The following is a 53,075-nucleotide window of genomic DNA, read 5'->3' as shown; positions in this document are numbered from 1 at the left end:
ACCATCTAATTCATTACCACTAATTCATATTACCCCCACATATCAAAACATTAATCATCTTAAAAATAACACGTAATTTATTTTAATTTTTGGCACCTTTAATTTTAATTTATTCCAAAGTGAGGACATGGGTAAGATTTTCTTTCTGTTGCTTTTTCATATTATATAATTCGAGGACCTCATCTCAAGGAAAGGCAATGTTAGAACGTGGAAGGGAGTTTTCTTTATTCTGTTATCCCCAAAACCAGGTTTTTTAGGGGTCAGAACATGTTACAACAAAAGATAACGTTAAGTTGCATCTTTTGGGGGGAGATACACGCTTAGAGTGCAATGCGAGCAAAGAGTAAACATCGCGACTCTTGTGAATCCTTAAACCTTAATCGTCCTCGCGGAGGTCACAAGTGCCCTCAAAGTCAGGTTTCCCACGTGATACTATTTGTCGAACGCGACTTTCATGCCCAAATTTCAAATTTAACTCCAACACGTGACACGCCACTTGTTTGTTTCGTCCACTCCACCTTGTCTAAATTTCAAACCTGGTTTCACTTTTACTGTTGGGCATTAGAGTTAAGATGAAGTAACTTGTATACACTCCCCAAATTATTGGGCCAAAACGGTGGCCACCCTTAATTTAGTAAGAGTGTGGAACATTATACCAAAATGTTGTGTTTGGAAGTAATCCCCAAAGGACATTGTTGGTATGAAAAAGTTGGAGATAAAAATAGAAACAGGGAAAGCCCATAAAATAGCCCAAGTCTTGTAAAAAGGACACGTTATAGTTAACCATGGATTAGTGTGTACTCAAAGTGAAGGTGTGAGATAGAGGGGATATAATAGTGAAATATAGAAATTTGGGATTCAATTGGGAGTTATTTTCATTTTAATCACCTCCTGGGTTGAGATTTGAAGGAGATCCAAATCCAAATGCATTGAATGCAGATCACCTGAATTTCCGCCAGATCTCCCTCTTCCGCGCTCTTAAAGAACAGAACAAATCACTCCGCACCACCGTCAGGGTTAGGGTTAGGGTTGGGTTCTAAGTTTTAGCCACCAGAAACAATGGCGGTCTCCGACGGTGTTGTCAGGAAAATTGTCCTCTCCTACACCTACGTCGCCATATGGATCTTCCTCAGCTTCACCGTCATCGTCTACAACAAGTACATTCTGGATCGGAAGATGTACAACTGGCCGTTTCCGATCTCGCTCACCATGATCCACATGGCCTTCTGCTCCTCCCTCGCCTACCTTCTCGTTCGCGTCTTCAAGCTCGTGGAACCGGTTTCGATGTCTCGGGATCTGTACTTCAAATCCGTTGTCCCAATCGGTGCACTCTATTCACTTTCCCTCTGGTTTTCCAATTCCGCGTATATATACCTATCTGTTTCGTTCATTCAGATGCTCAAGGCGCTTATGCCTGTCGCGGTGTATTCCATTGGGGTCATGTTCAAGAAAGAGGTCTTCAAGAACGAGACCATGGCCAACATGGTTTCTATTTCGCTTGGGGTCGCAATTGCTGCTTACGGGGAAGCCAAATTCGATTCCTGGGGTGTCACGCTGCAGCTTCTGGCAGTTGCGTTTGAGGCCACTAGGTTGGTTCTGATTCAGATTTTGCTTAATTCCAAGGGAATTTCGTTGAACCCTATTACCTCGCTTTACTATATTGCTCCCTGTTGTTTGGTGTTCTTGTCCGTGCCGTGGATTATCATGGAGTACCCTTCGTTGAGGGACAACTCCAGCCTGCATTTGGATTTCGGGATTTTCGGGACCAATTCTGCTTGCGCTTTTGCGTTGAACCTTGCTGTTTTCTTGCTGGTGGGAAAGACCTCGGCTTTGACTATGAATGTTGCTGGGGTGGTCAAGGATTGGCTCTTGATTGCGTTCTCTTGGTCTGTGATAAAGGACACTGTGACCCCACTTAACTTGTTGGGTTACGGGTTGGCGTTTTTGGGGGTTGCGTACTATAATCACTGCAAGTTGCAGGCCCTGAAGGCTTCTGAAGCGCAGAAGAAGGCTCAGCAGGCTGATGAAGAGGCTGGGAGGTTGTTGGAACAGAAGGATGGGGATGGGACTGGAAGGAAGAACGACAACCAGAACTGATTCAACTGATGGTCTCATTTTTGGTCACTCTTCTATAAAGTTGGATGAGGCAGGTTTTGTTTATGGCTTTGTTCTGTAATGTACTGCTATTAGGTAATTATTGTCATCATCGAGTCATTATTATTATAATTATTGTTATTGTTATTACCGTTATCATTATTATATCATTGTGTTACTTCTGCCAGTTTAATTATCATATGCTTCTTTCGTCGCTGTAGTTATGTTTGTCTTTGTCCCATATATATTACTGATTCTGTAGTTCGTGGTTATGGCTAGAAAATGAAATTGCATGATGAATGTTCCGCTAGTTTATGGCTGTTGTGTCGCTTCATTCATTTTGTCCTGTTGAGTCAAGGTATTTAATGTGATACCATTTGTCTCTGGCTTCCAAGTTTTGGGGAAAAGGAAGGAATTCTGTGTATCTGTATGTTTCTAATATTATATAGTTATCGTGTTCCTTCATGCACTCCCCTGAATTTCATTTTTCTGAGATCAAAATCCACTGTTTATAGTGGAGGAGGAATTTTAGTGTCTACACTCGACATCCCCTGAGATACACGGCTTTAGTTTAGTCACTAATTTCGGCATGATGGCCAGCCGTTTCTTTTAGAAACCACTAAGTTTGCTACCGTCAGGTTCTAATATTGGAACATCCCCCTAGCTGCTTGTTGATACTTTGATTTCTTCATCACGTATTTGATATTCTGTTTCGTTGGATTTGCTTTGCTCATTCGGACTTTTACTAGACTTTTGTGGGATTAATACTTACGCATTATTGATTTTTGCAATTACATTCGTTTCGTCACGGATTTCTAGTTCCACTTTTGGTTGGTTGTGGTTGCTGCCAGTTCTTGCTTTGTTGTTTGGAACTTGATATGTTGCTTGTGGAGGGTACGTGTTAGTTCTGCAATTTACTTAAAGGGGCATCTTTATCCAGATTAAGTGCCGAGCTTTGAGACTTCCATTAACATGGATAAAAAACAAAGACGATACACAACGTTAGTCAATCGCTTATAAGAAGGAATCAGTCAAAATTACCCTCTGATATTGGTTACTTATATTTTGGTCGGAAGGTAGGAAATATTATCATCCAATTACAAATACCAACAGGTTATGTTAGTCCAGTGGTTAACAAGACGAGCTTAGGATCTGATGCAAGGGGTGCCTTTTATTAGTTGTTGGTAAATATTAAATAGGAAATAAAGAAGAGAGGTGTCATACAACAGTATTCCGAGTGCATTTATATGAGCTGACATCTCTGGATAAAAATAAACGGGCTTCTACTCATACTTTAATTACTCTGGGTAAGGTGGTTATCATCAGCCCAAAAATAAATACCGCACCTTAACATTTGGTATGGGTATTTCTGTTTACATTTTTCTTTAAGTCTTGATACCCCACTTTCACTACGGAATGCGTTGGTTCTCCCCAATAACAAATCATCTTCATTTCAGCGGGTTTATCCTCCGATTTATCGGCTTCTATGAATGCATTGAAGTAAAAACTGTTATTTTTCCTAGTGGACTTGAACATAAAATTAGATTACCTTGTACTGGATCAAATCGTGGATGTAACATGCAACCCCTGTTATATTTTGTTCAAATGAAAGCTTTAAAATTACATGAAGCAAACCAAATTTCCATGGCAGTTCCTTCTCCATTAGGGCCTCTTCTTCCTGCACCCTCAAAATTTTTATTTTCCATTTTACCCCGCACAAGTTACACTTTTGCACCTCCATCTTCTTCTTTTTCTTCACCCGTTCATCACCACCTCCATATCGTTTTTCTTTACATCTTTCTTTGCACTATGTTTCACTCCATTTGTGCTTACCACTAATTCCATCAAACATGCTTCCACCTTTGTTCTTCACCTCCATTAACCAGAACACACAACCATGGGGGTGGGAGAGGAAAGAGAAGAAGAACGGGGGAGGAGGCAGAAGAAGATCAGGGAAGAAGAAGAGGCGTAGGGTGAGGAAGGAATGAGAAATAGCTTATGAAACATTTATTTCATGTCTTTTTTTTAAAAAAAAATACATTTTAGAATGTGTAATTTGGAGAATTACATAATTTGAAATGCATTTAAAAAAAATTACATTCCAGAATATGTAATTTATAATACATTTTCTGATCTAAAAGTACCTAGATTACATAATTCAAAGTACATTTTTAAATATATTTTGGATTGTATAATTTTAAAAGTATTTTTTATCTACAAATGTGTTTTGGATTACACATTTCGAAATGTATTTCAAATAATGTAATTCGAAAGATATTTTCGAAAAATATGTTATGAATTATATATTCTTGTTCCGAAATCTATTGCTCCCCCCTTTATAAGCTCCACGCTTTTACTTCTTCTTCTCCATTCTTCTTCTCTTTCCTCCATCTCTCGGTTCTTCTTCTTTTTCCCAGTTCTTCTTCTCCATCCTCCCCACTCCATGGTATTATGCAGTCGCGGAGGATAAAAGGGCATGCACCCAAACTTTTAATTTTTTTTAAATTATATGCATTTTGAAATTTTTTAAATTAGGTAACAGTATATTGAAAATTAAAAAAATTAAATTAGTTATTTTTATTTATTTTTTAATAAAATTCAACATTTAATGTTAATAAAAATAATAAAATATTATATTAAAGAAAAAATATTAAAATATTTGTTATTTTCTTTTTCATTATCCTTTTTATGTTTTTTACATGTTGTACATATCTCTCACGCTTACATGTATTTTTTATTATCGGAGAATAACTAAAAAGTTAGATATAAATTTATTATTTATGTCTTCATTCATCATTTTTTTTTCATTTTTAGAGAAAAAAAGACAACTCTCTTATTTCACTTGATAGTGAAATATTTCTTTAATATTTAACACTATTTTCTTATCTCATGACTTTTTTGCACATTCATTTTTTATGAATATAGAATAAAAAGTAATGTATTATGTGATTTTTCATAGTTTTTTAATTTGAATTGATTGTCATAGTTTTTTTTTAATTACATCTCTCAATTTTTTATTAAATTATGATAAATTATTTTTTAGTCTTAAATTTCTTTTTTAAATATGTACATCGATGAAAAATAAAAGAATAAAATTATTTTTTAAAAGTAATAAAAGAGAAACTGTCGATGAATATGAAAATAAAACAATGTGGTTTCTCACCGTATAACAATGAATTGAAAACTTGTGAGGATTTTTGAATCGATCTATGTATATTAGTAAAATAAAAGATGAATATTTTGTAGATAATATGATTATTTACATCGAAAAGAAAATAACTAAAAAAGTTAATTATAATTCAATTATTGACAAGTTTAAAAATATGAAAAAGGATGAACTATCTTTCAAACTTGTATAGTTTTTTTTATAGTTCAATTAATACTAAATTATATATTTATTTTTATTGAATTTGTGACACTAATTAAATATATAAATTTTGAATATATTATTTTAATTTTTCAAAAATATTTGGTCAAAATCCATCACTCATACTTGTGTTCGGGTGAATGGAGGTAGAGAGTAAAGAGAATAGAGGTGTGTTGGATTGAATTTGTGATGAAAGTGAGTTAAATGGAAAATTGGCTAGAGATGAATGTGAAGAAAATGAAATGGAGGTGATGAACGGGTGAAGAAGATGAGGATGGGAGTGAGTGTAACAGTGTGGATACGTGAAGGGGATCGGAGAAGAAGATGAAGATAGAGGTGCAGGGGTAAAATGGGAAAATTTGTGAGTGTGCAGGAAGAAAAAAGGGTGGTGCATAAAGAAGTAGCCCACCATTAGTAGTAAGTTTGACAATCTTTCAAGTGCATTGTCTCTTCTCAGGTAGTTCAAATGTGTTTCAAGCTTGATATATATAATAGTATTTCTCCCAACATCTTTGTCACCGTCTTCATTTCCCGAAGTCCAATACTGATTATCAAAATTGTCAAATTGTAGAATTAACCTTTACAATTTTGGATGGACAAAACACGTTTTTTTTTTATCAAACTTTTTTTTCCTAGTAAATTTCATAGAATAATAATATTTTGATCCTCTTTTTTTTATACATTTCTTTAATCATCCTCAAATCATCACATCATACCATTAAAACAAATTAAAATAGATAATTGAAAGATAATTAGAGTAGTAAATTAAAAGTGAGTGAAAAAAAAATGGGTTAAAATATTATTGTCCAATTTCATATACTCCCTGATCAAGAAACAAGTTCGAGATCAAATGTAAATTTTCTCTCATATTACCTTTTAATGACAAATTTGTTTTAGAATTCCATGATTTTGATATAATTTCTTATATAGATCATAAATCAACCTAGGCTAAAATCATTCAAGGAAAGTGTTGACTTCAAGTCAGTTAAGAAAACATTACTATATTTAAGGCTGTGTTTTTTTAGTAAATGGATTTGGAGGGGAGTGTAAGAATGAATTTGTGTTGATGTGAGTGGATGAATATATGTGTGTTTTTGAGTGGATTTAGAGGGTAAAGTGAGTGGATTTGAAGATGAATTTTATGAAAATTAGTGAATAATTTAAGTGATGGGATAGATTAAAAAAATATTTTAATAGATAAAATTTCGTATTTACCAAAATACCCTTAATGATAAAAATAAAAAATTATTAAATAAATAAAAAATATTAAAATTTAACAATATTTTAATTATTATAAATATTTTTATTTTTATGTTGTTTAATTATTATATACATATATTAATAATAATAATAATTATTATATATATAATAAATTATAATAATAAATAATATTATATATATAATAATTATTGTTATATATATATATATATATATATATATATATAATTTGTAGATAAAAATGAGGAGACCAATTATTATAGTAACAACATAGAATTATCATGGACCGAGCATCACCTCATCAATTTTTATTTTAATCGTAATGAAAGGTTATAACGGTAAAGTTAATATAAATTGTTGTAAATCTCTACAATTTTGAAGAGATGATATTTGGCCATTTAATCGTAAATCCATCATTGTTAATCTGCTTAAACTTCCTCATGCGAACACGAAAAGAATGAAAACTCATTGTCGCAAATCAGTAGATTTATAAAATGTGCACATGCGAACTGCCTAAGTGTTAGTGTCAATTACTCTATTTAAAGTATTATTTATTTTGGAATTTGGTGGTCATGTCATAATTTATCCATAAAAAAGAAAATGTTTCAAAGTGTAATGAAGAAAATTGTATTTAAATTTTTCTAATAGTGTGTTTGGTTCAAGAGACGGATTTATGTACATGGATGAAAAGTCAAAAAATGAAGAGAACGCAGATGAACAAAAAGGTAATTAAAAACAAAAAATGAAGCATAACTTTCTTTGCTAACTTTCTTCACAAGATAGTAAAGATTTGCAAAGAAACTTGCTGAACTATAATAAAATATTAATGAAAAATTACAATTACCATATTTCTCCTTTGTTCGATGTTGGATAAATTTAATTCACATAATATCAATAAATATAAAATAAATATAAGTAATAAAATAGTATAATATAATAAAATAAAAAAATAATTATTATTTACATAATAATAATAATATAATTACAAGAAAATAAAAATAATAAAAATTAATTATATTTTTGTTATTATTGTAACATAATAATTAAAAACATGAATCAATTCATTATATATATATATATATTATAATGATAATATATAATATAACAATTATATATGTATATAATTTTTATTTTTTAATAATAATAATAATATTATTAGGGTCAGGTATGTTTTTAGTCTCTTAACTTTCAATGAATTTTGGAATTAGTCCATTTCAAAATTTTAAACCAATTTAGTCCTTCATCTTTCGAAGTACAAGGATTTAATTTTTTTAATCAAAGTTTGTTAGGTTTATTTAATGTTTCGCACGCATTTCAGGATTGAATTTGAGTTGATTTATTGATTGACATATTTTTGCTTTAATGTTAAGTCAAATACTATTATGAAATGCGCTTGAAATGTCAAATAAACTTAACAAAATTTGATTAAAAGACTAAATCTATGTATTTTGAAAGATGAAGGACTAAACTGGTTCAAAGTTTTAAAATAGACTAATTCCAAAATTCACTGAAAAGTTAAGGGACAAAAACATATTTAGCCATTATTATTATTATTATTATTATTATTATTATTATTATTATTAGTATTGGTATTAGTATTAGTATTAGTGAGAAACACAAATTAAAATAATTATGGTTTTGTAATATGTTATATGTAATTTTTTTAAAATAAATAAATTATATAAAATGGAATAAATTTAAATAGAAGTAGAGATATGTTTTGTTTGTTAAATTAAATAGTGTATATTATAAATTATTTCAAATTATAATTGAAAATATTAATAAATTATTTGAAGTTATTAATGATATTATTAATAAGTTATATCTTTCTAATTTTAATTTTATTTTAATATTATTTTTCTTATTTACATTACATTTATTATGAAGGGTAAAATAGTAATCATACAATTTAATATATATATATATATATATATTAAAAATAAAAATTTATTAAATTTTATCAATCACATCATATACAAATTTTCATAAATTTTTCACTCACATTCACTTAAATCACACTATCTTTCCCTTAATCCAATCATCTCATCTTCACTTACAAATCAATTCAAATCAACGCAAATTCACTCACTCAAATTCATATTCCAATCCAAACACAACATTAGTTTGATTCTTAACTAATGTAAGACATTGGCGTTGTCGGAGTAATATAATTATATTGACAATGACAATATATATATTTAATAAATAACTCCATGAAACAATATGATTATTTTGATGATAGTGAGTATGCTTGATCTTCGGAAAATATTTGTAGAGACTAGATTAAATTTACAAAAGTTTTGACGGGATCAAATACATAACAAATTTTAAAATTTAAAAGAATGATTTTTATTTATTATATAGGTGAAAAAGAAATTGAGGGGCCAAAACCCTCCTAAGTACATTAAGTTTCGTCACGTAGTTCATATGCAACTCTTTCTATTTGAATATTTATATACTTCTATCCAGCGGCGGATTTTAATGGGAGGAGGGAGGTGCCCCGACCCGTCCCAAAATTTTAAATTTTTTAAATTTATAATATATATATATATATATATATATATATATATATATATATATATATATACTTAAAATTTATTAAATTGTAGGTAGTATATTTTTAAAATTGATGAAAATTAAATTATGTATTTTTCCAGTTATTTTATAAAGCACAATATATAGTGTTAATAGATAATAAAACATAAAATTAAATATAATAAAGAATAAAAATATTTAGGTTTAATTTTTTTTTTGGTCTCTTTTTTTTGTCAAAAATTGATTATACAATAATGTTAATAACACAAACAAAGCAAAATATCCATATTAAGAGTTTCAATTTTAATAAAAAAGTCATTGATCTGTTTTAAAAAATTTAACGAAATTTATTGTAAAAGATCAAATTATATCAATTTTTCAATAATTGGATCAAATTGAAACTAAAAAAACTGTAAGACCAATTTAACATTTTTAAACCAAAACCTGAATCAAAAGAGTAATTAAACCAAATATTTTTTAAGATAATTTTTATTTTCTTTCTCATTATTTTTAGTTCTTCACAAATTGTATTAATTTCTCACTCTAATATTGTAATCATTTCTTTCATATGTTTTCTTTCTGTTCTTGAAGAAAAAAAAGAGTTAAAAACATACTCATTGTTTTTGCTCTCCTTTCTCATTTATCGCATATTTTCTTGTCTCTTGTCTCAACAACGAAAAACATTATTTTTTATCTCATGCAGCGGCGAATTTTAATGGGGGCAGGGAGGTGCCCCCAAAATTTTAAATTTTTTAAATTTATAATATATATATATATATATATATATATATATATATATATATTTAAAATTTATTAAATTATAGGTAGTATATTTTAAAAATTTATGAAAATTAAATTATGTATTTTTCCATTTATTTTATAAAGCACAATATATAGTGTTAATAGATAATAAAACATAAAATTGAATATAATAAAGAATAAAAATATTTAGGTTTAATTTTTTTTTGGTCCTTTTTTTGTCAAAAATTGATTATACAATAATGTTAATTACACAAACAAAGCAAAATATCCATATTAAGAGTTTCAATTTTAATAAAAAAGTCATTGATATGTTTTAAAAAATTTAACAAAATTTATTGTAAAAGATCAAATTGTATCAATTTTTCAATAATTGGGATCAAATTGAAACTAAAAAAACTGTAAGACCAATTTAACATTTTTAAACCAAAACATGAATCAAAAGAGTAATTAAACCAAATATTTTTTAAGATAATTTTTATTTTCTTTCTCATTATCTTTTAGTTCTTCACAAATTGTAATAATTTCTCACTCTAATATTGTAATCATTTCTTTCATATGTTTTCTTTATGTTTTTGAAGAAAAAAAAAGTTAAAAACAAACTCATTATTTTTGCTCTCATTTCTCATTTATCGCATCTTTTCTTGTGTCTTGTCTCAATAACGAAAAACATTATTTTTTATCTCATGAGCTTTTTTTATATTCATTTTTTTATAAATATAGAAGAAAAATAAATAATGTATTATGTGTTTTTTCATAACCGATTTTTAATTATGACTTGATTACAATATATTTTTATTTTAATAATTATGTGTCTCAATTATAAAAAAAAAATACTATGATAAATTCTTTTTTAATGTTATTTACAAAAGAAAAATATATTGATAAAGAATAAAAGAATAAATTCATTTTTTAAAAGTGATAGAAAAGAAACTATTGATGAAAAGAAGATAAAATCTATTTCTTCACATATTTTGAAGCATTAGACTAATTATCAATTCAGTGAGAGAATTCATTTCTCTAAATTTTATAACTTCAAGATCAAGTGGGGAACATTCAGGTAAAGAATATTAATATATCTAATGAATATCATAATACGGATTCAAGTTCTTTAATTTTGTTAATACATACACATGTTATAATTTAAGATAAGGTAGCAATTTTGGTCACAAAAAATTGGTCATCTATGTCCAAATGAGACAAAATTTTAGTGATCACTTTAGCCAATAAAATTTCGATCACTTTTTAAAGACCGAATTAAAAATCGATTACTGCGACTAAGATTTTTTTCACCATTTATTTTCGGTCCCAATATTAGTCCCTAAACACTTCACTTACTAATGTAAGTATTTTTTGCGACAAAAGTATTAGTCGCTAAAATGCAATATATTTTGTAGCAGATAAAGATTAAAAAAAGTAATGATAAAAAAGTGAATGAAATTTAAGTGTACTGATATGTTCACAAGTCTTGAAAACTATACTATTGGTTATTTTATTAAAAATATAATTAATTCATCAAGTTCAATGAATATAGTTAAATTAATTAATTTTAGTTAATAATATCACATATTTAATTTTGCTTAAAAGATTTCCTCTAAATTTAACTAGTAGTCATACTCAATTAATTAGAGCATGTTATTGCAGAGATATACATTATATATATATATATATATATATATATATATATATATATATATATATTAAAATTATTAATTTAAAAAATAAGAATGATAAAAAAAATCCAAAAGTGATGTAATACATTAATGTAATAACTATTACAAATTAAACATAATTACATTTTAGTTTAAATTAATGGTAGGTTCATATTCTTTATCCGATTTGCATCATTTAATTTTAATTTTTCTACAATTAAATGATAAATGTTCACCATTGAAAAAAAATCGCATTCAACTCTACAATAATTTATTTTATAATCATAGATTCATCACTACATTGACAATATTGACAAAGATGTGTCGGTTCACATCAAAATCCTTCACTGTCACTATATTAGTCCATTTCTTCAAATAATTTAATGTTCGAAAGAAACTAGCTAATTTTCATTAACAATAACCAATATTATTAAAAAGAAATCAGTTAAATTTTCATTAACAATAATCAATATAAAATAAATTGATTAATAACTGGAAAAGCTTAACTGTAATGTTCAATTGCAATTTTAAAAAAAAGTTTTAATATAACATGTGTTTATGGAAATTCATGAACATCATTAAAGAAAAATTAAAACTATCTATAAATTAAAACTAATTGATGCAGTAACTATAAAAGTCATTCTTTACAAGAACCAACATAAAATATTTTTTACAAATTAATTAGATACTGAAAGAGCTTTTCTTTTTCTTCTTACCTTTATTTCTAAAACGATTTATCAAAAATTTTGTCCAATATAAATAATTGCATCTAATTGTATGTATATATACATTTGATACCTATATTTGATTAGGTTGTATTTGTGGAAAGGACGTTTCTCTCCCTACGGTGCTTGAGAGATGCCAAAGAAATGGCTGAAAATGAATGTGGATCCAATAATGGAAATGTGAGTTAAGATTAGTAAAAAGTTGAGACCATCCCATGTTTAGCTTTAAATTCTGGGGTTAAGAATGTTTTAAATTCTAACCCCTAAAAATATGCTCTTTTTCAATTCAACTTTGGAGTATTATACTCCATAACATAATTAATACACAACTCCATTCCTCTGGAATCCGCAAATGTCAAATCCTATATTTTAGACTTTGAATATTGAAACCGTAGAACATTAACATTCCTCTTATCCTTGAATTAGATTAAAGTTGACAAAGGCATGACCAATCATAATATTGTCAAAATTTTCACTGTTGACATGACGAAAAGGAAAAAAAAGATTCGAGATAAAACATACCAGATAAGGCTTAGGTTAATAATCACTGATTTATGAACAATCTCTTTTGGGATATTCCTCTGAATGAATAGTTTGGAATATATTCTCAAAATTGCTGTGGTTGAATCACCCAACTCAGAACTGGTGGTTTCAAAATCTTGGCGCTTAAATTATTATATTTGTAAGGAAACAACATTCAGCAATTTACTTAACAAAGAGACATGAATCAAATTCACACATAAAGAATTGATATCACTCTTAACTCAAAATTTGAAAATAATAAGTTCATGGATCTTCATTTTGGTACGGTGTGTAAGAAGTGGAGTTTAATCCTAACTCAATCCCACAAAATCAGTTTCTAAGGTGAGGTTTGCATCTCACTTATATGTTATGAAATTTTCTTGTCTCTAGTCGATGTGTGCCTAGATATTGATGGGTGGTCTGTTAGCGGCCCGAGAGCGGAAGGAACAGAATGTTCAAAAAATCTCGCTAAGATAGGCTTTTTTTGTAAACAATGACTCTGATACTATGTTAGAAGTGGAGTTTAAGCCTAACCCAATCTTACAAAACCGACTTGTATAGATATGTATAAGTTATGAATAAGTAAGAAAAAAAAATATGTACAAGAGGTGTTTGATGAAAAGTAGCTCAAAGAACTTTCTTACTTTTCATACGAGAACTTGGACTTGTTTAATATATAGAGTACAATATCTTATGATATAAAGGAAAAAATAAAACCTAATATGTCATCATAATACATAATATTTGATAATAATAAAAGAGAATAAAATATATAATATCTCTATCAATAAAATTAAAATCAAGAGATATAATATTTTTAACATAGTGTTCAATCTTCTCATTTGTACTTAATATAAAATTTAGACTCACACTTAAATTTTCAGAACGGAACAAATATTACTCTTGAGACATATTAGTCTTGAGACATGCTCACCGAGTATTTCAGGAGGCACGAATGTAATAAATATTCGAATCATTGATATGCATTTCACAATTTTGTAATATTGAATAAAAATGATGTAGTGTGATTTGGTGTAATATTCTCTTGGATGACAATGCAATGTATACTAATATATGTTATATTATATATCATGTTGTGTGTTGATTGTTTAAATTATAACTCAGTCTTACGTGAAATTGTTATAATTATATTTGATACAAAACTAAATATACTACAATTTATAATAGAAAGGACAAACAAAAATACATAGTTTTTCTTTTATATATTTCATAATTTATTTTGAGTAACATTAAACAAAAAGACAAAAATTACAAGATTATATGACCTTAAAAATAAGTTGTGAAAACATCATTTTCCATACAAGAATAACATCTCAAGGCAATGCTTAGAATTCAAATACCAAATGATAGAGCAGACACTAATGGTAAGAACTTGACTAATAGCTAGGCAAGGAAACTATACTTATATAGCAAAGAAAAAGGAAGAAAGATAATAAAAAATTATGTCTAGAAAATAATTACTATATAAAAATAAACAAAATTATGCGTATAAAATAACTACTATATTTCAAATTTTCTTTATACTTTCTCTGGTTTTTTAATATTATAATTGTCCTTTTCTTAAAAAAGAATTATAACATTTTTCTCTTTGAGTCAATGGTTGGGAATAGAATTATTAAGAGTTTGGAAGATAGAGATGAAGCAACACCACAAATGAGAAATCTATAGAAGAACCGACCATGAAGTTGGCGAAGAGTGGTGGGTCATGCTGTGTCACAATCCCTAGTAAAAAGAAACCAAGGGACAACCACATATCAATTCACATAAATTTTATAATTATTTATTGTTTTCTATAATTAATTTTATGTTTAATACAATTGAATAATCAAGTTCATTATTATTAATATATTAATACTTTTTAATTATTGAAAATTGATTGTATTGATAAATTTATAGCTTTAAGTTGTAGTATCATCATTTATACTTCCATTTATAAATTTAGATTTTTTTTATTTGTTTAAAGTATAATATTTTCTTATTTGCGTACAGTAAACAATAAATTTCAATCCTTGCAAGACCTGATATTTATTAAAAGTAAGTTTTAAATAAATAAAAATGAAAAGTTTATAAATAGATATAGATGTTTATTTTTTTATTAGAATTTATTCTTACTAAATTTCGATTTTTTTCATCTTATTTTTAGATAGTATATTTTAACTAATATTGTACATGATGTTAATAAGTAATGACCAATTTTAACTAATATTGAAAGGATTTTATCGCTTTTTTTCCCTCTTTGAATGCTTTTTAAAGAAGATGTGAATATTGATTTAGATATGTGAATATATGTTTGGATGAGATATAATTATATGTTAAATTAAAGTATGATTTAATACTGATCATATATGTTAGGATAAAATGTTAAATTGGAATCAACATAATATTTTGGTACTTTAACATAATATACATATTGTTCTAATTAAGTGGACTTTTTGTGTATTTACTAAGTTTAATTTTTGGAAAGAAAACTTGAAAGCTTACTTATATGAAAATGTTATATAGTAAAGCAATGCTTAATGAATGTGTAATGATTAGTTGCATTGTTCATTATCTCGAGTAACGGCATGGGCATTAGTTAAAACGAAAAAGTTATGTTGACACTGTTCTTAAAATTGAGTTCATTTGACACTTCATTTTTAATATAATAATTATATATTACATTTTTAAATTAAAAATAATATAAATATAATTAAAATAATATTATCTTTCAGTGTCAAGTGTGTGTAATTTTGTCCTATCTAATGTCATTATACCATCACTCTTTGAAAATGTAACGTAACATAAGAGAGGTTGAGTTAAAAAATGATGTTCAAGCACGAGTTTTTGAGACGTGCGACCATGCAACACTTGAGTGATAAAGAATCGTTCAAACATTATTGAAAGGGTCCTAACTTATTACGAGAATAATAAACATAATCAGAGCAAATATATATTAATGAATATAAATAACTTATCATCATTCAATTTAAACATAATGCCAAAATGATTATCTTACTAATTTATCAATTAATTTTTTTAAAAAAATATTTTTTTAACAACTTCATATGCATCTTTTAAATTATTTTTTATTTTTTTATTTTATTATATTTTAAGATAATTTAGAAAATGTTACTCTAAATTATAAAAGAAATCGTTAAAACTTAATTGTCAAAATATTATTATTTATTTTATTTATCACAATAATAAAATTACTCCCAATATTTTTTTCATTTTCTTTTATTATTTATTCTCTTATAATTAATCTAAATAACTTAATTTTTCACGTCTTTATTTCTCATTTTCATGATTTTTTACTCTCTTGACTCTACTCATTAAAACAAACAAAGTCTTAATTCTTGAGTCAATCATGAGTTGAGTTTGTAGGACAGGAAAGAAATGTTGTCCGAATAGTTTTCCATATTTTCAATTTATATTTTACTGAAATTTTGAAACTTCTCCATAAAAGAATAATCAAATTGATGTGACACATTACTTTTGAAAGTTTTCAAAGAGACAAACTATGAAGAACCTCCCATTGGCATAAAAACGTTAAATTGTAATTGTCAAGTCTCTCTTTATACTTGGTCTGTCCATAAAAAAAAATTCATCACTAATTCCACCACACCTTACTTTTAAGAATATTTTCATCAGTAAAAAAATTATATTTTATATTTAAAAAGAAAAAGTTAAAAAATAAAATAGTAGATGTAAAAATATGTTAAGTATATTAAAATTATAATAATTTTAAAGTTCGTAATTTCATTAAATTTGGGCATAGATTATAAAGTTTTCAAATATTTAATCTAGAACCAATAGAATAAATTGAATTTATAATTTAAATCTAGTTTATCTAATTAAAATAATTTAATAATTGAAAACAATAATATTTAACTGTATTTATTTTATTTGTTAACTTAAAATTTTACTGTAAATCATTATATTACTAATTGTCAAGTGAGAGTATTTCTTTCAGGGGTGACAAAACATTATTTTTCTATAATTAATTATTAAATTACGTAGACATATATCTCTCCGACACTCATATGCTATATGCTAGGAATTTTTTTTTACACATCCTTAGTTTCAATTAAATTATATACAGTCACAAAAAAAGAAAGACAACAAATATATTAGTATTGACAACAAAGCCTGATTGGTAAAAAAGTGTAACAAGGAGTTGAAAGAGTAGAAACTATGTTACATGCTTATACATACTTAGAACCCAACCCAAACATTATTAATGAAAAACCCAAAATCAACCTATTCTTCGGATGGATGCATGCATATAACAGGCTTATCTACAATTCCACAAAACCATGATAACAGCAATGCCTATAATACCAAATCCTAAAAGCTCTAGTCTTCAGCACTTTTCCTCAGCTGTGGACCCATTAATTGCTCCCATTTGCATAGCTGCTTGTTTAGGTTTCTTAGGCTTAAACCAAACTGCACAAACTGCAAATGCTACAAAATTAACGAAACTCAGAATAGTGAGTAGTCCATAGAACAAGTCAAGCCTGCCATTGTTTATGTTGTCGGCTAGCCACCCCTGACCATCTCTTGTCCCGGTAACTTTCTTCACAACTGAGACCAGGAAACTGCTCACGAAGAAACCCAGAGACAACGTTGTGAGAAACAGACCCGTGCTCATGGTTTTCATTCCTTTTGGAGACCGTGTTATGAAGAAATCAAGCTGGCCCGTGTATATGAATGCTTCACCAGAACCCACCAAGAAGAACTGTGGGATCAGCAAGAAAACGCTTATGGGAAGTGTTGCATGGTTCCCACCTACACTTTTTGCCACTGATAAACGTTTCCTCTCGCACGCAGAAGCAACCGCCATTCCTAAAATGGAAAGTACGAGGCCAATCGCAATCCTTTGTAGGTCGGTGAAACCTGGGACAAGATGGAACAAAACAATATTTTGGTGAATAAGTTGATTTTATACTATATACGCATTTAATTTTGTGAAACATGGAAACAACATGCATGCTATGTTTTCACATGCAGCTTTCTGCTAGTGCAATGTATATAATAATGTCATGATTAACATGACAGCAGAATTTCATTTTAAGTTATAATGTAGATAATTAAGGAATCTTAGTGTAGTACTTTTGAAGTAACTAAATCTAATAATGTGTTGTATACCTGGTTTGCCTTTCCACTTTTTCCAAAGGGGCATGATGAGTCGGTCATAAACACCTAGAGTGATTAGTATTGCAGCCACAAAAAACACTGTGAGAGAGCCTGCAGGGATTTGGAAACTCCCCATATTTCTTTCCATGGTGGAGGCTTGCTCAACCGAGAAGGTTATCATCTGTGCGTAAGTGGTCCAAAATATGATGGTTGTGGCCCACACTGGCAAAAGTCTCACCATCATTTTCACCTCCTCTACCCTTGTTAGCGAGCATAATTTCCATGGGTTTGGTGCAGAACCAGATGCATTTGTCTCAAAGTCACCTTCTGTCACAATGGCTGCTTTCTCCAAGAAACTACATAATTAAAAACATTAAACAAACAAGTTCATTAAAGATTTGGCTAGCTCCCACAAGGGTAGCAAAGATAATAAGCTTAATTACCGGAACTGGTCGGTGTGCTCTATTCTTGAAGCTTCAGGAGTGTCTTCATACAAAGAACCAACATTGTATGGGAGTTGCATCTTCCTTTTCTTTATTGATGCAACAATAACTTGGAAAATGTGGACAATGGGGCTTCCCAAACTCTTCTTGTACCTGTATCTTTTAGTTCCTGATAAGAACACCACAATGGCTACGATCATAGAAACAGAACATATCCCGTACGCCAAACTGCGACTCACTTCATCTTGCAAGTAGACGAGTACCGTGACGGCTGCCAGAGTTCCAAAACTAATGAAGAAGAAAAACCTGTTGAAGAAATATGCCATTTGGGATTTCTCCTTCTCATCTTTCTCATCGAATTGGTCGGAGCCAAATCCTGAAACACTAGATTTTAGGCCACCAGTTCCTAGTGCAATAAGGTACAGTGACAAGTATAAGATTCCCATTTGAAATCCATTGGCTTGTTTGCAACTGTCACTGTTGGCAGGGCAAGATGGTGGACGTAGCTGTGGCAGTTTTGTTGAGATTGCTAATGTAGCTGTTCCCTGAAATAACCATTCCCTCAAAGTTAAACTAGGGAGAACGTACACATAAAGCCAAAGCTTTCAACTTTATATAAATGAGTGTACATGTATCATTACGATTTGACTTTTATGAGAGAAGTAGTGACTAATAATTAATGTAACTAACCAGTGTTTGTATCGAAGCGAAGATTCCAATTGTCTTGTATCTGCCAAGGAAGGAATCTGCCAGAAAACCTCCCAGCAAGCACAGAAGAAATGATGTCCCCATGAAGTCAGTGACGGTATTAGCTGCAGTTGAGCTTGGCAGATGCATGACTGAGATCATGTATGTTACCAAGTTCACTGCAATCCCCATGGTGGAGAGCCTCTCCACGATTTCAATCCCTGAAGAATATTTAGAATTCACTTTCCACTGTTAGAATACAATTCGTGTAACTTAATCATTTATTATGTGGAAGTTAATATTGGCTTAATCTTTAGTCTTTTGTTGCAACAGAAAAGGGACCGAAAAAGGTTGCAGAGAAGCAAGTGATTAAAGCATGTGTCATAAAACAAAGAGTAAAATAGTTGTGTTCGTAAGTAGAGGCTGTAAATGAAAAGTGACACCTAATATATTGTGAAAGCCGAAAACAAATGAATAAAGTATGGTCAACTTTTAGAAAGTGGAGTGAAAAGGGAAGATGAAAAGGAGGAGACGAATGGAATATTGATGGATTCATTCACATCATAAAGAGGGAATAAAATAATATGCTTTTTTTCCTCAGAGGCCAAACAGAAGGTGACATATATATAAAAATTATGCTCAATCACAGGTATGCAAGGCTTTATTCCAATTGGTTTGTCTCCTCCCCCATATGCAATCATTGCCCCTAAAAGCTTTAGATATAAAAACTCCACTACTATACTGAAGGTTAATCTGTAAAACCATTTATGCTATGGTAACACCATAAAACTTTTAGGAGCCTTATCTCCTTCAAGTCACTGTTGCTACGAGGAGGCGTGTCGGAATTGGAAACAATAATACCCATTCAGAAGACTTTAGTTATAATGTCTTAATCTTTTAGGGAAATTGTTTTGTGAATATTAAAACAGGATAACAAAATATCGACATCACTTTTGGGATGTATATTTGAAATTTGTGTGTGCCGAAAGATTTCTGTAAGTGAGAATCTTTTTGTTGAATAAACGTGAAAGAACAGTGGGTGAGACATAATGACAAGGAAAACGCTGAGAGTATATATCCCATATTTGTTGGGAGGGTAGAGAGAAAATAAAATAAAAACAGAGAAAGTGATAGATGTAACAGACGAAAGTGATGTGAACTGAAATGAAAAAAAAAATGTGAAGATAATGTTTTAAATATTTAAATAACGAAAAAAATTATTTAATAGTTTAATTTTAAATCCTGTCAAGTTAAAACTAATTATAAATTATGTGAAATAAACTTTTAAATAGTTGATTGATTTAAATTAAATTCATTGAGTTAGTCTTTAGAAGCAAAGTTCTTCGAACTTGTATGCACCAACAGCACCCCCTATATCTATTTCTGCATCGCTGATTGATGAATCACCCTAATCTCCAACTTGTGACCAAAAGGATAAAAATAAAACAAAACAACCAAAGCTTTGAATGTTATATTCTGTGAGTTAAGTCTAATGTATGACATGTTCCAAAAATTGAGTTCCATAATTATGACCTACATGAGATGAAGTGGTGGAGATAAGGCTATTTCTACAAACCTAAAATAAGAGCTGCAGGTATCCAACCCCCAGTTTTGGATCTATCTGCAGGGAAGCCTTTATAGTCCACAGCTTCTGCAACAATCCAACTCATTTTTTCCTCCTGAAAAAGAATCAAAATGTTTTAAAAAAGCATATAACATTTCAAGTTACATGCAACATGTACCAAAAAACTATTCAGCAACAGATCTCAAAGACCACTGACCATTTTTTTTCTCTGAAGGAAGAAACTAGAAAAGACTTAAAGTGGTAGAAAGGTATGAGGCTTTGCTCTTCTAAACTCACAAGTAGGTTTGTGGTGAGAGGTTCCCCATTTATAGGCAAATGAGAATCCAAAAGCCACTATTCATTTGAGACAGATCATTGCTTGGTTTTTTTCATAAAGTTTAGAAGGATTAGGTTTGAGGCAATTAGTGGAAGGTTTAAGGCTACCTAGACTGAACTTATTTTTTCTGATAAGATATTTATTAATAATAATATTATTAATTAAGTAAATATGAAGGTAAGAAACAATGTTGATTGACCAGGAAGAATTGGGGGAACAATGTGTGGAATCTAGAACATGCAAGCATATAATATTTCAATATCTTTTTTTTTTTTTTTTTATGGTACAATACATTGATTTGAGTTATGAAGGCTGTGAGCCACTCCACTTTGGCCAACCCTTTGAAGTGGTTTTGCTACCCCACATCGGAAAAGGATTTCTACCTTTGGTTTTTGTGTGTAGGTAGATATGGACAGAATATGCAGATAGCCGCAGAAGGTGTCTTGTTTTGAGTTGAAAATAAAACATTATGACGATGAATTCATGTGTTTAATTAACATTAATCATTGTTATTGTCACTTTAACTATAAACAGACAGATCTTACCAACCGTCAATTTTTTCTACAAGAAAAGGAGGTTATATCTGGACGCACTTTACTACTATGAAGGATAAACATTTGTGGAATTAATGGTGGGAGAATCAAATCGTAAATTGACAAGCATATACACTCTCTGAATTTCTTTTTCTTGTGCACCCCACCAACTCCTTTTTTTGGTTTAACACTTGTGGGTTCTGCCTACTCACTTTTAATAGGACTTGTGAAGTTGCAGTGTTTTATTTGGAAAATGCTGAAATGTGTGGATTAATTTGAGATCTGTGTATATGGTAATTTATCCCTATGAATAGTGATGGATCTCAGATCTGAGTAGTAGTGAGAATAATACATCTTTTAACAAATAATTATTAGCTATGAGGATAAACATTAAAATTCAAATAAAATGCATAAAAAAATTGGGAAGCAATGGGTTCGGATTAATAAAAATAGAGAAAACCAAATATAAAACCCTATATATCTATCTATATGTAGAGTTTTTCTTATAGTCAAATAAGGAATCTCTTAATTAAGTAAATTCTTAAATTATTTCGAATTCTTAAATACTATTCGGCAAAAAATATTAAAACTGTCGGTTCATCTTAATAAGGGATAATATAAATAAAATCATATTAAAATACTCATAACTAAAAAATAGTTCCATTTGAAAAAAGAGTATTATAATTTTTTATATAAATATGTTGGTAACTCATTGACCAAATCCACCGAAAATATTTTTTCTTAAAAGATCGATCCCAACATTTTATTTCAAACGGGTGTATTTGCTTGCCCTTTAATATATTGGTGGTGATATACAAGCCACTCATTCTATACCAAACACTCTTATGTAATTTTATTTTTTATTTTTTATTTTTAAGTATTTTTTACCAATAGAATAATAAAATAAAGATGTTCACGATTATGTAGGTGTCAACCTTTTTACAAACATATATAAATTCTTCTCCACCACGCAAATAATTGGATTATCCCCGGTTCACATATTAAACCTATAGTAAAAAACTTATATTTATATTTTATTAAATTTGATTGGAGGTATTTTAGGATATAGTTCAAAATGAAAAGTGTGATGCGCAATATGAGAAATATAATTAAAATAATGGACATGTAAATAAAAATAATAATTGGTTAATAATTTAAAAATATATTTTATCAATAAAATAGAATTTTAACATGTTTAATTTTATAATTTTATGTTTGAATGGATAATTTTGTGAAACATTTATAATTTAATAAGCCAACTTAAAGGTTTTAAACAGCCAACTAACTTTTAATTATTTTTTTAACAGGGTTTTTTCCAAACATAATCTTCTAAGAGATTTTTTGTGTCCCTTAAAAAAAAAAGAAATATCGAACTAAATCTAGAAAACATAAGATAGAAGAGTATAATCTATTTATTATTAAAATGTTTTCCTACATTAAATACCGTAGAACTTTATATGTGATCATCACTGATACATCTATACTAGATGTGTTCCGATATTTTAGGATACTTTATCAATACTTATTAATGAAGTATATAATCTATAAAGTCGTATTACACTACAAGAAAATTTTTGAATAATGACAAATTTTGGTGACAACAATAAGTCATTATACAGTGACCAATTTAGATACCAATTTAAAAATTAAAAATTATTGACAACTAAAATAGTTCCAAACAATTATAATTGATATCTAAATTGATGATTAAAATAATTTTTATTATGAATTGATTTCTAAATTAGTTACTAACATGATCTACCAATGTTTTGACTACCAAAATAATTAATTTATAAATTGTCCACTAACATTAGCTACTAACAATGATATATTTATTATGTTTTTAAGAATTAATGTACATTTTTCAATATTTATATATCACATATCTATTACATATCGTATCCTATTATTTTCAAAATAAACATACGTATTAAATGTGTCGTATCTGATACACATATTGTGCGTCATATATTATAATAATGAGTTAATATCATATGTTAATAAGATAGTTTTTACGGTGAAAGATAACCATAAAAGAATTTCTTATGGAAGTTGAAAGAACCGAGAGCTAGGTAGGTTCACTCCAAACACTTATCCTTCCATAAAAAACAAATCATATTCATATATATCATCACCAACCCTTGTTTTCTGCTAAACACAGTGTTGTCATAAAACTCTTACACGTGTTCATCCATATGTATTTGGTCTAACTTATCTCTGCCAACAAAAACCAGTTCTGATAACAATATTTAGCGGAAATCAGTGTTGCCGTCAGTTGTTTTCATTACACATGTTAAGTTCTCTTACCCACCCATGATATATATGTTGCTTTAGTTAATGAACTTCCACTCTTGTATTCTAACAACCACTTTGTTCCTTGGTGCCACGGGGGTTGCAAAATTAGTATTTGGTTAGCTCCTGATTTTCTCTGTCTCAATCATAATATCAGCGATTGAGGAAGAGAAGGAGAATTTATTTGATATAATAGGAAAAAGCGGTGTAGCTTGGTGTATTCAAATACACAATGAGTTAAACAATTTGAAAACGAGTGTTGACTCAAATAATTGATATTGGGTGGGTCCTCAAAGTTGACAAAGAAAGAATCATTATTCCTATCTCTAAATAAAACCGTTGCATGCGGAACATCGACCTTAGCTCAAAAATGAACATCACAACAATAATGTTCAACTACAACCCATAGCCATTGCCCACACTACACAAGATCCATGTGGCCGATATTTCACGTGCAAGCCACTGCCACACGTACCAACAGACAACAACAACATAATTCTGGCTTTGCCGTCCAACCATTAAACCAACATGCAACATGGAAAAATCGCATTCCACTGTATCAATTCCAGAGTGCCCAATCAAACACGCAATCCTTTTGTGGATCTACCACTCAAAAAACTTCTAAACAATGTTTCATCACAAAAAATGCAACACCAACAACTAACAACTCTTTAAATTATTTTTACTGGAATAGTATTTATAAGATACCTGACATTACATTTAACATAAATCCTTAAAACTTAATGTTTATGTTTTCTTACATATTACTTAACCTTGAGACTTTCCAGACAACAAATATGTACCACTCACTAATTTATGTGTTCTTGCTATCAATCCTGTTCATTACTTTTATCACTCAATCCCAACCACTTCGCAGCATATCCATGTCCATTTTCTTATCATGGCATATCATGATTCACGACCCTGCATATCCCAGTATGGGATATTTTTTTTATATTCTCTTACTAACGACTTTATTTTCAATTTTGTTTCATATTATGTGGGTTCTCCCTCTTTTGTAACACTCTTTCTCTTGACGCCACTTCTCTGGTATGTTCTTAAATCCGCCACTACAGGTAAAGTCCACCCACTTGTGACCTTATTTGCCAACTAAGCCACTCATGTGCTTGTGGGTTCTGTCTATCATTGTGTTTTCGCATAATTCAATATGCAGAGTACTCTGCCTCCTAAGTTTCAAACTCATAATTCCCAACCTCTATTTCCTGGCTAAGATCGTTGTCAAGTCAAACACTTCATTATCAATTTTCACTCTTTTCTTCGCTTCTTTTCACTCATCTATTCATTCAATTATTTTGAGAACATATGTAAACATCTCAATTACTTTTTTTTAAGGATGGTGATATTACAGAAAAAAGATTCACCTTTTTCTTCTTAATTATCGAACCAGGTTAATAAAGTGATACAGATACAGACCCTCCCTTTGCCTATTAAATGTTCACACCTCATCATTTTCAACAACTTTTCTGTTTTATTCATCGTCTTCTTTTGACACAACAAAAAAATAAAAAAGCACGATTTCAGATTTTCCATAAAAAACTGCAAGAGCGTATCCTTTGAAATCTTTACTTATTCCCCAACATGCCTGCATTTATTGCTGTAATGTATATCTTGATAGTGTTGATCTCATGGACAACATTTTTTCCAATCACTTCAGGGTGGAATGGAATATGCTTAGATATTATTATGATAAAACCAAAAATGGCATAAGTGGCAGCAAAGTGTTGTAAGCAGACAAATTTTGAGGATGTGCTTGGTGGAATACGAAGGAATATTATTGATTGATTGATTAGCGCGTACTATGGTTGTTGTGGTTTGTATAGAAGTATTGTCAGGTGTAAAGTGGGTTGGATAAAGAATGTGAATGATTTTGTGTTGCGTACTGGTTTTCATTTTCACATCCGAAGCTGTGATTTTGAAAAGGGTTAGAAGTTCCAATGAGTGAGGGCCAGAGTGTTGAATGTTGTGATTAGTGGGAAGTAAATAAATTATTTTGTAAAGTGATATGATAAGCCTCCCCTTGATGCGGAAACAACTGGCGATAATGCAGAACATGTGCAACTGAGGATGGACTCAAAAACCTGCAACTTGACTCCGTAAAAGGAGCGTAGTTGGTTCCATTAATTTTTTTTTTTTGGATATTGTTCTCTAAAGTGAATAATTCATATTTTTAAAACAAACAAAAAAAAAGTCAAAATCGAAGTCTTGATAAGGAAAAATATTTTTAATTTTTTTTTTGGATATTGTTCTTTAAAGTAAATAATTCATATTTTTAAAACAAAAAAGAAAAAGTCAAAATCAGAGTGTTAGATATGAAAATCATTCAATTTGATGTTTTAGTTTATTTTGATCTCTTTATTATTTTTTATTAAATTTTGACCTCTAAATTTTTTTATAAAATTTAAATTTAGTCTCCTTACTATTTTTTATTCAATTTAGGCTTTTTTTTTTAAAATCATAAAATTTTATCCTTTTTAGTTTGAGACAAAATTAGTAATTAAATTTACTTACAAATTATATGTACATGTTAAAATAATTTTTTTTTTAATTTATACATCAAATCACTTCATCTAAATATAAAAAATTTAAGTATTTAGGTGGAGTGTAAAAAATTAAATAATTTGAATATTCAGGTGTAATGATTTGATGCATAAACTATAAAAAAATATTTTAACATGTATATATAATTTGTAATTGAGTTTAATTATTAATTTGATCTCAAATAAAATTTAATCATTTAAAAAATTAAATTGAATAAAAAATAATAAAAAGACCAAATTAAATATTTTTAAAAAATTAAATGATTAATTTAAATCGAATAAAAAAACTAAAATAAATCAAAATAATAAATTAAAGAACAAAATCATTAATTAATCCTAAAAAGAGGAAAATAAGTAGGACATAGAGCAAGAAGAACTAGGAGAAGATTTAAAAAACTAAAACATAAAACAATGTATACAATTAACTACATTAATTTTTGTAATGACAGAAAACCAAAACGAAACAGAGATTATTTATATAGGAATCAAAGAATTTTTAAAGGGTTCAGGATAAAACTTGTATTATCTATAAAAATGAAATAAATAATTAAATTTTACTTGTTGTTTTGAAAGAGTAGAGCCAATTCATGTCTATCCTCTTATAAACTATGAAAGTATTAAATATTTTATATTTTTAGAAGGTTAAAAGTGTTTATTTCATTTAATATTTTTTACCAACATAATATAAAGATTATTTTAAAGAGAAAGATGGCTTAACATCACTCAATTAAATATAATTTTGTGCAAGTCATTACCATTGAGGGAGAATTAGTGAAGTGTGCACTAATTGCTCATCATTAGTATAATAAAACATTATTTTATCCCCACTAATACAACATTATAAGTATCATTTTTTAAACTTTAATGTTCATTAACTTTAGTGAATCTTAAAATTCATTGTTCACGTTTTTTCTTACCTTAATTCATCCCATGGGTGGGTAAGGCACGTTTATTTTGCAGTTAACTATTTTTTATTTTCAGAAAACATTTATCATATGTCAGAAGCGATTTGATTTAAATCAAGATAAAATTAATGTTAATGAAGGAACTTTGTGTCCTTACGGACATGCATAAAATGAAATTAGAAAGGGAATAATATGATTAGTCATAAAAAGGATTAGCAGCAAGGATTAAGAGGAAAGGTCGTGAAACTAAGGAGTATAATAAACATTTGGATTAAGGTTAAAATCCGTTTTTTTTTCTCTAATTCGTTTAAAAATTTTAATTATAGTCCTAATTCTTATTTGGCACAATTAAGTTCTTTAATTTTTAAAAATAATCAAATTACATATTTTTTTCATTAGATTAACGTTAACATCATAATTGTAAATGTTGCGTATCAGTTTATAGTATTTTCAATCATATTTATTTTTTAATTTTTATGTTTTGTCGCGTGAACAGTCACATGTTTATCCACGTAATAATGTTTTATATTTAATTTAATTTTTATATTTCAAATTTTGACTCAATTAAATTTTAATATTTTTTAAATATAACAATAATATCCCTCCTTGAAATAAAACCAAATTAATAATTCAACCTAATTATTATATTAGGTCTCGTAAAATAAAATAGATAAAGTCCACCTCATTGGATTAGATACCATGAAACTAACAACTACAATGCATAGTTCGCAAACTTTTTATTTTCTAATTACGAGCGATAAAAAAAATCATTTAAGTAATATATATCATTTCCATATATACATAAATATAATTATTACATATAATTATTCAAATATACAACCATTTTATTTTTTAAATGTTATTTTTAAACTATTGATTAAATCAAAATAACCTCACTATATTTATAAGTTAATTTTATACGTAGAAACAAATTAATATATATATATATATATATATATATATATATATATATATTCATTTATTGAGAAAAATACATTATCAATTAAAAATATTAATGTCCTTTGATCTTAAGTACATTCACACACCCTCCAAAACAATAAATAAACTTAAACCTTACAACACTTTACTACAAATATAAGAAAAGTCAAATATAAGTTTAAAGTGTGTTTGACTAGGACAGAAATATCATGGACTTAAAGTTCATTATATAGTCACTAATATTCACACTATTGGTTATTTTAAATTATATGAAACTTTTTAAGACATGTTATTTTCACCCACTTAACTATATATATATATATATATATATATAAGTAATTCATTTAAAAAATATCATATTTGTTATAAAAAGAAAGGAGAGATTGTCAACTACCTAAACTTGCAAAAAAGATAATAATACTAAACCACTTTTAGGAGACAATTAGCAATACAATTTCTTTTAATAATTATTCCACTAAGAATCAAATTATTGAGTTACGACATTATTTAATCAACTTTCAGCGTGAATAGAAAGGAAATAGGATGGTAGAAAAATTTTAGACCGTAGTTTAAATGAACTTAACAAATTAATAAAAATTAAGTATATTTTCGGTCTTTGTTGTATTTATAAGCAAAACTTAAATTATTGTCTTTTCAAAATTTATATAAATTATTAACTTCGTAACTAACCGTGGGTTTATATATACTTTCATATGTTTTGATTATATATAGGTTATGTTTATAGTTATTGAGAGATTGTGGTTCCATATATGGTTATATGACATTAGTTTTACATATATAAGATATTTGACATTACTTTTACACAAAAATCTTAAGACAATGATGTTATGGGTCTTTATTTTTGCGTAGTGTTTAACTTTGTCTTTTCTATCCAATGTGAGATTTTTGACTCATACTTTGACTATTCCCAACGATCTTCCCTCAAGGGTAAGTCCCTTATTTTGTTTTTCTTTTTTTTTCATATGATATATTTCTCTTCAGGTGTATGGTGACTCCTTTTTCGTTATGGTTATGCGGTCAGTCACTCTGAACCGTCGTCTTTGATATCACTAATGGATTATAGGATTGTAGTCATTGAAAGATTGTGATTTCATATGGTTATATGACATTAATTTTACACATATAAGGTATTTGACACCACTTTTACACCAAATCCTTAAGATAATGGTGTTATGCGTCTTTATTTTTATATAATGTTTAACTTTGCTTTTCTGTTTAATGTGAGATTTTTGATTTAGACTATTTCCAACACTAACAATATATTAACGGAAAAAAAATGCCAAATGTCACTTTTTAAATTTTTTTTCGCTTTAATTTACATGTATGATCTCTTCTATTTGTAAAAAAAAAAAAAAGAAGTTAAAACTAAAAAATAAAAAAATAAAAACTCAATCAGGACAACAATATTGGAAGAGACCTTATACTGCAAAGCATGTTCTAAAGGCGAAAAGGCCTTTGAAAGTTAGGGGTAAAGAGTGACGTGTGAGAGAAAAGGAAATCAATTTTGGTTTTCTAAAACAAATTTAAAAGTGAGAAGAGATTGTTGATCGACTGGTCAAACATGGTTCGCTTAAACCTCACTCATTTTTGTCTTTATTACATACTAATTACAACTTTACATGTCATCCAAACACGTAACACATCAATTCAGTCATATGTTTTACAAAATTAATTAACATCAATAATTTTGAGGCTCATTCTACCATTTCTTCCATATTAATATTAGTCGATTCTTACCGGCTTAAGATTAAATTGTCAATATACTCCTATAATATTTTCAAAAATCTTAAATAATATATAATATATAAGTAGTTTGATATAATCTAAATAAAAATAATTTTAAACTAGTTTTTAAAATTACTTTGAAATATAATTTTATTCTTTTGCCATCGTTATTTTATGAAATTATCTAAAACTAGTTAATATTTAAATAAGGCTGCTTAGATCGAATTACTTAAAACCTCTTAAAAAGATGCTTTAAAAAATAATATTTTCCATATAGAACATTTTGAGAAACGCTAATAATTCCTTCTTCTTTTGTAGACTATTACGCTTTTCTTATCCTTGGTATGTTTATATCATTGTTTTACTCACAATAAACATTTTCCATAAAAAAAAATCTACAAATGGACTTTTTGTCTATATTATTTATCAAAATAATAATGTTTATTGAGTTTAAAAGAGTCGAATTTTGATGAAACTTACTCTTTTGTAAATAAATGAATAGAAAGCAGTAAAAAAACTTAAAAAAAAAGGTTCAAATAATAATCCATTTTGTATGAGTGTCAAAGTGAGTCAATTCGACTCATACAGATCGACTAATCATGAGTTGAGTTAAAAAAATGTTAGTTTAACTTGGTTTATTGTTTGGTGAGCTAAAAATTTTATAACTTGATCTAATCCATCACGAATTGATGGAGTAGTGAGTTGGTTCACTTACAATTTATTTTTTTATTTTTCAATTTATTTTAATTATTGATTATATTACAATGACAGTAAATTAACTTAATTTATTTTTTATAATAGTGGAATCAATGTGTTCACCTAATTCTCAAAATATTATTATAAAAATAATACCTAAATATTATAATATCAATGTATATAACTTGACAACAAATTAAACAATTATAACAAAAAAATTTAAAAATTGTAAAAAAATGTTAGTGGATTAAATGAGTCAACCCACCTTCAACTCGGTTCGAATCCGTTTAATGAGTGTGTTAAGTGAGTCGGGTTCAGTTCAATCCACTTATGAAAAAATTAAATATTTCAACTTTTAACTCAACTCAATTGAATTCATGATGAGTCGGATTGACTCATGAGTTAAAACTAATTTTAACATTGTGGATCCAAACTTAATTTTTGAAAAGGAAAATTAAATAAGTGGTCCAGATTTAATCTTTTTCAAAATAAGTTTTGTTGTGAAAAAATTCACAAATTAATCGGATAAAATTTATTATGTACAACAAAAAAAACCAATATTTAACTTATCAATCATTACCATTTTATAAATAAAAAAATTAGTGGTCTTCATTAGCATGGATGACTAAATTGATTTATAAGATATGACCGACATCAATTTAAAATAGTGAATGACGATAATGAATCAGCGGAAACAGAATCATCACTAAGATGCTTAGATGAAACTTTTTCACTGATTAAATTGGAATATTCTTTTCGCACCAACACACGTTATCCATGTGTATTTACCCTTTTTATATTATTATAATATTTTTATATATAATGTAATTTTGGTTACTATAGACGTTGGACTATAATTATCCAATAATGTAAACTAATATCGTAAAATTAAATTAAAAATGAAAATATAACTAATTACCTTTTTATGTATTTAAAATATAAATGTAATAAGATTTACACAATAATAATCATATTCCCTGTTGTCAAATAATTTATTTCAAGCTTTTTTATTTAAATACACTAAAAATTCATTAAATGGTAATATAAATTGTTTGTATTTTGATGTTTGTAATAAAATTCAATAAAAAAAATCATTAAATGTTTGTAATAAAATGTCACTTCATACTACAATCTATACTTAATAAAATGTATATTTGTATTAGTTGTATTTTGATGTTTTAAAATTGACAGAGCATCTAAAAAGTAGATAAATGACATTTTACTTGTTTTGTGCTATTATGATGAATTTGTTTTGAAGCTACATGTTTTAGTGTAGATTCTAGTGTTTTTTTACAAAATTTATTTAAATTAGTTAACTTGTAATTTGGTTATACTATGTTTAGTTTCTCAAAAGGAATTAATTACTCTATTACTTGAATATTAACGACAATGTACCAATTGTTCTATTCAAATTTTGAAATAAATTGTCTAGTACTGAAAAAAAATAAAAATTAACATGCATTTCTTTCGGTTAAAAACTGTGTACTTAAGTATGCAGCCTTTTTTTTTACTTTGAGAACATTTCTTGAAATAAATTATAAAGATGTGGAAATTTTAATTATCAAAAATTTTTTAACCTGCACACTTATATTGTGTTCACTTGAGAGTATTTTAGAAGAGTGGGAGAGAAATAATTTGAGGATGATTGATGTGTTTTTTTGTAAGATTAGAGAGAAAAGAAAAATTAAAGAAATTGAGAGATTTCATTATTTTTCTTAATTCAAGTTGATTTATGTGTATGTTTTCTTAATTTATGTAAGTTAATGATGAAAATTATCACTAATAATATTATATAATTATCATAATAATGTAAATATATGATTTTTAAAATTATATTACAACAACAATTAATAATCTAAATTTTTAAATTGTTTACAAAAAAAAATCAATATGTAAATATATTGTAATGTATTATGTTTTATTAAAGTAATTTTTTTCTGATTTATTCATTAAATATTTTTTATAAAATAAATCTAACTTATCTAAATATAATTTTTCTCTCAATTAAACTTATTTTTTAGTTTATCACATAAATCAAATCACTCATAAATCTTTAAAAAATTTATTTCTAAATCCATCCACTTGCATTTTTAAATTCCTTAAAGTGAACAATACAAACTTTATTCTCTAATTCATTTTTTCCTCTCCTTCAAATCAATCTTCACAAATGAACACACTCTTGAATTTTATTACAAAATTAGTTTGGTGTGGTTAAAAACTAACCCCGTTCAAAACAATTAAAAAGAAATAAATAATAGATTTATTTAAACACAAAACTTTACATATATAGAATCTAAATAACAGAAAACCATTTAGATAATTTGTTCAGACTTAACATCACTATATTTTCCTAATATTCGGTATCGTGTGCTCTTGATCATATAATCGTGGTTTAGAACAATTAAAATCTCACCAAATTAGTATTTAGAAAGGCACTTGATAACACTTTGACACTGTTAATTATGAAAATGCCAGACACAAGGAAAATGTGGAGGAGAGGAAAATATTTCACCCTATGATTCTAACGTCTTGAAACTAAATTTATAGGTCATGCCGAAATTTTTTTATCAAATTTGGTTTAATTTCTTCACACCACACCATGCAAGTTACAACACACCCAATCCAATATCCAAGCCGATATCTCGTGATAATTGAAGTGATAAAAGTAATTATTATTTTGAAATAAACTTATATAAATTTTATTTACACACATGGTAGTATTTAATATATAATTTCCAAGACACGTGGTAAGTAATGCATTATTTAAGTGATGTGTAATATTGTAATCCATTATTGCTAAAAGTTGAGCAATAATTTGTTGACTTTTCTCTCCAACCTCCCACCTTAAACAATCGATTAAGAATAGACCTCAACTTAAGATAAAGAGAAAAATAAAAGAACTTGTTCTATTCTTAGTTTTATGTACATGGACTTACATGTTGGGTTATATTCGTTGATATGTTTTGGGTTATAGTTATCTTGAATTATGATCATGGGAGATTGTTATTATATATATATATATATATAAAATATTTTATACTATTTTTATTTTTAAAATTTTAAGATAATGGTATTATGAGTTTTTATTCTCATATAATGTTTAATTTTGTCTATCTTATTTAATATGAGACTTTTTGACTCACACTTCAATTATTTCAAACACTTACTCGTATCTCTAAAATATTAGTATTAGATAAGAAATTAATGCTAAATTTTTAAATCTACACTAGAAATGGATTTAAATTTTTTTGAAATAGCATAATAAATGTTTTTATTTTCTTTCTTTCTTTTATGGTGGTAGTTTGTGCATAGAAGATAAATGTGATTCACGAACTGTGAAACATGAAGCGGGAGTTGAAACAATGATTCACCTGCAATGGTTTTGTTCACTTAATAAGTGAAGAAAAACAGAGTTGATAAAATGGTTGAGACAAAAAAAAATGGGACTGGTGATGCTTTTGGTTGAACTTTGAAGGAACAATAATAATAAAATGGCCGACAGTGCCATTAATAATACTGCGTTTTAGAAGGCTCACCTGGACGTGTGTCCCAGCCAGTGCTAGATTTGTTTCTATTTCAAAGGTATATCCAAGGATAAGAACAATTAATTTATCCAAAACACTTTATTTTTGGAAACTTTAATCTATTTATTTTAATACTCATGTTTTCATGTTTCTTTGTTTCCATTTAATTTTTTAATGGTCCAATACAAGCTTGGTGCTTTTGTTTTATGGATTTCCATACAAATAATGCATTTGCTAGTTTTGTTATTTTATAAGCATTTTGTCATAATTACAATATGATATTTTTGTGTAAATATGAATAGGACCTATATTTGGATTTTAGAACTTTGTTTTTCTTATTTATTAACTATTAGAAACTAGCTTGATGCTTGGTTTATTTTGTTTCACCAATATTTTTACATTGTTGCTATCTTTTTGGGAATTTCGTGGTAGTGTTTTTATTAACCTAGTTTAGTGAGTTTGAAACTAAAGAATAATACTCTAACATCTTTGTAAGATTAAAATAAAAGATAAATTCTAACTAGTTATCTTTGAATACAGTTTGTGATTCAAACACGTGTAAATGAATTAAAAAAATGTGCAGTAAACGAATATTTTATATTCAAATCATTAAACTCGTTCAAAACGTTAACTAATGTCTTTATAATCTAGCAATAACACACAGGTCTCAAAACATAATATAAATTTTATTACAAAATACTGTGAATAATATTTGTTGCTTTGTACCTAAATTTTTGGTTGGTGTTTATATTGATTTAGTTTTGTTTTTTACCTAAACAATATGCAATTAAGAGTTTAATTAAGGTCATAGTAAAATTGATGGAAAGAAAAATGGAGAGGTAACATATTTCCTCACCTGGATATCCAATAACTAAATCAAATCTTAAAATAATGTGATTGTAATTTCATTTTGATAACTTTAAACTATTTTAAATAAAAGATAACATATTATAACTACAAGTTCTACACTTAAATCACGAGATCAAATTTTAAAATTTCGAACAAAATCGTGAGCGGCAGGATTCGAACCTGCGCGGGCAGAGCCCACATGATTTCTAGTCATGCCCGATAACCACTCCGGCACGCCCACATGATGTCTTTCTAAGAGAGGTGTTTTTTACAATTTTTCAAGTTTTGTAAATTCGTCAGATAATGAGAAAAAGAAAACGTGAGCGGCAGGATTCGAACCTGCGCGGGCAAAGCCCACATGATTTCTAGTCATGCCCGATAACCACTCCGGCACGCCCACTCAGTGACGTCGCTTCTAAATTTTTAGAATTTATATTATATAAATATAAAGTAATAAAAGAAATCATTGTTCTGAAACCATTTTAGAACAAAAATATATATAAACAATTCTTACATTGTATTGTATATGTGAGAAATTTAAATTTATTTATCTAAGTAAATAATTTTATATGTCACCTTAATAAAAGGTAAAAAATAGATCAAATTACATCACATAAATTTATATAAAATATTATACCTTTTAATATATTTTGATTAGATAATATCTTTTGAGACCTATTATTGGATTGAAAGAATCACATGAATTATGTTTACGAAAAAATATGTTCACATGTTTTTTAATATCTTATTTATATGAATGAAAATAAACATAATACATATTTTTTTTATATACATTGAGCTTAATTTTAATAAATTTAACAATGATTGGAGGAATAAGATTCACTTTTTTTTTTTTAAATAAGGTTATTGGTGATATAACATTTCGTAAGCGCCACAAATTATTATATTATTATAGATTGTATCAATATGTGTGACAGAAATTTGGTAGGTCACAATCAAATTATTACACTATTAATTAAAAAAGTTAACTTTTGGTCTCATAATAAGATTCTATCGTTGATATACCAAAACTAAGATAATGAATTTAATTGCCAGAGACTTTGCGTAGCTACAACCGTACTATGAACTTATGATAATTATTTTTGTTTTATTTTAATTTGTTGAATTAAAAAGAAAACGAAGTATGCAGATACTCCTAAAATTTGTAGCAATGTGTATTGCTGGCTACCACAGAATTCTTCTGAAAAATATTATAGTCAGTTTGCTTTATTGTAGTTTGTTGAATTAAAAATAACAAGATATATGCAGATACTCTAAAAACTCACTGATACGAATCGCATTAAATAGCATTGTATCAATTTAAAACATTACTCATACCAGTTATCACAAAAATACCATTCGCAAATAACTTTTGACGACATAAAAGAAAATCAATTAGGTTAACACATAAAGCCTATTGGGTAAACATAGCACAGCTCGTCCGGTCAAAGCCTCAGAAGGAGCAATTGCCACAACTCAAGAAGCCCATCATACGGATTATGAATTTTTCAGATCAAAAGCTTCTCAATAGCATCCTGCAAACCAAAAAATAGAAAACACTCAGAAACCAATTTCAATAAACTATATATATTTTTGTGTGTGCCAATAAATAATATAAGAGACATTTGGTATCAACAGGGCAAATCTAAGAAAGAAAAGCAAAGTGCATATGCATACCTTTAGTTGCTGGATTTGAGATTTCAATTGGCTTCCTTCATTGGTTGTCACAGAACAAGCAATCACTGGCCTAGTGACCCCACAGGCACGCCCAAGTGCTTGTTTTGATGGGACAAACACATAGGGCACGTTCTAAAAAATTGAAACAAGTGAGAAACAAAAATCACAGTATCATCAAATTAAAACGAATCAGCAGGAATGGTTAAAAAAGCCTAGTATTTTTCAATTAGCCACACAGGCAAGAAAGATTTACAGAACTGATTAGGTTTCACTAATATCATAACTATGCAGACCATTCAAGGTTATGGATTTGGCTCATTATCGCTCATGGCTACGCTAACACAAATTAAAGTTCAACATTTGTTTAGCAGTAAATGAAACATCTCAAAACAAGGTTATCAAACAATTGTAGATGCAACTGTAAACAATATCAAATAATAAATAGCATGTGGCTACTTATAAGGAAAATAATATACCTTGTCCTCAGCAAGTAGAGGAAGATGAAGAAGAATCTCAAGGGGCTCAGTATCAGCAGCCATTACAACAAACTCAGAGATACCTCTGTTAAGGGTCTTGGTGGCTGCAAATCCAATACAAAAAGCACATTATCCACTTATCATACGCAGTGAAGATTAATAACAAAAAAAAAGTTAACACTAAGAAAATACAATTAGCTAGTTACCTTCATTTGCACCTTTTTTGAGCTGCTTGTAGTTTGCAGCTTGCTGAACAAGATCTAGTATGGTTATTGTGAGCTGAGCATCAGCCAAAGGGTAAGCTTTGGGGTTCACTGGTTCTCCTGTCTGCGTTTTGCACCAACACAAACACAACAACGAAATTCAACAATCAATTAAACCTTTCAAACAATGAGAATAGAATGAAAAAAAAAAAATAGCAGAAAAGAAGAAGATACCATTGCTGATTGAACGGAGGCAGGAGGGCGTTAGGGTTTTTCGTTTCAACAGAACGAGGAATAACAAATGTTGGGCTTTTATGCGGATTTAAGTCGCCGTTGCAGGATCTTTCTTTGACTTCAAGGCCCAGCAACATACAAAAGGACTTAAAATCTTTTTTCTAATATTTGCTTATAAATAAATAATTATCTATAACAATATATAAAAAATTTTCTTTCTGTTCATATTTTAAATTATCAATTTTATTATTTAAAATTTAATTACTTATTAAATTTTTAAAAATTAATCGTTATTTTTATAAATATTTTATAAAATCGTTTATTTCTTTTTATTTTTCTTATTTATCAAAAATTATTTTTTTATCTTTTCTGATATATTTCACTTTAATTTTAATAAATATAATTTTATTTTATATAATCATCAACTACTAATATAATATCACATATATTTAAAAAATGTGTACACACATACGTTACGCCTGTGTTTACACTAATGTAATACTAGTAAAATTTGTGCTTTTATATATTTTAAAGAAAAAATAATATTAATACTAATTGTTATATAAAAAATATATTATTATACCAGTAATTACCTTAGTATTTGAATAGTTATATTAATTTTTATTTAAAAATATAATTAAGAATTAAATACAAAATTGAAATATGTATCATTTAATTTATTGTTTTTTTATTTTGAAATATGATTAAAGATGAAATAAGAATATAAAATGTGTATTTTTATATATTAATATGAAAATTATGTTACAGTGATAAAAAAATATAAACTTTATGCTTTTATATTCCTTAAAGAAAAAATATTCATATATTTTTTCATCAAGATTAATAATAGTGGTTATATACAAAAAAATAACAGAAAAGATTACATAGTCACTTTAATAATTTTTTTTAATTTTCATTTAAACCCCAGTTAAGAGTAAAATAAAAATAAAAATAAAAATATTAAATATATATATATATATATATATATGCTTCTTTATTGTTATAATTTTTGTTTAGTTTTAAAATATACTCAAAGATGAAATAGAAATATAAAATATGTACTTTTATATATTATAATAATAATAATAATAATAATAATAATAATAATAATAATAATAATCTAAACAATGAAAATGGATTAAATTTGCTTTTTTCTTATGCAACTATTTGTTAAAATTTTAAATTAAAAAATATTAATCGAACAATATCGTCCATTACATTTAAATATAATATTATAGACTTAAAAGTTTGTTATCTAACTCAACATAAATAAATGTCCTTTTTAGAATATTTTATGATTTTTATTATATTTTATGTATAGGTTGTTTTTATTTTTTCACCTATATAATACATGATTTATAATTGAAAAAATATAATATCCATGAAATATGAGTCAAATTTACATATAAGAAAGATTGTATTATAAATTCGACTTGTATAAATAGGATAATGATATTTTAACTTTTTTTTACCAACTTTTAACCCACTATTTTAATTCCCTTTGATAGTTTATTTTGATTTTTTTTAATGATGTGATGTAATAATCTAATGGTGATTGAAGTAATAGATTAAAAGTGGATCAAAAAAAGTGAGTTAAAATATCATTATCCTTATAAATATAACAAATCTAGAATCATAAAAACAACAATAATCAACAAAAATAATTAATTTTCATATAATTTTGTTGGGTTTTGCAAAAGAGGGTGATCATTAGGGAATAACACCAATGAGACATAAACTCAACTCACATATAAAGGATTGATACCACCTCTAAACTAAAATCTTACTTGTGTGTGTTGAGCTCGTATTTCACTGGTGTTGTATATCTCTAAAGATCCTTTCTTGAAAAACCTATCAATCTTTAATTGACAAATTTAATGATAAAATATTTAACATTTTTTATTAAATTGATGTGTTTATGTTTTGGTAAATTAAAGCAAACATATCTAAATGTGATATTTCATATTATATAAATTATCATTTATGTAGTTCATGTAAATTTGCTTCTTTTCACGGAAATTTATTTAGTTCATCAAATCTATTAATTAGTACCAAGACTTTACCTTAAATTAATTTAGTTTGACAAAAAAAGGGAAGTAAAACTTAGCATGTGTTTATTTTCGTCGACGGAAAGTAACATTGTGTTATTTTGGAAATATTTACTACTCATGTGGATTGGGAAGAGAAAATTAGCATGTGATTACTCCATTCCTTTGGGATTGATATAAGGTGACGCCAAACGATGATTAGGGAGAATTCATTCTAAATGCAATCCTTCTACATGATGAGATTAGAAGGTGACGCCCTCCAATTTGTGAAATTAGCCTCTCATATTTCAGTTTCTTTGAAAATTAATAACACAAATAAAAATTTAGTATAAAAATTTATTACTTCTAAAGTTACTACTAAAAATAAAATAAAATCTTCAGGTAAATAAATTATTTCACACCTTACATATTAAATTTATTTCCATACCAAATATACCGTATTATTCATTTCTTTAAAAATTCAATCATTCAATAAAATTTATAAAAATAATTATAAATCATTTCAAGGAACATTTTTTTAATATGTCACATAAGTCAATTCAGTCACAAATCTTCACAAATTCTAATCTCTAATCAACTCCAAAATCACCTTCAAATCCCTTGAAAGAAACAACACCAACTTCGCCGTTTAATCCTTTCAATTTATTCCTCTCACTCTCACTCTCACTCGAATCATTCATTCTAAAAGAACATAACCTAAGGATGTGTTTGAATTGGGAAGATGATACGAAGTGAGTGAAAGGATTTGAAAGGACAAAAAGATGATTACCGTGTTGTTTGGATTAAAGGATTTGAAGGGATAAATAAAGGAATTTGAAGATTAAGTTTTGGGAGTTTGTGAGTGATGTGACAAATCTAATAAGTAAAAAAATTATTTTAATTGAAAAATAGTTGTGAAAATATAATTTGTGAAAATAATGTGAAAATGATATGTAAATAGTTGTTACTATTAATAATATTGTTATTATTATTTATATTACTATTATGATGCACAAAGACATTAATTTGTATAACATATTCGTGTCCGACACATATTGGTATTCAATACTTTATGATACTTACCAATGAAGTATCTAATGTAAAAACTAATAATACTTTTATGATGACAATAATTTATAATTTTTTATCTTAAAAATATTTATAGATTTGATTTTAATTTAGATACACACAATAGTAATCATATATTTATCATATTTTTAAGAATATTTATACATTTTTTAATATGTATATATCACGTATCATATCCTATTATTTTCAAAATAAACATATCGATATATCAGATACGTGTTATATTCGATACAAGTATCATGTCTATACATATTAATATTATTAATAATTTATATTTTATTTTATTCATCATGTTATTATAAAATTGTAATCAAATATAATTATATACAAATAAAATATATAGACATATCTAACAAAATTAGTATATATATATATAGTTATCTTGGAGATAAATAAATTTTTTTATACATATGCATTGCATACATATGAATACATATGAAATTTTACATATGATACAATTAGTTTTTAGAATTATTTTGTATGAGAAAAAATGTTTTATTAAAGAAATAAAACAAAGATAGATTACAACAGAAAAAGAATAATTGTATGTGCAATATTTGTTTGATTCGTGTAATAACTGTTGTTGTTTCTCAAAGAATAAAAGAAGCTATAATCTCTAAATATTGAAATAAGATTGGTTGTTGAAGATATAGTATTGAAATTACTGTTACTGATAATTTTGTTAGAAGAGCTTGCTTACAAAACCACCAAAACCCTTTTTTTTCTTTTGCTTTCTCTATTTTCTTCACTCTCACAACATATCACAAGCCCTTAAGCCCTTACCCACTTTGCCCGACGCCGCTGAGGTTTGATATTGGTTTCATTTGTTGAAGTTGAAGGTGATGGAGATGGAGATTGAGGGTGAGAAACAGCACAAGTTCAATGTGGACCTCGGCAACCTCATGGCTTTCGACTCCAATCACACCTTCCCCTCTCAACCACCTCTTTCCAGGTACTGTATTCTTCTTCTTCTTCAGGGTTTTTTGTTATTTTCGTTTTTGAAACTGCGTTGCTTACTTTAATTGAACACAGGGAGGACCTCGTCAAGCAGTGTTTGCTGAAAGGCACTCACTTGGTTCAAGCTATCGCAGATGCCCTCTTCACATTACCATCGACTGAAGATGTAGATGGCCCCCTAGTCAACTTGCCGCCGCCACTAACTAAATTGCCAAGAGAAAAACATGTAATCCCACACTCCAATCTTTATTCTTTTTTTTTAAATCCAAAGGTTATAAATTCTACTAATTGTTACTTTTTACTTTGATGCTCGTAACCCTAATCCTTATTCCTATTGTATTGCAACTTTCCAAAGCCTCTTCTTTCATATACGTGTCTGCTTTGCAATTTTACTGATTCCTTCGTCGGTTCTTTGCTTCCAGTATTTTTATTATGTCCAATTTTTCAAAACACCGGCTCATAATTTTTTTGTGATGCTTTCAGCTGCCAAAACCTAAGCCTCCTACTAAATGGGAAGTTTTTGCCAAAAAGAAAGGTTTGTCTATTCATGCTGCCCATGTGACCCTCAAATTATCTTAATGCTGTTTACGTAGTCTGTGTTTAGGTTTAGTGCTCTCTAATTTTTGCTAGTTGAACCGATGAATTTTATCCTGTGTTATTATGCAGGCATACAGAACCGGAAGAAAGACAAGATTGTGTACGATGAACAATCAGGAACCTGGAAACGCAGATATGGGTATGATCGTGCAAATGATGAAGATGCAATACCTATCATCGAGGCAAAAGAAACTGATGGTAAAGAATCGAACATCTCTTTCCTTGTGAAGTGCTACCGTGTGTCTTTAATGGTCATGAATAAGGTGTAGACCGTAGACACTCTACTTTACGTTATCACTTTTGGGCACAAACAGAACCACTACAATGTGTTCAGAATATGATAAAATTTTAAGATAGGATGATTCATGGCAGACCTGCATAAGGTTTGCGTACTCGAAACTGTTCTTTTGAGAAAAAATCTGAACCAGACCATCATTGACCTTTTAGAAAATCCAGATTGTAAAATGGAAACAATTAGATATATCAGGGCATGCTCAATGTTTAATGAAAACATATATCTGACACTGTGGGTTACCAAAGCATTAAACCAGACATCTATTTGATGGAATACCCATCAGTTAAGATTTCAAAATTTTGAGGATTTTACTTTCCTACCATATTTTGGCACGTTGTCATTTTTGGTTCTGACAATTCTTTCATGTGAAGTCTGGAAGTTAGGTAGTATTTATATACCTATATTTCAAATCACATGTGATGTTTATTTAGACTGCTGATGTTTAATGTTATTATTCTGTTGACTTTTAACATTTTTGTATTTTCATGAATACAAACTTGTAATTCACATTTTACTGGGATTCCTTTCGACACTGATCAGAACTATATGTTTTGCATATCAATAATGATATTGTAACATTTTTCAGATCCAGAAGAGGATCCTTTTGCCAAAAGAAGAGAAAATAAGAAGAAAAGAATTGAAAAACAAGATAAAAATCGACTACAGAACTTGAAAGAAGCTGCTAAATTTGGTGCCTTACCAAGGTTTGTAACATAACGTTGTCCAATTAACGTTGAAGATTTTGTTCGTAGCATGGGAATTCAATTTGTTACTGTTTATTATAGTATACATCATCGGCTTATAATTGTGTGCATAATTTATTTCATGGATCATGGACCTTGGCCTTTCACTCAGCCATTGCCCACTTTCTTTTCTCATTCACAAAGTTTTTACTGAAGTTTCTGATGCTAAACTTAACAAAATCCAAATGATAGAAACAATTCATATTTATGCTACTGTCATGAATACACTAGTGATTTTTTATTTATTTATTTTTATTTGTTAGGCAATTCTTTGCATTGGGAGGTGGTTAACTCCTTCCTTTTACTTATAAGCACCTGTGCCTAAGAAGAGCCTCCTTTGTACCTTTATTTCAATACGCACCAGTTGCTTAATTTTTTGAGTGAAACCATGTCAGTTTTTATTTTTAAAAAAATTTAAAACTTAAATAATTTTGTACTTTTCATTTTCATAACCTTGTTCAATATTTCTATTGATAAAATGAAATTATTAGCGAGACCCATTTAAATTTTTTTGAGGTACTGGATTAGAGTGTGGGTGCTGAAATAGAAAAAGGTAAAACTAGATAATATGCACAAGTCGACCCGAAATATGATGGCCGTACATGCTCCAATGCCCGAATTACATTTACTTGTTCTATATGATGTTCTTAATAGAAAATCTTTCCGCTATGGTGGCATCTCAACTTCATTTGTCTGACTATCATGGCATGTGGTAATTTCCCCAGCTTTAGGAGCAATTGAGTGATCTAGTGACAACTGCCCTGCCTAAACAATGTGTCAACTTTTGACTTGTTTGTCGTAGAGCTTTGACCTGGTGTTTCTTGTTTTCTTGAATATATATCTTCATTATTTCTTTATTGTGATGAAATCTGAACAAATTATTATGCAGCCATGTTCAGTTGGCAGCTACAGCTTTGCCTATAACCGGAACTCAGGCAGCACCAAAGAAAGTTACAAAGGATGAACTAGGTAATGTAGCAGGAATTGCAGCAACTGCAACAGCCAGTGGTGGGAAATTTGACAAGAAATTGCCTGGTGAAAAGCCTGCAAAACATGAAGGAAAATATCGGAAGGTTGTGCACTGTATACTCTCAGATAACTGCTTGTCTTAGCCATGTAAATTGTTATACGTAGAAGCACACATTGTTAACTAAATTGACTTATTAACTTCCGTAGTTTTGTTTTCATCTAGTTCCTGCCAGTGGTGGAAGGAACCGGGATAGGATCACAAGAGAGGGAGCAAACTGAAAAAATATTGAACAAGATCATCTCCAAGCATTCTCATAACATATTGAATGTTGAAAAGGTACAGTAGAGTCTTTCAGTGAAATGGATTTCAAATTTTACCAATTTTATTAACAATTTTTTGTAAAAATCGTGCTCTCTGAATTCTAGGCCGTCACAATGCACAACGTGAAGAAAGAAAAGAAGCGAAGGAGCGAGAATGGGAAGGCTTCACCAGCTGACAAGAAATTGAAAACCGAGAAAAAGTCTTTTAAAAAGGGAAATTTCAAGAAAGGCAAGGCGAAAGGGAAATAGTTTAGATTTTAGTAAAACAAGTTTTGTAGAGTTATTGGAAACTCGGTTTACTGGTTTCAAGTTTTGTAGACTAGTTTCATTGGTTGATATCCTCTTTATTTACCATCTATGTAAAATTAAATTAGATCTTTTAATTCACAGAATTCTTTTAATTTATCAAATTAACTACTACAATGCATTGCGTGCGGCAGACACATTCACTCCGTATATTTTCTGTTTAGAATTCCCGAGCAAGAGTCCTCAGAGCCAGAGAACCAGCAGTGGATATTTAAAGTTCTTGAAGATAACACTTTTTCTCAAGCGTCACATGTCATTTGCTTTTGGGGCTTAAGACCAAAGGGCCCTCACGTGCATAAACTAGTATGTGCTGCGCATGAGACCAAATATATTTTTGCAGATTCCTTTGGGACAAATATAGGTGGTGACTCGCGAGTGTTTTGTCTTCTAATTACATAAGTTTTATCCAACTTGTGTGGCCGATGAAGACCTTAATTCAGCAGGAGAAAATAATTGGATAATTCAGTTTATTCAGCAAGAAATATTCATAATTTGCATCGGCTGTGTCACACAGACGAGTTAAGTATAGCTTTGCAAATTATACCTCTCTTGCAAATTACACCTCTCTTGCAAATTACACCTCTCTTCCCTTCTTTATCTGCATAGCCGATTCATAGATATAGACTGAATTTGTAGCTTCCGTTAGACAAAATTCTCCACCCAACGAAAATTCACCTTCATTCCTTTATTCGATATCTTGTGTGGCTTGGTCTTCGTTGTTCTTGTTGAATTGAATTACTCGTTCTCAGCTACTTGGTGTAACATCTCAAATTCGCATATTCTTGCATGCCCATTTCTTCTTAATCATCTCTTTCCTTGTAATACTTTCAAAGCTTAAACTTTAAAGAGAGAAGCAGTTCCGTATATCTGTATTGAAAACAAGGATTCATGGGTAGAGGTAGGTTGCAAGTGCAAGGTGTTGAATTAGGTAACAAAGATCTAATATTTAGTTCCGGAATCAAGTTTGAATGGGATTCTCTTGAGGGTAAAGTTCGTCCCACTAGCTTCTTTGCAAGCGTTGGTCAAGCAGGATTCGGTTTTGGGATTTCACCAAATCCTCCTGCTGCCACTACCAGAGAAAGTGGCACCAAACCATCCATGGTCTATTCTTCTTCGAAATATGTTTTAATGCCTGAAGCTGGTCTTCGAAGCTCGGGTTCTGAAGGGTTATTGAGTGGCGGTGCAGTTGAAGTTGATGAAGAAGGCCATGGTACGAGGAAGGAAAAGAAGAGGAAGGCGTTTAAATTGAAATTTAAGATTGGGAATCCATCATTGAGGAGGTTGATGAGTGGGGCAATTGCTGGTGCAGTGTCAAGAACAGCCGTGGCACCGTTGGAGACCATAAGGACCCATTTGATGGTGGGGAGCTGTGGACACACTTCACTTCAAGTGTTTCAATCTATTATGGAGACCGATGGATGGAAGGGCTTGTTCAGAGGCAATTTCGTGAACATCATCCGAGTTGCGCCTAGCAAGGCCATTGAGGTGAGTAAACATGTTCGGAATTGTCCTTTTTCTTTTCTTCAAATGTTTGATTAGTATGCATATTTATCTAAGGGGTTTGTATTTTGCATATTATTCATCACTTGAAAACTAGGAGTCCATCAGTGGATTTTGTAATCTAAATTCGTTACACACATGAGCTATTGACATCTTGTGGAACATGCAGTTATTTGCGTATGACACTGTCAAGAAGCAACTATCTCCAAAACCTGGTGAACAGCCAAAGATTCCATTTCCTCCCTCATCAATTGCAGGTGCTGTTGCTGGTGTTAGCTCTACCCTATGTACATACCCTCTTGAACTCCTCAAAACTCGTCTTACAGTCCAGGTACGCACTCACACCTCTCTGATTATCTTATCTTGCTCTGAACTGATGTAAATTTATGGCAATACTCCAAAAAATTGCAGAGAGGAGTGTACAAGAACTTGGTGGATGCATTTGTGAGAATCATTGGAGAGGAAGGTCCTGCAGAACTGTACAGGGGCCTCACTCCTAGTCTAATCGGTGTGATTCCTTATGCTGCAACAAACTATTTTGCATATGACACACTTAGAAAAGGGTACAAGAAAATTTTTGGTAAGGAGGAGATAGGGAATGTGATGACTCTTGTAATTGGATCAGCTGCTGGTGCATTTTCAAGCAGTGCAACATTTCCACTTGAGGTGGCTCGTAAGCATATGCAAGCAGGGGCTCTGAATGGAAGACATTACGGTAACGTGCTTCATGCCCTGATTAGTATACTTGAAAAGGAAGGAGCTGCAGGTCTTTATCGAGGTTTGGGACCAAGCTGCTTAAAATTGGTTCCTGCTGCTGGCATTTCTTTCATGTGCTATGAAGCTTGCAAGAGGATACTTGTTGAAGATGAACAAGATTGAAACTAAGAGTTTTGGAATTGGGAAAATTTTTGTTTTGCAGATTTTGCTTTTCCCTGCATGTCACTTTCACCATTTCAACCAGGGTGTTTCCTTAAACCTGTCTTCATTTTCTTCTTAGGAAAAAATATTTATTTATTACATTAGGAACCAAATTCTCAGCTCACAGTATTAATTTTTATACTCAATTTTTTTTTTATTGAATTGAAGACTTTTATTCAAATCATTGATATTAAAAAATGATTAATACTTTTGTAACCTTATTTTATTTTAATAGATAATAAATTGTTTTTAAAATATAAAGTTTATTGACGCATAATATACAAATTTTTGTATAGTTTTACGCATATGTTTCTGAAAATAACATTAAATTATTTAAAGAACAGAAGTATGAATCTTTGACATGTAAAGTTAATTGTAGTTTTTTCCCAGTGCCGATGCCTTTACGAAATATGCAAAGAAATATTTTAACCCATATTTTTTGACTCACTTTTAACCAATCACTTTCGTTACTCTTAAATCATTTATTTTAATTTTTATAATGATGTGATGTGATGATCTAAAGGTGATAAAAGTGATGAGTTAAAAATAAGTCAAAAAAAGTAGGTTAAAATATAATTATCGAATGCAACAACAACAATAAATTATTTAAAGATTTTAGTGTTAATCCCTAATTAGTGTACAAAGTAGTATGTATTTAGATCCACTAATTTGAAAATAAATAAAGAAAAAGGTATGGGATTCACTTTCTTTCTTCTTTGCGTTTTAAACTGATGTAAAAAAGGTTGTAAATATAGTTTGACATACTTCCTCTCCATTCTCTCTAAATTTTCACTTTCAGTTCTCATCTCTTTGGTTTTGAATGCAACTCACACTAATTGAGGACAAAGTTTTCAATTTTTATTTACTCTATAGATTTCTTCTTCTCTTACGTTTTCTACAATTTTGTCATTAATTTTAGTGGGATCAATTAAAAAGATTGATTCTCTTAACATGTTTTACTATATACAAAGATTCAAGGTTTAATTACTCGTAAGGTACTCAGTTTGGGTGAAGGGTGTCAAATTGGTACCTCGCGATAAAAAGGTGTCAATTTAATACCCAAATAAGTTTAAGTGCATCAATCAGGTGCATCCCGTTAGATTTTCAAAAACAGCGTTAAATTTGTAGTGATGTGGCAATATATAACAGATACGTGTCATTGAAAGAAGAAGATGTGTAAAAAAAACAATTGTACAGTCTTACAAATTATTTAATGAATGGTAAAGTTTGAATTTGCCCTATGTCATTTGTGGCCGTTATCATCTTCTTCTTCCTCTCCATTTGCTTGCTGGTTCAGACCTAACCCTCTTCCTAATCTCAAATACACCCTTTTGATTTTTTCCAATAAAAACAAAGCTTATGAGGAAACCATAATCTCGGGTTCCTTTCCCCTCCTCCCAATCAATATCCCCCAGGGTTAGGTCTAGAAACTTTAGAACCCTAAAATCCCAAAACTTCAGAACCCTAAAATCCCAAACCTAAAAAGATACATAAAAAATTCAGAATATTTGAAATTGGCATTGGAATTGAAATTACCCTATTGTAGCAACAAATGTTGCTATACAGTTCAAAGAATAAAAGCAACAGAAAAATGAAAGAGGAAAAAATTAGGAGCTTGGTCTAACGTGACTGTGTCATGAATCAGAAGGGAGAGGAAATGGGAATTTAGGACTCAGATTCGGCGTCGATGGTGAAAACTAGAAGATGAAAATCGGTGAAAACGGGAGCGAAATGAGATTGAGATTGCAGAAACCCCCAAATCGCATGAACCTCGATCACCTTCTCACTTCTCACTATGCTTTTCTGTTTTTCTTGACTCAGGACCACTTCGAACATTACAATTTTTTTTTAATTCATTTCAAAAATTCCAATTTTTTATTTAAATTACCACGTCACAAATAATTGGTATTCCACGTGTCAAATTTTTGTGTCAACATACTCTTTTAATTGGTCAACATTAATGACTTTAACGGCGTTAGTGACACATTTTTTTCGTGGGGTACCAATTTGACACCCTTATCCAAATTGGGTACCTTACGAGTAATTAAACCAAGATACAATTATATTTGGATAACTTTCTTTAGGTGTTTAAATTTTGAGTTTTGAACTTTGGAAAATTTGATTTGACTATAGTCATTACAGGTAAGGAAAAGTAGTTATTTTTGTTATTGATTTTTATATCTTATGACACTATTTGTGGATGAAATCTCTGAAGAGATGTATATAGTAATTATGATTTACTTTTGTTAAATATTAGTATGATATAGTGGTTTGAAATGCTTTATGAGGTTGAAGAAAAATTAAGGATAAACTTGGTTAAACGTGTTGTGACTGATAAAAGAGATGAAAAATATCAGTTGAAGTCAAATAATCAATATGATTCATTTGTAAGTTTTTACATACAATAACATGAGTAGATATGCAGCTTGATTTATAATGAATTTATTCTTATCATTTCTCTTAGATTCGCTAGTAAAACAAAGTTTTAGACATTGTATTAGATGTTAGTCTATAACAAAATATATTTAATATGAAATGATATTTTAATTGTTCAATATCCTTTGATATATAAATTCATATTGGTCTATATTAATTTTTAGTGTTTGCCATATATAGAACATTTGAATTGTTCGTGTATTCCTAATGAAATTATTTCTTCCATATTAAAACATTTTTAAGTATTTAATTAATTTTTTTATATAAGTATATTTATTTATTTTTTAGATATATCTTTCTCACTCTTTTTTCACTTTTTCACTTTTTCACTATCCCTCGTTCTTTCAGTCCAAAATCCAAACTCATTACAGGTCCCTTTCACAATTCAATTTTTAAACTATTAAACAATACTTTATTATATCATTCGCTAATATGTTTATTTAAACAAATTAGAAAAAAATATGCATAGATATTATTTAAATTATTTGAAAACTTGTATTAATCACTTAAAAAGTTATAAGCAAATCAGTTCAATTTATTTTTATTTTCTTAAAAAGGAGAACTGAAGTTAAATTTCATAAAAATAGTACGATCCATAAAATTATTTTGATGTAAATGATACGTTCAGTAAAAAATAAAATCTTATAAGAAAGCAATTTATTGTTTTAATTTGGATTATTTTGTGTATAAACAGAAAATAATATATATATTTATACACTGCTCATTTAAACAAAATTTAAAGTATGCAATTTACTTTGGAATATTTTTCTTTAACTAAAAAAGAAATTAGGTTTTCCGAAATACTAATTTGGTATTATTTGCTTCAATTTTTTATTTCTGAATCGATCTGGTTTTAGTAAAAATATTAACAAAATAAAAAAATGTCCGATTAAATATGTTAAATTATATTGAAATGCAATTATTTAGAAATTTATGTAATATTATATAATTTGTAAATATTAAAATTACCAGAAATAAAAAATATAAAGTTTTATATTTCAAATTTAGATCAGCGGATCTTTTCGACGACAGAGCTATCATTGCCCTCCTAAAATTTTTTAAATTTTATATATTAAAAAGTTTTAAAAATTTTAAATTATACATAGCTTATATTGAAAAATGATAAGTGATGATGATTAAATTAAGTATGTTTTTTATTTATTTTATAAATAATAACATTTAATGTTAATAAATAAAAAAATATAAAATTAAATAGAATATTTTTTTTATTTTTTTTATTATCTATTGAGTTTTCATCTATTGTATTGATTTTTCACTAATATTATTTTTTGAAAAAAAAAAGGACATGTATTCACTGTTCTAGTTCTCATTTTTCAAATATTTTCTTACATTCTTAAAAAAAGTATTTTTTTTTTATTTTGATAATAAAATATTAGTTTAATGATTATCATTATTTATTTGTTTATGACACGAGTTTTTGTTTATTCTTTTATTATCAATATAAAAGAAAAAATAATAAATTTCATGTGACTTTTCATTTCTAACTTTTAGTTGTGGGTTAGTTATCAAAATTTTCCTTTAGTAATTATGTTGATAAATTTTTTATTATATTATGATCAATTTTTTTTTTTAAAATATATATTGACGAAAAATAAATAAATAAATTTATTTTTTTTAAATAATAAAAGAAAGTGATAGGTGAAGATTAAAAGTAGATTCAACTTCCTAGGAAACATGCTAAATATCCAATTGTTCAATTAGAAAAGTCTTTCTCAAGGTTCAAAAAGTTAGAAATGAATAATCTGATATTAATTATTTAGAACATGAGAAAATAAATTTTCAAATATGATAATACTGTGGAATAAAATTAAAAAATCTTATTTAAAATGAAGTGCATATCAAATACAACTTTAAAATTATAACTTTTTTTAGTATATTATTTTGATTTCCCTCAAATTATCGGTAAGGATCTGCCATTGATCATTGCAATAATGCAAAATGTATAATAATTAATTACACGAGTGAACATGTGCATCTGTTGTTATTTTTTTTAATAATTACAAAATATAATAAAATTATAACTATAAAAGTAAATGTAAATGTTTTTTATATAATTTTATTGTAGATAGTTTTTATTTATTTTATAGATTATATTTCATTATAAATAGTTCTTTTAATTTTAAAAAAATGGTTGAATTTAAAAAAAAGCACACTTAAATTTAAAAAACGGTATCTTAAAAGGATAAAATTGATAAACAATTAGGTAAACTTGAAACAAAATATATGTAAAAAAATGAATTCTCCTTATATAATAGTGTAGATTAAATATAAATGATTTTATTTCTTTTAAAAATAGTAAAGTTAAAAAAATATAGGCAATTAAAATAAATAAATTTAAAGAAACGGTCACTTAAAAAATTGAAAAACTAATTATTTTAATTTACAAAGTATTTTATTTTAAGAATAAAATTAGAAAGTAATATGGATACTGAAAAGATAAATACTATTTATTTTTATATATAAGTATAGATGAAAAAAATAATTATTTTGATTTAAAAATTATTCAAACGGTAAAATTGGATGATGAACATAAAAAAGAATCGCTTTATATATATAGATGAGCATTGTAGAAGTTGTTTCATTATTAAAATTTCAATTAGTATTTTTTATAATTTAGAAAGTTAGAAAAATACTATGAAAATTAGTGTATTATATAAAAAATGAATCAAATATAAAATTTGTCTAACGTCTACAAAATTATTATAGGCACAAAGGTCTTTGATGAGAATGAGGTAAGGATTAAAATAAACTATAATAGAAATATACCAAAAAAGTAAAATAAAATATTTCTAGACTGTAATCTGTACTTATATTTTATCTCTTTATTTTAAATATAAGTCACTGTATTAAACACTAAAGAATATTTTGAAAAAATAGTAAAAGTCAGAAAACTGGACTAAAACCTTTTAAACTTCTTATAATTAAGAAGACATACTTTCAAAGTGAAAAGGCTGCAGACTGTTTGCTGGTAATTAAAATCTTTACTACAAATTAAATCTTCATAATAACATTTTTCGTAACCAATTTATATAATAACTATAGATTGTTTACTGGTAATAATATTTATTACAAATTAAATTAACCGATTTAAATACAGGGTAGGAGCCACTTTCAAATAATTATGTAATAATAATATGCACGACGGTTACTTCTTTCAATAATAATCAATAAATTATTGTTTTTTTTTTTTATATTATAAGAGACAGCAGATGTTAACATCCACAG

The 53,075-nt window shown here is 28.2% G+C and overlaps 4 protein-coding genes, 2 non-coding genes and 1 pseudogene across 7 annotated transcripts; 3 read left to right on the top strand and 4 right to left on the bottom strand.

The window, feature by feature from the left end:
• Nucleotides 1-780: 780 nt before the first annotated feature.
• On the top strand, nucleotides 781-2,314 carry LOC114178652 (putative sugar phosphate/phosphate translocator At4g32390 pseudogene; annotated as a pseudogene). Its single transcript, XR_014994057.1, has one exon. The product of XR_014994057.1 is annotated as a putative sugar phosphate/phosphate translocator At4g32390 pseudogene (transcript).
• A 14,665-nt stretch (nucleotides 2,315-16,979) lies between these two features.
• LOC114178746 (Major facilitator superfamily protein) lies at nucleotides 16,980-21,113 on the bottom strand. The gene is made up of 6 exons (XM_028064811.2): nucleotides 20,920-21,113; nucleotides 20,715-20,817; nucleotides 19,142-19,359; nucleotides 18,452-18,996; nucleotides 18,021-18,364; nucleotides 16,980-17,768 (listed from the first exon to the last, which is right to left on the bottom strand). Exons 1-6 carry the CDS (start codon nucleotides 20,920-20,922, stop codon nucleotides 17,236-17,238), a joined length of 1,746 nt encoding a protein of 581 aa, XP_027920612.2. The 5' UTR covers nucleotides 20,923-21,113; the 3' UTR covers nucleotides 16,980-17,235.
• A 14,127-nt stretch (nucleotides 21,114-35,240) lies between these two features.
• On the bottom strand, nucleotides 35,241-35,322 carry TRNAS-AGA (transfer RNA serine (anticodon AGA)). Its single transcript has one exon. It is a non-coding gene; the product is annotated as a tRNA-Ser (tRNA).
• A 77-nt stretch (nucleotides 35,323-35,399) lies between these two features.
• On the bottom strand, nucleotides 35,400-35,481 carry TRNAS-AGA (transfer RNA serine (anticodon AGA)). Its single transcript has one exon. It is a non-coding gene; the product is annotated as a tRNA-Ser (tRNA).
• Nucleotides 35,482-36,351: 870 nt separating this feature from the next.
• Nucleotides 36,352-37,810, bottom strand: LOC114177103 (uncharacterized). Its single transcript, XM_028062348.2, has 5 exons — nucleotides 37,672-37,810; nucleotides 37,441-37,561; nucleotides 37,235-37,338; nucleotides 36,759-36,890; nucleotides 36,352-36,616 (listed from the first exon to the last, which is right to left on the bottom strand). The coding sequence occupies exons 1-5, from the start codon at nucleotides 37,672-37,674 to the stop codon at nucleotides 36,590-36,592; spliced, it is 387 nt and encodes a 128-aa protein (XP_027918149.1). The 5' UTR covers nucleotides 37,675-37,810; the 3' UTR covers nucleotides 36,352-36,589.
• Nucleotides 37,811-41,492: 3,682 nt separating this feature from the next.
• Nucleotides 41,493-45,079, top strand: LOC114179966 (ribosome biogenesis regulatory protein homolog). The gene is made up of 8 exons (XM_028066485.2): nucleotides 41,493-41,739; nucleotides 41,820-41,970; nucleotides 42,228-42,279; nucleotides 42,411-42,539; nucleotides 43,223-43,340; nucleotides 44,269-44,452; nucleotides 44,572-44,685; nucleotides 44,775-45,079. Exons 1-8 carry the CDS (start codon nucleotides 41,630-41,632, stop codon nucleotides 44,916-44,918), a joined length of 1,002 nt encoding a protein of 333 aa, XP_027922286.2. The 5' UTR covers nucleotides 41,493-41,629; the 3' UTR covers nucleotides 44,919-45,079.
• Nucleotides 45,080-45,229: 150 nt separating this feature from the next.
• Nucleotides 45,230-47,547, top strand: LOC114179965 (adenine nucleotide transporter BT1, chloroplastic/mitochondrial-like). Its single transcript, XM_028066484.2, has 3 exons — nucleotides 45,230-46,460; nucleotides 46,645-46,806; nucleotides 46,887-47,547. The coding sequence occupies exons 1-3, from the start codon at nucleotides 45,864-45,866 to the stop codon at nucleotides 47,352-47,354; spliced, it is 1,227 nt and encodes a 408-aa protein (XP_027922285.2). The 5' UTR covers nucleotides 45,230-45,863; the 3' UTR covers nucleotides 47,355-47,547.
• Nucleotides 47,548-53,075: the final 5,528 nt, after the last annotated feature.

The sequence above is a fragment of the Vigna unguiculata genome, chromosome 3 (assembly GCF_037176805.1).
Source record: "Vigna unguiculata cultivar grain cowpea cultivar isolate G323 ecotype 2 chromosome 3, ASM3717680v1, whole genome shotgun sequence".
Classification (NCBI taxonomy): Eukaryota; Viridiplantae; Streptophyta; class Magnoliopsida; order Fabales; family Fabaceae; genus Vigna; species Vigna unguiculata.
Note: the sequence above shows the minus strand (reverse complement) of the source record. Positions and strands in the feature narration are given on the sequence as shown.

Bases quoted from the DNA above. Each gene is read 5' to 3' on its own strand.
- LOC114178746 (XM_028064811.2), bottom strand. The intron at 19,360-20,714 runs GTTTGTAGAAAT...AATATTCTTCAG, and splicing joins ACCTGCAGCTCTTATTTTAG to GGATTGAAATCGTGGAGAGG. The intron at 17,769-18,020 runs GTATACAACACA...ATCTTGTCCCAG, and splicing joins AAAGTGGAAAGGCAAACCAG to GTTTCACCGACCTACAAAGG.
- LOC114177103 (XM_028062348.2), bottom strand. The intron at 37,339-37,440 runs GTAACTAGCTAA...TTGGATTTGCAG, and splicing joins CAAAAAAGGTGCAAATGAAG to CCACCAAGACCCTTAACAGA. The intron at 36,617-36,758 runs GTATGCATATGC...TTTGGTTTGCAG, and splicing joins CTCAAATCCAGCAACTAAAG to GATGCTATTGAGAAGCTTTT.
- LOC114179966 (XM_028066485.2), top strand. From the start codon at position 41,630: ATGGAGATGGAGATTGAGGGTGAGAAACAGCACAAGTTCAATGTGGAC. The intron at 42,540-43,222 runs GTAAAGAATCGA...AACATTTTTCAG, and splicing joins CGAGGCAAAAGAAACTGATG to ATCCAGAAGAGGATCCTTTT. The intron at 44,686-44,774 runs GTACAGTAGAGT...TCTGAATTCTAG, and splicing joins ACATATTGAATGTTGAAAAG to GCCGTCACAATGCACAACGT.
- LOC114179965 (XM_028066484.2), top strand. From the start codon at position 45,864: ATGGGTAGAGGTAGGTTGCAAGTGCAAGGTGTTGAATTAGGTAACAAA. The intron at 46,461-46,644 runs GTGAGTAAACAT...TGGAACATGCAG, and splicing joins CGCCTAGCAAGGCCATTGAG to TTATTTGCGTATGACACTGT. The intron at 46,807-46,886 runs GTACGCACTCAC...AAAAAATTGCAG, and splicing joins AAACTCGTCTTACAGTCCAG to AGAGGAGTGTACAAGAACTT.